We start from the raw sequence: 72,089 nt of genomic DNA, 5'->3' as shown, positions 1-72,089 counted from the left end.
AACGAAAAGGGAGAATAAAGAATGAAATAAATGGATAGAGAAACTTCTACCCGATTCTAACAAGAAACTGAGAAGTGGTCTTAATTGGGTCAGGTTGGGTTATGACCTGCTACTGAATAAATATTTGACCCAACTCATATTTACCCGAGCATTTTCAACGAAATGGTCATAACTGTACTGCTGTTTTGACTTACACAATCCTGGCCCTCTCTACCCATTGACGCCCTTACTCTTTTTCCCCTTTTTTTTTTTTGACACCCTTACTCATGATCCACAAGTAGGAAATGATACCTCAATAGTGTCATGAATTCATTGAAACCCAGAATAAGCAAGGCGAGAATTGCCCATGGAGGTGGTAGCCAATTATTATTTCTCTTGCTGGCCTCCTGAAAGTTTTTTTAAGAAAATAATCAGAAGCTAAGCACAAAGGGGTCCGTCAATATTACAATCCTGAAGAGAAAACTTTATCTTGATTAAAGTATCAAATAGAGACGCCACAACACATGCTAAGAAAAACTGCTATGTTAACATACAATTGACAGGCTCAGAGAACCGTTGGAATCAAATTAAAAGACAACAGTATAATGTGAGTTGAAGCTGGAACTTTTCTTAAGCTAGTGATTACACCTTTAAATTGTTTGGTGCAAATGTACTGAAAAGTGTTGTCAAATGCGAAAAACATAAAAAAGAACGAAGGTTTGTTGGGACTTCAAATGAAAAAAAGAATGAAGGTTTGTTGGGACTTCAAATGAAAGAGCAATTAATGTGTGCGCTTTAGTTAAAAGGTGCTAATTCTTTGGTACACGAATATCAAATCTCTGATGTTTAATGTACAAAATTGCATTAAATTTATTCCTAATCCCATTCTTTAGTATGTTCCCCTTTCCCAGACATCCCCATAAACCTTCTAGTTATTTGGAGTTTTAAATCTTCCATACTGACAAACAAATCAAGTATACAAGGAGTGAAGTTCTAAAAATCACAGAGATGTCTGCAATATGTAGGATAACGTGCCTGAGCAGCAATGGCTTGTGTAACAATATATTCAGTCTCAGTGTTAAATTGCTTCCACAACGATTTGCATTGGATTGGTGTGATCAAAGTTTTTGATGCAGAAACCTGCACAATAAAAAGTTAAACCATAAGATAATATATGACAGGTCCAACATGGAAGAGAAAAAGATTACTCAATAACAGTGTAATTTCAAGAGATGAACATCTGCATGCATCTTTCTGATCTTCCAGGTCTAATTACCAAAATGTGAAAGGTGAATAAATGCAAATGTTAGACCAAGCGGCAAGGTTAGCATAGAAGGGCATATATAGTACTGCACTGATAAAAATTGATAATTTAGTTGATGGTTCAAAGAAAATATTCATATTGTAACCTTTTTCTTTGACCATTCTTCTCTTCTTGTAAATAACTTCTAAGAAACCATATTATCGACTAAGCAAGTTACCTCATTCCAAGTGCTAGAGGCCAGAGGATCAAGCGACTCGGTGCCTTTTTTGGTTGAAGCACCTCCATCCCCAAGAGCAACAGTCAGCATATTATCTATGCTATCACGTTCATCTTCCAAACGAATTGCAGCCATAACTGACAGGAGCTTCAAAGACTGAGGAGAGCATTAAAAAAAAAACAGACACTTATGTGATATTCAAACCTTAAACAACACCCGAGAAAAAGAAAGATTAATTCAGTCATACAGCTGATCTGGCAGTTTTGGTAATAGCTCGAATATTTTCCTTTCCGGTCCAAATTCGTGGCATTGAATCAGAATCATAGCTAAATAACATTGTAAACCTGCCATGATTTTTATGTCAGTAGCATATATTTTATATCGAAAATATTCCATGTCAGAACTCCAGAACAAGATGACCAAATATCAGTACCTGTCCTTCATATGAATCAAAACACTTCCAGCTTCTTCCTTTGCCTTTGCTTCAACTACTCCACGTGCATAATCCTTCAATCTCAAGACCATACTATCCTTTGTTTGTTCATCCATTTCAAAACCAGAAAGTGCAGCCGAAAAACCAGTGAGTGCTGTGTCAGTCTCACGCTGAAGCAGTTTTCTCATTGCTGGCCACGTATCATCACAAGCTCCATCTAAAAGACCCTCAACAGGTCCAGCTAATGCATCATGTAGTTTTGTCTGGACAAAAAATCTCATTCAGTGTCAGCATAACTATATCTAAAGATACAGTCAATCTCAAAACGATACCTGTTATTTGTTAACATCTAAGATCAAGTTGTAACAAAGAAATATATATTGATATCAGGAATGTTCTCCGAGCCATTCAGCTCTCAGATGGCAATGTATCATCACATTGAAATTTTTTTCCCGGCAAATGCCAAATTACTTGGATCTCAAAATCCCAGTAACAAAAATTAGCGAACGATCCAACCGAGTTTTAGTAAATGTTAATACGTACTACAAGGGCTAATATACAGTTATTGAACTTCATACCTCATAGAGAGTATTAACTTCAGCCAGCTTGGCAGTACGAGCTTCAGCGATATGAGCATCTATATCACGCTTGAGCTTATCCCTAACTCTGGACGAGTCCCATTTTGCTTGGTCAATAACAGCATCTGCGAAATAATGTATAAGTATACCAATTTCAAAAAGCAATGTGTGGGACTAAGCTCAACATAATACACTAAGCAAATATATCAGTCACCAATGTTTGTCTTAGTTCACTCTGATAACTACAAGCTCAGCAAGGTGTTAAGAAAAAAAAAATGAGCACTTCGCTAAAGCGTGGTCAGTACTGACAGATAATATGATCTTGTCTGTTGAACAGAATAAATAGAGTGGGGTTACAGCAATGGCAGGTTATTCCTGTACCTGCACATTCTTCATCAAACTGGGACATAAAAGACCCACTGCACTCACGAGCGGCCATTGCGAACCCTATACCTCCCTTTAGTTCCTTATCAAATGCTTCTTTGAATCTTTCTAAAGTATCAGATCGTATGCGTCCCAGCATAGATTGGTAGGCTGGTTGCACAAGCTACAACAGAGAAAAAGGATGAATCACGAGGTTGGTTAAAGAAAATATCTCTTCTTGGTTAAAGAAAATGGCCATCTCAAAAGGGGCATGAGCCACGATGTATGCAGCGATACCGTGCGATACCGTGCATCAAGTTGCATATTACAGCAATTATCACCATAGTTTCATGGAAATCTTTATTGTATAGGTATAATAACGATTAGTTGATACATCATTATAAGGAACAAACTCCAGTTAGCTATATACAACCACCACCACTACACAACTTAGACACCTCAAACCTAACAAACGTGAACGTAGAAAGCGCACACACTGTCAAAGTCTGTCATCAAGAATTTTCTTCTTTTAGTCTCTAGCAAATTTAGTACATTAACAAGCAAAAGCATGCTTTCCATTTCAAGCATTCGTATCCACACACAGCGACATTTGAATGTAGAAATGATAGAAAATTATTAGGAATGCAGATGAAACTCATGGAAGAGTTTTTGAACTTTTATGTGAAGTTTTCTCTATCAAACTAACTTATACAAGTCAAAATGATCATCTTAAACGTGCCTAGTCAAGCACCATCATAAAAACTGAAATGGTGGGAGTATAAACTTTTCTAATGGGGAGGGAAAAAGCAATGACATCAGCAGTCCACAGAGTAACTGCTATATTGGCACTGAACTAGAAAGGAATCCACCAAGTTTTGTTGGTCAAATCATCAAAACTAGAAAGGTGAGTTCAGTATTTATATATTAGTACAGTGAAACAGGTTTAGGGGAGAGCATTGTCTAGCGCACTACCTGAAGCAATTTCTCTTCCAACTGCTTTCTCTTTGTAGATCTCACTCCTTCGTCAAAGAATGTAGCCTCTGCATCATATCTAAAAAGAAACAAAATCTTATACTCTGGTACATATGTGCTTATTATTTTCAATATGGATACAAGTTCGTAACATGTATATCAAGGAAGAAGAGCATAGAATTATGCATATACGAGACGTGATTCTGCAGAATTCCAGAATGATGCACAGGCCCAGCTTTGCATATAGCTTTAACTGTATTGTTCTTGATCCAACTAATGAAGAAATGAGAGATAGAGAAATTTGTATGGCTGAATCTGTTCCATCCCAAATGTAGATAGTGGATACGTTGTTTACTGAATTATAAATGGAATGGCCTAAAAAGCGTGCCAAAGTTAACCAATACAATTTACATCCACATGTTTCTTTAGTTTCAGAATTATTCTTATAAACTGTACAATTAATTGTGATAACAATTGGCATTTTACATTTGAACAAAGATTTATAGATAATTTGGGATTAATAAATTAAGGAAACTCCCTTAAGGGAAGATAACAAGTCAACCTGGGCTCTCTTTTCTTTTTTATCTTTTTTTGGGGGAGAACGAGATTGGGCTGGAGAAGGTTGGAGCACTAGGGGAAAGATGGAGAAATAAAGACATCAGAAAGGAAATATTATGGGAGTAGAGTACTATAGGGGTGTAAAAAGAATATGATGAGCTTTAACAACAGTTTTCAAAAGCATAAAAAATGAAAATACGACCAGAAGGATCCTGGAGAAGCGAGAAATGGAGCAAACACAAAGTGTGCATTGTGGAAAGAGAATACAAAAATGTAATCTTATTCCACTTCAAGCATAATCGAAGACTAACATGAAGAATAGTTGGTTGGAGAAGATGAAAAGAAAAGAAGAGAGAAGAAACACTGAAATGCATTCGTCGATCTTCTGAAGAGACATAGAAAACGTTGGTTGGATTGCAGCAATGCAGAAGAAATTCCCAACTTAGCCCCTATCTTTTGTAAGATTGGTTGGGTTTTCTTTTTCTCCTTAGCCCGAAGTATTTACTTATAAAACTTGTCATCTCTCTGCCTGGGAGCACTCACCTTACTTACCTAGCTCGCTTAACGTCACCTCACCTTGCTCTTCTTTAAGCAACAGAGTGCTCACTTTCTAGAACACTACTTTCAAAATTTTATTGATGAGATTATTGGGAATTAGTAAAGGAGGACTGTATGACACGCTTCACATAATTTACTCCTTTAACTAGCAGGGACGAGGGAGCAGTATGAATTTTGATGTCCAACTTAGCATAAGGTAGAGTTCATAATGAAGTTTTTAGACAAATTTTAGTAGAAAAACTAAGAAACACTCAAGGAGAGGATAAACTCAAAGAAAAAAGCCCTGGTTGTTGTTTGGTAGCCAACTCGGAGAACCTTATACTCATCCAAATATTGAGTTGTAATGAGGGGTTTGTGGATGCAATTACTATCCAGTATACTTGTTTAGTATATATAATTAATGACAGGACACAGTCGAGCATTTTTGTAGCTGAATATTATGAATTCACATATTCCCTTAAAAAACTACACTACATATATCCAATTACACCTATTACAACCATCAAACTAGGATTTGTTCTATTTTCCTTAAGAAAAGGAGTAGTAAGAGCAAATGGTGCATGCAGGAATGGAGGGGGTAGTATCACCAAGTTGTCATCATTATTCTAGGAAGGAGAAAGGAAAATGGAGGTTAGAGGAGGAGAAAGTTTTCCACCGCCAAGGGAAAAGATAGAGGCTAGAAGGGCGGAAAAAAGAGAGAAAGAGAAACAGCTCCTCTACTTATATCCTAGAGGTAAAATCATCAGTTCTATGGGCTAATACGGAGGGATCTTAATGCATCCAACCACCTATGGATTAATTCGTCCAATAAAGTCAAATGATTAATCCGCTTAAAGAGGACATCCAGACAAGAAAATACATTAACTGAAGACGGGTTACTCTCATCCAGTTTCATATTACATCGCTAATGGCACCTTAATACTTATTACTCCAGCACAATCCACCAAAAGCTATTCCTCCTACTTGAATCTGGTTGTAAAAGACGACCATTCACAGCTGCTATTTTTCCTACCTTATTCTAACACCCAAAATGAGTAGCTCCCCTACTACCTCAACGAGAGGCCTAGTCCACCATCAATCTAAAAAACTAACCAACTCCATCAGCCTTTCCTTCTTAAAACCCCAATACAAAGCTAATCATCAAACTGATACAAATAGGTAATAGGAAGACACGACAAAATTCCAAGCACTCCTGCCGAAATAGTAGATTTAAATAAACAGTTATAGAAGCCAATACTTGTGAGTCTTTCCTTTGTCCTCAACTCTCTTTCACATTACAATTTCCTTCATACGTTTTTAAAAGTATTACCAGGTGTGGATCCAGGCCCCTTTACAGTGAACTGTACCAGGCAAACCCAAAAGCTAAGACAAACTATCAATAACACAATACCATAGCCTTAGTAATAGTGCGGTATCAAACACAATTTTGTGGTCCCCTCTTACTGCAAGAGTGCTCAAGTGCATCCTTCTGGAGGGAAGAAAAGAGAACATTAAGAAATATCACTATATAGATATACTTCCCTCAGACATAAAAATACCCCTTCCAAACGTCACTTGGTATCTGAAACGTAACCCAGCTACTTTCGTGTGTATGAGAAAGAAGGAAAAAGGAAAGATATACGCATAGAGCTATAAAGCACACGTTATGAGATAGTGTTCTTACTCCGTTAAACAAGTGTTCAAAATTAAGCTAAGCTTCTTCCCAAAGCCCCCCACAGGATGAGATTGCACGGCCTCTTTCAATTGACACCACTCCTATAACAAAAGATTAATTATTACATGTAAATACCAATGTTCAAATTGGTTGATGGAAAAGAACATATGTAATTCACCAAATATTTAAAACAATTCAAATACCTCATTTGCAATGAAAGATTCATATTTTTCATGGGCAATTTCCTCACAGCGTACTGTAGCTACCATAACCTGTATTTAGTTTAAATCAAGCACATCAACAAGGATATGGATGATCAACTGAATTTTCAATTGAGCAAATTCAAGGTACATAACCTTATGGGCAGGGAGGTCAAGGTCCCTATTCTCCTTTATAACCTCCCACATATGCTGCGCACTAAATGAAAAGCCTGAAGCAGGAACAACTCCACGTCTATCTCCAGCAAGACCTCCAGGTGCAATAGAATGAAAGAATCGCTGTCTTAGACTAGCCACCTTTACAAGGATAAACATAATCTAGTAACCCAAAGCTCAAACAAAAGAATCAGTTATCTAAGTACGTTGAAAAACACTATACGCCCAAGCAAACAGATTTAAAATTATAAAGAGAGGGGGGCGCGGGGGGGGGGGGGGGGGGGGGGGTCGAGAAGAAGACCAAACTAAAGGGAGATAAATCGATCAACTAATTTCCAGTAATTGATTTGTGTCTACCTGCTCTTTAAATTGCTCTTCCTTCTCTTCATAACTAGAAAGAGCAACAACCTCGACCTGGACATATCAATCAATTTCAGTACATGCATATGCATAACAGAAAATCATGCAACAAGAAATTTATGAGAGATCTTAAATTAAGAGACTCACATTAAAAAATTCACTTAAAGGTGTTTCTTCATGAGCTTGCGGCTTTGGGACGGAATCCCATATCTTCATCAAATAGAAGCGAATAAAAATCAACAATTGAGTCTACAATAATATGTATACTATGAAAATCAGGGATATGATACCTTCTGAATATCTTCCCTTAAAACAGGCTCCAAGTTTTCAAGCGGAGTCTACAAATACATTGGGAAATCAACCAGTTATATAATCTTTTCAACAATCATCAGATACAATCAATGTCGGAATATCTTCAAAACCGTATGTGAGAAGAAGGAACCTACCCTTGTTTTATCGCGTATAACAAACAGCATTGTCGTTTTACGAGGACTAAATAACCGCATCATAACCTGGTAAAATTAATCAGTAAAACAGTGATTCAAATATTCAGACAAGGTAACATCTTGTATTATACCTGAAAAACAGTCTTCAAAAGAGGCTTATTTGCAGCTTGCTCACGACCAATATCATGACACCACCTGAATTTCAAACTTTTTAAACAACTTGCCCATTTGTTTTTCTTTTTCAGGTTTTAATTTATCTAGTGCATGTAAGTCACACACTAAAAGAAAACTTACATATTGATTAGCACTATATCAGAAACAGCAAGTGCAAATAGTGCACTTTGCTTCTCAAATGTCGTGTCATCCTATAAAAAACATAAAATCTGAGTGAGGTAGGCAGCACTTGATGAGCATTAATAGTGGGAAACTCGGTGGCTACAAATCAATCGTAAAATTTGACAATTGCCAAAATAATATAGCTAATAGTGGATCCATTATCCATAGACAGATTCTATGCATAAGTAAATCATCATTGAGATAGTCATTTCAACGAACCTCTCCACGTTCTCTCCCATCGGTGCCCTCCAAATCCATAACAAGGGTGCACGGCTCAATCCCAACACACCGAGCCATCCAGATACCTTTTGTGGTTTGTGACCTGAAAAGAATATCAATAATGCTTGGTTTTATAGGATACAGAGAATGACTGTGATAAGCTAAACGACTAACCCATACCTTCCTTTATAAGCATCCATCTCTCTAAAGTTAGTACTGAATAGATGATTTAACAGTGTACTTTTCCCTGGAATAATCTCATTTGAAGTTAGGAAGGGGGGTAATAATGGAGTCATTTAAGCATAAGGACAGACAGACCACCAAGACAAATTTACATTAGTTGATTACAAATTGATAATGGATGTAGAAAGAATTAATACCGCTACTTTGTGGGCCCATAATGGATACTACCGCATATGAAAGACCACATTCTGCCAGTTTAACTTCCTTTATGAAATTTTCAACTCCAGCAACATTGAAGACCCCATCCCCATCAATGAGATGGGTGGAACAACATACATCTTTTTTATCTGAAAGCATATGTTATAAAGTAAGCAAGAACCCGACTTTTAAAAGAAGCCTTAGATTGAACCAGCATCCTTTGTTTGTAAACAAATAAAACCCACAATGTATCATAATTCTATATAGTAAGATAGAAAAGAGATCACATTTCATCCAAAAGCTGAAGGCCACAGAGTCAAGCTTCTTAAGTAAGAAGGTACATCTATCCATAAATAGGAGAAAAGATCATGCTATTCTACATTAGTTCAAATATTATAAACTAAAACATGTACATGTGCACTAATTATTAAAAACTAATCCTTTTGGTATCAAAGTTATTAAAAGTCCTTGCATAACAACATTGTACTATGATTTTTAGTGCATAACAATTCTTAAATGATCATCCCTAAGTAATTAGTTCGTGAACTAAACCACCCTCAAAGCATATGGTGGGCCTCTTCCCAGGCTAGCATAAAATAACAAAACGAAAAACAAGTCCAAGAAACAACAACAACAACAAACCTAGTGTAATTCCACAAGTGGGATCTGGAGAGGGTAGAATATACGCAGACCTTACTTTGTTAACAAGTCCAAGATTAAACACTAATTAATTTATCTTCAGTGTTCAAATGTTCCCAAGTGAAAACATGCCAAGATGCAATTCATTTACATTAATTAAATCATCAAACTAGGTCCCTCCAGGGACATGCCATAGAACAAATCATCAAATTGAACGTATTTCAAAGTTAGTTACATTTTGCCACAAGAACATCGATAATTGAAGGAAACCCACTAAGTCTGACAAACGATCAAGAATTCAAGATCAAATTGACATAAATCAATTATGCAAAAATACCAAGCAAGAAATAAAAATTTAATCTTTACAGACAGAGCACATTTTCAGGGGGAAAATACTAATAATAACGCAAGAGGAATTAAACAAAATGCAAAAAATATAATGATAACTAGCATCGGATTATATATCATGACAAATTCGAATTAATGGCATCCAAAGTAAAAACAGATCATTAAAATGGAAATTGTGAATATTGGAAGAATTAAACAAAATGGAAATGAAAAGCAGATCATCAAAAAAAAAATGTTGAGGACATACCCATGTGTGAAAACTCAAAGCTTGATCAATGCCTGTAGATTGGAAATTTATTTACAATTATATGATCTATGGGTGTAAGGACAACAAAAAATTTAACCCATATTGAATTGGTTTAACTTTTGAAAAACACAATATCCGTGTAACGATCCTTTTGGTTTCAGAAAAATAGTAGCGCTTTTTCTATGGAACTTTTGAACAGGTCCTGCATGGATACAACGTCGTCTTATGGAAATATATATATATTTCCCTTTTCTATCGGACGTGACATGTGACATGTGACACTGACACCCCATATGCTTCAAAATTAGTTAATCGAATGTACTTCGGGTACGGAGATTTTTTGTGCCGATTTCTGTTAATAAAGTAAAATTGGAGAAGGAAAATGATTTTGAGCCGTCATAAATTACTCCCTCGGTCGCAATTTGTGTGCGATATAGTTTGACTGGATACGGAATTCAAGAAATAAAGGAAGAATTTTGAATCATGTAGTCCAAAATAAGTCAAAGCTATTTGTGTGGTTATAGATCATCTCGTTAAGCGTAAAAAATAAAATTTAAAATTAAATAGTTGTCAAATAAAAAAATGTATTATTATTTTTGGGACAGACTAAAAAGAAAAATGTATTACATAAATTGAGATGGAGGGAGCATTACAATATGTAATTAATTAGCACTAAGCTTGGATTGTCTGAATATGATATTAGTGTAACGTATCATTTGAAGATTTGTCATTCGCTTTGTCGGTCTTCCTCTCGTTACTATTATATATTTCACCCTTCCTCGGTGTGTGTGCATTATTCGGATTAAATCGAAAAATCAAATCGAGCCAAGTCAAATTTTAATTTGGGTTTTATTTTTATTTTTGTTTTGGATAAAGAAATTTAAAAAATTGGTTTTTTGGTTTGGTTTCGGATTTAGAACATAAAAACCGAAAAATCGAAAAAACCAAATTATTACTTTAGGGAGTTTGAATTTGAGTGTTTTACCACTTTCAAGCTTTCTTACTTAGTGGCCTATTTGTATTAGAGTATAAAATGACTCGTTCCAACTTTTAGGTTATGAACATGTATTTATATACTATTAAATATTGTGTTTTTAAAGTTTTATCCGTGACTTATCTATCTATCTATCTATCTATCTATATCTATTCTATATTATTATAAAAGAATGAATATAAATGTTGGTTGACCAAAATATCCTTCAAATATTGAACGACTTTTATATCCTTTTAAGTTGAAATTTTCTCTAAAACATAATTTCATATTGGATAAAATTGTAACATTAATTTTTTTCCTACAATCTAGGACTTCGAATTCAACTGAAAAATAAAAATCCTAAAACCAACGTGCTTCCAATTTCCTTTTTTCCCTTCTAAATTTGAGTTAGTAGGAGACAAGGATTCCTACTTAGTCATTATCACATAACCATTGTTAACCAAAAAACATATTTCTTTGAATTTTAAGAATTACCAAGTTCAAGCAAAATAAGACTTTAAAAAAAAAATCCCTAGTTATATTAATTACTGACGTGCTTTTTGTTTTCTGTTTCCTGTTAATATTTAACATGACTTGTTTTGTTTCGATAAAACCTTAAATATAAGGGTTGAGATCAAGACAACATAGGAATGCAACTACTTCTAATTTAATTTCTTAATTGGCAGTATTGTTCATTTATTAATATTACTTTTTCATTCTAATCTTCTTATTGGGTATGGTGATCTCATAATATCTTTAGCTTACACCAAATAAATTGAATGATATAGAAATGTAATATTGGAGAGCAAAATTTTACAACACACTGTTCTAAGAGATCGAAGACGAATAATAATGTTGAACGATAAAAATATCCGTAAAATACTAATCGATTTAAGTACCCTTTTAGTCTAATTCTATTATATTTTTATTGGCTATTTTGGTAAAACAAAGTTTTCACGGGTAAAACAGAGTTTGAAACAAAAATTGCTTCTCAATTTCAATCCTAATTTTATTAATTGAAGACTCTTAAGCGTGCAATATTTGAATTCCAACATAGACCGTACGTTAATAGGGTTTAGGTGTTTGTTTACCTTTTACCTCTTATGTTTCATATTAAAAATAAAAAGTGTCATTAAACTAAAGTATTTATTTTAAGACAATGAGTAAAACAAATATAACAATGTTTGAATAAAATTCTTAATCTTTAAAATTTTATCCGATAGGTAGGACTTTGAATTTCTAATCAACTATTAACAACATATTACTAATTAAGCTACATAATATATTGGGATGGGTGGGGTTACTTATGGGCTGGGTCTAATATCTATGTGGACCAATCAATCAGTACAATCTATTTAATTAAAATCATAGATATGATTTTTTATAATCCTATTAAAAGGAGGGACATTTTAAACCGTAAAGTCAATTGGGTGCAAAATAGGTGGAAGGAGGGACAATTTTAACCTGAAAACTAACGTTAAGTGCAATAGGGGTCCAATAGGGGGAGGAGAGCAAATTTAAACCATTTTCAATACGTTAGGGACATTTTTACCATTTCCATTTCACGTTTAAAAGCATTGCGCGTTCGTAAAAACAACGTGTGAAATGTTGATGGATTTTTTATATACGACTTGAAGAATTATATAAGTTTTGTAAGAAAATTATTCTGTATTGGATAAAATTGATATAATTATTTTTTTAGAATATATATAAGTTGAAAATTTATTAATCTAAAATACGCATTTCATAATATTTGACTCAAGATATATTCGTGCAAAGCACGAACATAGATGTTAGTATTAAAAAAATGTGTTTAAGAGATTTGACTTGATTCCTTCTCATTGATGTCTATAATATTTGTTCTTTTTCACCATTCAAATATAACTATCCGATTTTGTTAACTATCTTATATGAAGCAACCGAATAATTATCAAACCGGAAAAATCGAACCGAAAAGAGAAAAATTGAACCCAACCAAACTTATTTTGGTTCGAATTGGATTGCTTCTTAGAAATTGAATACCGAAATCGAATAATGTAAAACCTAATGCATACCCCTATTCTAGTATGTAAGTCTGCACGTTTCGAAATTGAATGAATAAATAATTTTATTATTGTATTTTAACTTAAATATTAATTTTTTTTTAATCATTCAAGCATACTGTCTCGACACACATCCCACAATAACATAATGATATTTTCGTAGCTTTAAGTCAAAAGAGTTATTTTAAAATTTAGGAATCAATATTGGAAATGACTTGAGATTTAACTATCTAACCCTGGTATTCCCACAATTCTTTTTAACACATTTCATTAACTTTGAACAAGAAAAAAGTTTAATTAACGATAATATAAAGGAACAAAGGTAGATAATGAGATTAACATCTTGTTTGAATGGTTGTTGTATATTATTTCATAGCATATCGGATTGTATCTTACCGTATTATTTTCACTTTTGATACAATATTTGGATAGATCATGTAGTTTTCATATTACATAATGTCACACATCAACAATTTGAAGAATTAATTTATAATACTATAAAGATAAGTAAGTATCAGGATAGAGTTATTATAAAAAAGAATAATGTAAAAGATAAAATAGGATTATCTAAAGTTAAATTACCTAAATACCCTTTTTAAATTACCCTAACTTGAAAGTTAAATTACATAAATACCTTTTTTAAAAACCTAATTATCCTATTTATTTTTTCCCAAAATATCCAACCAAACCTTTAAAAAAAGATTCTCGAATCCCCAAGCCTACGCTTCCGAAGAGTCACAACCACTCACAAAGCGCGTTAACGCCATACCATTGATTCCCCTAATCTATATTTATTAGAATGTTTATTGCACCTTTTCTTTATCAGGTTTCCTCATTTTTGCATCAACCGATACCTCCAACACTCGGGCCTCATTTGTTTCCATTAAGATTAAGATGTCTGAATCTGAATACACATTTGAAAATTAAGATGTGCATTAAGATCTAAATGGCTGGATCTGAATGCACATCTGAAATTTAAGATGTGGTCTCTAGAGCTGGACACTGAATGATTAAGTCTGTTTGTTTTTAATATCTAAATGTGCATGTGAAATTACACTATATCAATAAAATATTATAAAAATCTCATTTCAGTAAAATAAATTTATACTTTTGAAGTGCAAATCAAAAAAAGTTACAATTGGTGCTCAGCAACTAACCAACTTGTTCCAACTTCTTTCTGCACTAGAATATAAGTTGCACACAACACCAAAAACACAAGAAGTGCCATGACCTTAGTTCAGTCGTATGTTTCTTAATTTCAAAATTTAATATATGAATAACATCATAGAGGCAAGGTCCACCCACAAAAGATTTGCTAGGATGAGAAAGCTATTCCAGTCCATTATTACTCAACACATTAACAATATACTGAACACAACATCAAGCGAGCGTCCAAACTGTTTTTTAATGAACACTTTATCATTCTTCATAGATATGATAGCCCCAAACCCATAAATTTCTATCACGGTACTATTCTCAACACAACCTTAAACCCAAAAAATAAAGTTTCCTATTACTTTGAGCAAAAAGTTTAATCTTTTTTCATAAATGGGGCAACAAAAAATTCAGCAGGCAATGCATCCAAAAATATTGTGAATATAAAAAATACTTATAAAGATTATGAAAACTTACCAGTTTAAGAGGGCAAAAAATGGTATTTTGGTTGAGAAGAGTAAGGCAGAGGCGCGAAATTTTTTGGCTGATAAGAGAGACAGAGGCGTGAAATTATTTAATGAGTCTGAATGGAATAAGACTCTCTTATGGATCTGATTTATTCAGACCTATTCAGATCCATTAAGAAGTTTTATAAGGAAACAAAACAAATGCACTTAATAGGCTGAATATGAATAATTAGAATTCAGACCTTAAAAATAATTGCACTTAATGGGCTGAATCTGAATGATTAAGATTCAGACCTCCATTAAGTGCAAACAAATGAGGCCTAAGTATATTTCAATCGAAAATCGCTCTAACTTATTAGTATTTCAAGCGACTCTTCATTTGTTTCAATCTTAATTATATTGATTTGTAACCTTGCCAAACATGAAAACCTTATGTTTTGGATTCTCATTTTATTAGTACTTCTTTTCTTCCAATTAGTCAATTAAAACAGAGAAGTTCAACTTATTTCATTTCTGCAAAGTATAAGAAAATCTGTTATCATGTTTTTACTGTAGAATAATTTATGATTGTTGGAGACTGGACTCCAATTAAGACAATTCTTTATGAAGTTTAATGCAGGAAGAGGTTTGGACAAGCAGAAGAGCATGGATGGGAAGGAGAATACGGGAATGGTTCAAATAAGGCTGTTCTCTCTAATCATTTGGTATGATTATTTTGCGATATGGATATTTTAATTGACTTATCCTGATGTGTGTTTGCTACAACTGAACGAAAAAGAATATTACATAATTAGAATTCGATGAAGCAGACACATGTAAAATGTTGACGGAGAGACACTTAACTCCCACGTATGAGGTAGTAGTAAATCCCATTGCGGCCGGTTTATCTTTTGCTTCATTAGTGTTTCTATTCCCTCTTGATAATTCTTGATGTCCTCAAGCGTGAGATTTTTTTATTACTTATGGTTCTTGATAATCATGTTAGAGATCGTTTGTCTTTTCTATTTTATTTTGTTAGTATAATAACATGTTTTCACCCTTACCCTGCTTCTACTTATTCTATTACTGTAGGATAGAATTTTTCTAGGATAGTAATTAGATTTTTCTGTACAGTAATTTGTTGTTAACTTTTAACTTGCATATTATACTACTGGTGTTAAAGAAAAAAACATTGAAGCAGTTTTTGACAAGTTGGATGAAAGCATGAAATTGTATTATTTACTTTAAGCTTGTGAATACATATATAATAAATTAGTTATTCAACAAAGTCGATTGTAAGTCCAAAAGAAGAATGCTTTCTATACGATCGATCATTGACGGAAATTATAATTATTTAGTCGAAGATCTGTTTAATATTTTTTTTTTTTTTTTAAAAACCAACATTAAATCAAATAAACCTAAAGCCTAACAGATTTACGCCAAGAGCTGCCACTGTTTTATGGCTGATATACTCATCTGTTAGGCCTTCTTCCGTAAATGTAGTATATTTCAGTTTTGTATTTTGCCTCATGTTCTACAATGCTGGCCTATGCTTTTAGTTTCTTTTCAAAATTTCACCCGTATTTTCTTTTGTCCTTGAAATCCGCGGTTGGATTTTCTGTGAGTTTTTCTGCCTTTTTCTTTGTTAATTACTCTATTTTGATTGCTAATGTGGCTCAGTATATAAATTTTGATATAAATGAGCAAATTCATGGATTATTAAATAATGGGTTTGATACTATGCATAGGATTAATGTAGATGGCTGGAAAGTTATCCCTTTTAATCAATGGCGGATTTAGGATTTTTACTCAGGGGTTCAGAAAAAAACAACAAAAGCTAAATATAAAAACTAATGTTGTTCCTGGGAATCCAACATAGGATGCTAGACCTTTTGCATTTTATTCAGGTATTCAAAAGTTAATATATATATATATATATATATATATATATATATATACACATAATCACAGAAAATCTACCCTATATATACTGTAATTTTTTGCCGAAAGTGTTCGGGTGAACACTCTCCCCACTCTCTAAATCCGCCCCTGCTTTTAATGAGTTATTCTGGTTATTTAGGTTCCTGATGATGAGAATCACAAATCTAAGGATGGTCTTTGAAGGTTCATTTTGGTGGTCGTGTGAAGTACCAAAATGGTGGTACAAGCAGAGAGATTGGTCCTGATAATGTTTATAACTTTGTTAGAGTTATTAAGAGTTTGGGTAATTCAATTATTGAGTTAAATATGACATAGACATTTTCGGTGATGTGGAGGGTACAAATATTTGGTTAGGATGCATTTTTTATCAAGTACATCGAATATTGTGATTGTTTTTGGATATTCAGGCGCAACCCAGTTTTGTGGAAATGTATTCTCTGACCACTTTGTTTCATTGATTTTCTCTTTCATTCTGTTGTGTTACTCAATGTTATTTCTTCGATTTCTATGGATTTCAAATCAAAATAAATCTTATGGAATTGACTTATGTTTTATCTTCTTCCGGTTTTGTTGGTAGTATGATGGAATTATTTTGAACTTTGTTCATTTATATTTTAGTTTATGTGCCTTTAATATTTTTAAACATGAGTCCAGTTGACCTATGCCAAGCAAATTTCAGCAATATAGTCCTATTTTACCTTTTTTTGTATGTAAAACAATATTTTTATTTGACAATAGTTTTTTTTCTGAAACATTTTAAGTATTAAAATTATAATACATTTTTATGTAGTTTTTAAGTATGTAAGTTTTAGAGTGCCAACTTTTTTTTTTTTTTTTTTTTTATAAAAGAAAAGCTTACATGTGTAAGTTCAATAGTAACTTCAACTGTCCTTCTCTTTCTTTTCTTCTACATGACATTTGACTATTTCTTCTTAGCTATCTTTCCAATGTATTTCAGGATTGGTACGGTGAAAAAAATTACAAAACAACTTACGAAGTATCCAAAAACAATGTAGTAAAATCTTCCGGAACATCCCTAGATGGACATATATTTCGATGAAATTATGATGTTGACATATGACTTACAATTCTTTATTATCTGTCTCATGCTCTTGCAGACAAGATCTTATATATATCGAGAAACATTAAATCAAACATATACTAACCAACGGTCCTGGGAATCGTCATTTTACTGCATACATTTAGTTGGTGGCATTCATGAAGTTCATTATTAACAGAGAGGGATGAAGCAACAATAAATTAGACTCTATTATTTTGATAAATGAACCAATTCTTTCTACACTTTCCTCTTTATTTAAGTTCTATATAAATTGGCTTCCACATCTTATAATTTTTTTTTAATCAAGTTGCCTTTATCTAAGTTCCATTTAGTTAAATAAGGAGAGCAAGAAGCGCCCCTTGTAGTGATAGTGACAATGCAAAGAAAGCACCATAGTTATCCGAGATGATATCAAGCTCTAGGATCTTATTAGAAAATAAGAACAGAATAATTTTGAATAATACATGGGAAGAAACAAGAAATACACGTGCAACGCACGTGCAGAAGAACTAGTTGAATAATAAGCAACGATAAAATAAGAAGAAGAAAAATAACATTTGAACACACTAAATTAGTTGTTACATAAAATAAAACTTGTCATCGTTACTAACAATACCATATACAGTAAATTTTAAATAGCATCTAAGATAGATATCGCATTAAAGTAATACTCCTTCTGTCTCAATTTTTGTGATACACTCTACTTTTTAGCATTAACTGAAAACTTCATTTTTACTCTTAATTAAATGATTTATCAAACAAAAAATCATAAACTTTGTGTTTAATTAAATTATATCACATAAATTGGCTGGAGGGAATAATATTAAACAATTAGAGTAACAGGTAACAACTCTCCAAACAAGCTTGTAAAGAGGTGCAGTACTTAATGAAAAACGGTGAACCTTGGATTATGCATAAAACTTTCTCCTAATTGCACTCTTCTGTGTGCAGGGAAAAAAGAAGCATGGAGTTTCACATGGATCCACAAAAATCATGCATTTTCATCTCATTCTTGTTCCTCATCTCGTCTACGCATTCATTCTATCTTCCTGGTGTTGCTCCTCGTGATTTTCAAACTGTATAAATCCTTCTTCTATCTCCACCCTTTATTTGCACCTGATTTGATCATTTGTGTTTTTCTCTTTATTTGATATTTATACCAAAACGAATGCTATTAGGATCAGCTAGTAGTACCTATAATCATTTCTTGAATAATTCAGGCATTTTTTCATTTTTTGGGTGTCCATTAATTTCTATCCGTGATCATTCCTTAGAATAATTGAGAAAATTATCAGTTTTGGGTGTACATTAATTTCTACATATAATCATTACATTAGGAGAGGTAGGCCGAAGAAGTACTAGCGAGAGGTGATTAGATAGGACATAGCGCATATTCAACTTACAGAGGACATGATCTTAGATAGGAAGGTATGGAGATCGTGAAATAGGTAGACAGCTAGTAGGTAGGTGAGTGTTGTTTTGCTTTTCTGTGGGATAGGCTTGGTGGTAGGGTGGAGCACCGCATCTGGCGTATCTATTTCTCTTTCTATACCAATAGTATTAACATTATTCTCACAGTTTATTGTTCTTCGATTTATGTTACCACCTGTTATCGCATTTTTTGCTGTTGTTATTGTTTCCTGTTTTGTATGATATGTACTGTTTTCCTTATTAGTTGACATGTCCTCTTCATTTCCGTATTTTCTTTTCAAATACTTTGAAATGCTTTTCTTGAGCCGAGTGGTTTGTTGGAAACAGTCTCTCTACTTCCACGATGTAGGGTAAGGTCTGCGTACACCCTACCCTCCCTAGACTCCCCAATGGGATTACACTGGGCATGTTGTTCGTAATCATTACATTTTTCAGTATTGGGTGTCCAGTAATTTCTATCCGTAAACATTTCTCAAATAATTGAGGCATTGTTCAGTTTTGGGTGTCCAGTATTTTTCTACCCATAATCATTTTCTTAAATAATCGAGAAATTTTTCAGTTTTGGTGTCCATTAATTTCTACCCATAATCATTTCTTTAATAATTTGGACATTTTTCAAATTTGGGAGTCTATCAATTTCAAAGGTTTATACATTTTTGTGTTCTTGTGAATCATACTAGTTTGAATCTATTGATTAAGCAAAAATGTTTGGCTTGTAAAGTGGATGTGATAGTAGTGAATGAATTCATCTGGAGGTTCATTTGATAATTTATATCCCTGTTGATAGACTAATCCCTGGAAAATAAGTCACATTTGATTAATTTTGCTGAAGTTGAGCTCAAGTTCCTCTGGATAGGCATCTCCACTGCCTTATATGATGTCACCACGACTCTTTGTTACAACGAAGGCAGTTCCAGTATTTAGAGGCTATGGATTGCACCTGCTACATATAAAATTGTATTTTAAAATTTTCTTTAAGTTTTTTATTACCTGTATATAGACCAAGTTTGAGACAGTGAATGCATGTGTATCTATTTCCTATATGCTGATTTCCTCTGCCTTTTTATTTTGCGTTGGTCTGCTTGGATGAATGCCTTTGGCAGAATACATTTAACTCATAGCAAATGTGCAATAAGATTTTTTTTTTTTTTTTTAAACAGTGACTAATTCAGTGTGAACTCAACAGAAACATGTTGTATATTATGAGCCCTTCTTGGCGTTTCTTCTTATTAAATCTGCTCGTCTTGAAGTGATTATATGTTTATCTATTGGTTTATGTCTTGAAAATCCTATGCAAGAAATATTGGGCATTGCACTGATTTGATTGTCTCAGTTTCATCTGTTTGTTAACATGTTGTACTAGTTGCTGGAGTTGAAACATCCGAAAGAAGATCACTCGAAAGATACTATTTTCACTTTATTTGAGAGTTGCAATATGTATAATTATCTAACAAGGCTGTTCTTATATATGTCTTTGCAGGGTGATTCCCTCAATATCAAAGTAAACAAGCTGTCATCTACAAAGACACAACTACCATATGACTATTATTACTTGAAGTATTGCAAACCTACTGAAATTTTGAATAGTGCGGAGAATTTGGGGGAGGTACTTCGAGGGGACCGAATAGAGAATTCAGTTTATAATGTAAGGATATGCTTTTTACATCTAGTTTGAAAATGGCACTAAAAATGTTTGTTCATGTACTTAGTTACTTACCAGTAAACAAGCTGGGTTGTTTATAACTTGTGAATTATTCACAGTTCCAAATGAGACAAGAACAGCCATGCCAAGTGGTTTGTCGACAAAAACTTGATGCTGAATCTGCAAAGAACTTCAAGGAAAAGATTGATGATGAGTACAGAGTCAATATGTAAGATCAATTTAGTTTTTTTTTTTTTTCCCAGTTCAGTCCCGCCATGCATTATATTTTTGCTCATGTTTTTGCGCTGCCTCCAAAATTAAACTTTGATTATTCAAAATAATTATGCAGGATTCTAGATAACCTTCCTGTTGCTGTTCTTAGACAAAGGCGAGATGGAAGTCAGTCAACTACTTATGAGCATGGTTTCCGTGTTGGGTTCAAGGGAAATTATGCTGGGGTTAGTGCAACCACTGAATTACTATAGAATATAATCCTTGCTAAGTAATCTGACCCTTGATTCTTCTTCCAGAGTAAAGAGGGAAAGTATTTTATCAACAACCACTTAAGCTTTCGAGTCATGTACCACAAGGATCCTGAAACCGATACAGCTCGTATTGTTGGGTTTGAAGTCACTCCAAATAGGTTTAGATGCAAACCTCTTCCTTGCTGTCTGTATTCAAATTGATTATTCCTGTTCTTCTCTCACTTGATTTTTCTTGACAGCATTAATCATGAGTACAAGGAGTGGAATGACAAGAACCCTCAAGTGACGACCTGCAACCAGAATACAAAAAATTTAATTCTAGGTGGTGTTATACCCCAAGAAGTAGATACAGATAAGGAAGTTGTATTTACCTATGATGTTTCCTTCAAGGTATTCTTCTTATTGAACCGTTATCTGTCCTACATCAAGCACGAAACAATTATTTAATATCTGTTTTCTGCAGGAGAGTGATATAAGGTGGGCTTCTCGTTGGGATACATACCTTCTCATGAATGATGATCAGATCCACTGGTTTTCCATCATAAACTCCCTTATGATTGTCCTCTTCCTTTCTGGTATGGTTGCAATGATCATGATGAGAACTTTGTACAGAGATATTGCTAACTATAATCAACTGGAAACACAAGATGAAGCTCAGGAAGAAACAGGATGGAAACTTGTTCACGGAGATGTTTTCCGCCCTCCTATTAAGTGTGGATTATTGTGTGTTTATGTTGGGACAGGTGTCCAGATATTTGCGATGACACTAGTGACAATGATCTTTGCTGTGCTGGGTTTCTTATCACCTTCTAACCGTGGTGGACTTATGACTGCCATGGTTCTGCTCTGGGTCTTCATGGGCTTGTTTGCCGGCTATTCTTCTGCACGTCTTTACAGAACACTTAGGGGAACGGAGTGGAAGAGGATTACTTTGAGAACGGCTTTTATGTTCCCCGGTATACTTTTTGCTGTCTTCTTTGTGCTGAACGCTCTTATCTGGGGAGAGAAATCTTCCGGAGCTGTGCCTTTTGGAACTATGTTTGCTCTTGTGTGCTTATGGTTTGGAATCTCAGTACCTTTAGTGTTTGTTGGCGCCTACATCGGCAATAAAAAAGTGGTCATTGAAGAGCCAGTTAAGACAAACAAAATACCTAGACAAATACCGGAGCAGCCATGGTACATGAAACCGGCCTTTTCAATTCTTATCGGTGGCATTCTTCCGTTTGGGGCTGTTTTCATTGAGTTGTTCTTCATTTTGACTTCCATATGGCTGAACCAGTTCTACTACATCTTCGGCTTCCTTTTTATAGTTTTTCTGATCTTGATAATCACGTGTGCGGAGATAACAATGGTTCTCTGCTACTTCCAGTTGTGCAGTGAAGATTATTATTGGTGGTGGAGAGCTTATCTGACTGCTGGATCCTCGGCTTTGTACTTCTTTCTCTACTCTGTTTTCTATTTCTTCAGCAAGTTGGAAATTACGAAGCTGGTTTCAGGCATCTTGTATTTCGGTTACATGTTGATTGCATCGTATGCATTCTTTGTGTTAACGGGAACAATTGGTTTCTACGCTTGCTTCTGGTTTGTCCGGAAAATCTACTCCTCTGTGAAGATTGACTGATCAAGAGATAGCTCATAAGTTATTACGAGTGTAGTGACAAAAGGTCATGTTGATTGTTTTGTATGCCTTCTTGGTGTTAACAGGAACAATCGGCTCCTCTACTTGCTTCTGCTTTGTCGGAAAATATACTTGTTGGTGAAGATTGACTGACTATAGTATGTACTGGTATAGTGAAAGTGGTCTTACTTCTGATGATTTTGATATGTAGAAAGAAAGTTGCAAAGTTTTTTTCTTTTTTGTTGCTTCATAGGACAAAGGCTGAAATTTCCAGCCTGCCAACGACCATTTTGTTTCCGTTTTTAATTTATTTTGCTGGTTACATTGTTGAAACATTACTTGTACCTTTTAGCAATACATCTGATGGAATGTTACCAGATATTTTGTGTACTGCAAGCTTGGAACACAGGGCTATGATTGAGCATAGTTTAAACAATCTTGCTTAGGGATCTCTTTATGTATGAAAGCATCCAATATGGTGGGATATAAAACTTTAACAAAATACCTAGGATCTATGTGCTTGCAAGCCAAACAAGTTCAGGTTTCTTATACTTTGAGCTCCAACAAAATTCAAGTAATCCAGCAGCAGTTTCAGTTTGCTATGAACCCATATGTTTGGAATATTCATTGTTTTTTCCTAATAAAAATTCTCCTAAAAGCGATAAAGTGTCATATTTATATTTAAAGTCGAAATGTAAATACATGAAGGGGGACATGAAACCTTATCTTGAGAATGAGCATACCAACTCGGATGAGTTATAATTATGCCAAAATGAGTTCTCAGTCTTGATGGAATCAGAGAAAGAGATACTAAGTGAACTTTTAAATACAAATACAGAATTTGGGTCGAAGTTACTGATTTATGTCGAACCCGTAGACAGGCTTGTAGCTCCATCCCTGGTGTAATGTCCTGATTTGGAATTTGAAGTCCATTCATCCTGCACCCCTACTGTTTGTTATTTTCACTTGGCACTTTGTACGAAAAAAGACCCGGTAGTTCCATTAACTCCGCAAGCTTGTTTAGTGCAGTATGGCTACACAGCGGGGGGCGGATCTACGTGTAAGTGAGGGTGTTCACCCGAACACCCTCTGCAAAAAATTACAATGTATATATAGGATAAATTTTCTGTATTTATGTGCATATATTAACTTTTGAACACCCTTGGCAAAAAATTACAGTGTATGTTTAGCTTCTTTTTTTTTTTCCGAACACCCTGAATGAAAATCCTGGATCCGCCACTGTACACAGCTCACTCTTCTTCTTCTTTTCATTAGGAGAAAAAGTCATGAATAAGGTGAAAAAAGAAGCAAGAAGGAAGACATTAGTAAGATTTATACCCTGCATTACCTATGTGTAAAGTGAAGCTTTAGACCCTTTTCTTTTCTATTTTCACCCTAAGAGAATCATAGTAGCTTCCACTTATCTCATGTGAAACACATTTAAGGTGCACTTTCGGCACATGATTAAGGCAGTATTTCATATTAGTATGTCTACTTGCGAAGCTGTCAAGAAGCAACACTTTCAACAGACAACACATGCAGAGGAACAAGAGTGAGAAAACATAATTGAAAGAGCTTGATGGTATTGCAACATCATAAAAGCAATGAATTATTGCTTTCTTACATACATGATACATTGTACAATGTTGAACTCCATGAAAGCAAAATGCTTTCCAAGTCTCTAGCACAAACAAAATTTGCACATTTTCTTGATTTCTCATCAAGAATCGTCCCGATGTGCACTTGGACGAAACCTCAAACGCTTGTTTTACAGTAACTAAAATGTACACAATCTTTCACCAATCATCTTCGCAATCAAGTGAACTTTGATCAAAGAGGTGTGTTGCTTAACTGTACAACTTCACCCCCAAGCAAAGCCAAAAAATGGTGGTGCCGATTTATGCATGGATGTCTAGTGGCTTGTTTGAAAAATATGTTTAAAGGAGTGGTTAAATATTTCTATCACGCGGTGTTTAAGAAAACTCACTGAAACCACTTGTATCCTCGGGATCATCAACTACAAATGGCTTCCACTGAGAGTTTCTTCAGAACATTCCGACACGGATCACCTCCAAAATTCTCTGGAGTCACCTGTACTGAGCAAGACTCTTTCCCAACACAATTCTGCAAATATAAGAATAGCCAATTAAAGATGCAAGTAGTTCAGATAGTTCAGACCCTTCAGACATAGCTGCTTAAATAAATCAGAAGAAACAGGTGAATATAAACAGAAGATAGGAGCTCGTTAGGAAAAAAGCGGATATGGACCAATCAGTCTCTCATATTTACCCAGTAATAAACTTAAATTTTTTAGGGATAATTACATTTTTGGACCGCTCAAAATAAAAATAGCCAGCAAATGTAGGTTTTGTATATTAAGTATAATATACATATGCAAAATATACATAATCAATGTATAGGTTTTTGTATATTTTGGCTAGTGCCCGTAATTAATTTCGACCAACGGGGCCAAAAATGGAAAAAAAATCCCTTTTTTATAGCTAAACTCAATTATGAATGTCAACTCATCAAAATATGATTCATAAATACCTTTTCAAAAGCGTCATATGATCGTCGCGCATGGCAGCTCCCCTGCTGAAAGCTTCCACAAACTCCCTCAGGTGTTCCAAAACTTGCAAATTTGATTGAAGAAATCTTCTGACCAGGTGCACACCGAAGATGGGCTTTAGGTCTGAGAGGTCTGTCGAATTTACCAGATACTAGCCTTTGCCAATTCAACAACTGTGGTTGCCACTCATATATATCAGCACAAACACTTGCTATTTCTCTTTTGACTAAAGTGATCCCGTAAGGATCTCCACCCCATTCCTCGAATACAACTAACAAATTTCCAGTAGGATACAGCCAAGACCTGGGTACATGGTACCTGAATTTATGATTCTTAGTTAAGTTGAGAGCTTCTCGTTACAGCGGAGGAAAATCCACTAAGGTTCGTCATTACTTACCATCTTTGTGAGCCCTCTCCACAGTTAGTTAGACACTTTTTCTCATCAAACCAGCCAGTATAGTTACAGACACTACAACTACCAGATGATTTATATGCAGGCCAGTGGCGTCCGAGGTTCTGACCGTTTATCCATACTTGACCTTTGCCCATGGTATTCATATCTAACGCCAAAGGCTCATTTCCGTCTGGAGCATTGAATGTAGTCTGCAAATAAAGCAAAGGGATTTAGTGGGCTTTTACTCGGGCCTTTTTTTTTTTTTTTTGAAAAGAAATTTGAATTCTTGATATGAGCCGTGTTACAGTAAAGAGGAATTTTCATAAATACCACTATTTATACCACTAATAACAAATTATGGTGACATTATTGAGTTTTCAAAACATACCAACAGTTTCTTTTCAAAACATATCATAAATACACACATACACTTGCAGCCATACAGTCATACATGCATGCATACATACACACACTGGCTGCCATACATACATACATTAAAAATCTACTATAAAATGAAAATCTAGCTATTTTTTGGTAATAATTAGTGGGCTTAAGTCGTTATATCACGTAAGCTTCCCTACAGTTAAATGTTAGCACTGCCCCATAAAGACTTACTCCTTTCAGTAATGCCCATGACCTATGCTTATATACCGAGCTTTAGAAGAACCTAATTTTCCTGTCTTATTGAAGGATAACTTTTACTCTAATAACTAAAATGATAGAGAAGATATGAGTTATGCACCTTATACCAACTGAGTGGCTGTTTCTGAGCCACTAAAGAGCCCTCAACCCACTCAACAGATGGGCTACCACTGAGCGAATGAAGACTCAGGGATTCTCCTTTTAGACCAACCTGGTAAAAGAAATGAACAGTCAGGTATACAGACAGGCATCTAAGCTAACAATTTTTTTTGAACATCTAAAAAGACAAACCTTGTAGAACCATTTCTGCCATGTTAAATCTCTTGTCCCTTCGTTAAGACCATTAAGTGAAACTGGTCCAAGAACACCAGCATTCCATGTCTCAAAATGAGGGCCAACATTCTACATTCAAGTATAAGCAAAAGCAAGACATGATGAGCAAATTTTGGAAACACTGAAGTATAACTCTGAAAATCAGTTTCATTTTAGTGCAGCTCATAGAACCAAGCAATAATAAGCACGTGCAATAGCGAAAGAGGGGGTGGAGGGAGAGGGACAAACCGGAAGACCAACAGCAATGCTTAGCAGAGAAATCTTGTTGACACCAGCTCTCAGATTTATACCACTGCTGAAAGTTAGTTTTGGGTTTTCTAAACTTCCATAAACAGTTCCTGCAAGAAGTTTGGATGAACGGAAATGTTAAATAACAAAGTGCCACTTGTCTAGGACATCATTTTTTTTTTTCTTACACCAAATTGTTTCCTCACTTGGGTCGTAAATTGCATGCAATGGAAAGCCTCAAACCTCCAATAAAAATAAATAAAAAAAGAGACACAAGCAACAATTGTATGCAACAAAAGACAGCAGACCTGCTAATTGACCATTCAAGAATACATGCAATGCATGGCCAGCAGAGAAGACCGTAAGCCATGGCCAATTTCCACTATTCAAAAATCCTTCTGTTGGATCAATCTCGACGCTGCGGGTAAACATTATTAATCATAAACATGTGAGCAATCTGAAGTAGTTCGAATGTAACTAACTTCCTTATTTTGTTTGTGAAGCACTTACACAGTCATGTACCACAAATAATCCGATACATCTCTTGTGATATTTATCTGCTCCAATAACCCAACAACTGTGAAGGTATCGTCTTCATGCGATGCTGCCTCTTCATTATATGACTCCCAAGAGAATCCTCTACTGACTGGAGTCATCTTCATCTGAGAAATTTGAGCACCAACCTTCACATTGAATTAACAGTGTGCTGTCAGACTTCTGGCTGTGCAGTTAGGTACAAGGCAACTTCTCTCAAGAAAGTAAAGATTATTAAAAATTGTGAGACATTTTCATCGTTATGCACTAAGGGGTCCTTTGGTTGCTGCTTTGAGTGATGTAGGTATTAGTAATGCAGGGATTAGGTATGCGTTTAGTTATGCAGGCATTACTAATTCATGTATTAGTTATTCTATCTTCTACCTTGCCTAAAATAAACATAAATTGACTCGTAACTTACACATGTTTTAGTTATGCGGGACTGTAAACTGGTAACCAAACACCGCACTTGGTGTGCTGAATTTTATACATAGAAACTAAAATGTTACCAAACATGGTACTAGTTATGCTGGTTTTAATACAGAATATTTCACTTCCTAACCAGCAACCAAATGACCCCTAATAGCATAAGTACTTGAGGAGAACAGTCTTTTTCTCACCCTTGCAGTATTATATACAGTGTTCTTGCAGTCAGGAAGAATGCTGATAGACCAGGGTGGCAAGTTATAATGCCGGTTCCCAAATGCCACTTTAGCAAAAGAGTGCTGGTTGTAATTTGCTAGGAAGGCAGCGCAGGCCCCAGACTCCGACTTAAAAACACGGGCCTGTAAGAGAAAATGTAAGTTTCATTTCACTTCAAATCTGGTAATGCTGACTGGTTTAAGAAGAAACCAAATAAATGTCACCTCTTGATAGTTTCCTAAGGATGTCACAGTTGGATCCGCAGATACTAAAGCTGGCTCACAAAGCTTTATTGCTCTATGCAGATCTTTCAGATGACCCCATTTAGGCTCCCGTAATAACCCTGAAGATCAAAGGGAACAAAAGTTCACTTTGGCAAAACTATTATTTCCACTTCAGTCGCTCTTCTTTTCTATCATTTATATCTTGTTTCTAGTTCTAATCATGGACTTGATAGTAAACAAAACTCATAAGTTTTTCCCAATGGTTATAGAACAAAACCAGACGCAGAATTTTGGTCCTTAACCTTCTCATACATTAAGATGTTCAATCCAAACATATACTTTACCAAAAAACATACCAAATTCATCAAGAGGTGCATCATAGTCATAACTAGTAGCAATAAATGGGCCACCGGAAGTCCTTGCAAAGTTTGTTCCTCCATGATACTGGCCAAGAAGAAGAAAAAAAAGAATCATAGAACAATGTCTAATCTTTGGATTCAGAAGAAATATACTTCTAAAATTCAAAGTCCAATGAATTACCATATAGTAATTGACGAAGGAGCCTCCCGTTTGTATAAATCTTGCGACAGCAAATGCCATATCCTCTGCAGGACGGTAAGGAACTGGCCCTCCAAATTCAGTAAACCTGCCACATTATTGGAACGGAAAGTTATCCCGCCATGAACTCTAACAAAGATGTAAAATAAGATATTATTCACTTATTTCTTATGAGAGATGTATATGCAATTACCAGGCTGTCCAGGCTTCAGTCCACATCTTGGGTTTACTAGCCTTATTTGGTTTGAAGTAGTCACAGTAGAAACCATTGCAAGTATTAATCTGACCAGGGGAAAGGGATACATTAAGGTAAAATACCAGAGAAATTTCATTTTAAAACAGAAAAAAGAACAGAAAGCCAATACAAGTTATTTTCCAGGATGTTTTATAGAATTAGTAAGAGATAATTACAGTCCAATGCCTTTCAGTGATCTAATATACAAAATAGCCAGCAATTGTACAAGTTATATATATATATATATATATATATATGTATGTATATATATATATATATGTATGTATATATATATATATATAATATACATAATACACAAATAATATACATAAACAGTGTGTATGTTTCGTATATTTTGGTTAGCACCCATAATTAATTTCGGCCGACAGGCCAAAAATGAAAAACTATCAGAAACAGGCCAAGTACAGTATCTCTTTGATTGTAAGTCTGATTCAGACAGGTAAAGAATGTTCTTTAGCAAAACACTGAGAAACAAGCATAATCACAAGTCGGTGGATTACAAGAGTCAAAGGCCTCCAAATATTTTTTGAAGAGACAAGAAAACAGATAGGAGTGGGAACAAAAGCCACCCCATGTGCAGGGGCAAAAAGTATTCTATTTAATTCATCAACATCTAGATTGGCAACTGACAATAATTTTTGCATAAGAATATAAAATCAATGAAATTATATAGAATCAACTTACAATAGGATCAGGGACATCATCTTGCTTGCACATGATCCATGGGACACCAGTTTCAAGATCCACAGCCATTTTAGCTGCCCACTCTGAGTAGACTTTACCAGGTTCACCTAGTTCCCACTCCATAGGTCCATATTCATTTTCGATCTGTCAAAATATTTGGCCGGTCATTCAAAAATAATTACATTCGCTAGCCAAATATAAAAGAAGTATACATTATTTTGCATAAAAAATGTATATTTTTATGTATATTATACATTAATATACAAAAAATATATATTTGTTGACTATTATTTCGATTGGCGGCTATTTATGTCAATTTCTCAATTTTCAAAGACAGATATTTTTACCCAATTTACACCTTAGTTTTAGCTACAAGAAGAACCTTATCAGACAAATTTGCAAGATTTACTGGAAAGAAAGATAACAGAAGAAACTGAAATTTTTTTAACAACCTGAGATAGAATAATTGGACCACCCTGAGATTCATAGAGCTTTTCTGATTTCATCATATCAACAATCTTGGTAGTGAACTTTTGCATTGCAGCCTATATTTAGAGAAAAAATATAACACCCAAATTAGAAACAAGTCACATCAAAGCAAGACAATTATAGAAAACTGTTGCAATGAAGAAATGTTTCATATGATATCTTGATCTAACCTTGAAAGGCTCATTGTCTGTTCTGAAACTGATACCTGGAACATATTTCAACCAAACTGGAAACCCCCTGAAATTAAAACAAGTAATATGAGCAAGAACTTAACTTTATGCCTATACATGTGTATCAAAAAAAATTTAATCAATACCCAAAATTCCATTCAGCACATGCATAAGGTCCAATCCTGAGATGAACATAAAGTCCTGCTTCTTGGACCACTTTAATAAATTTCACTAAATCATATCTCCCTTCAAAATAATACTGGAAAAGGAAAAAAAAAAAGTTAAATAACAGCACATAATGAAACCAGTAATAATTGAAGAAAAATAGTCTACTTTAATTTACTCACTTTCCCTTCTTCAGGCTCATGCCCATTCCAAAAAACATAAGTCTGTATTACATCTACTCCTCCTTCTTTTGCCTTCTGAATAAGATCTGGCCACATCTATGTAACCCCAAAACAAGAAAAAAAGATAACAACTAAGATAAACAAACAAAAAAAAATCAAACACTATAAAAAAAAAAAAAATAGGAATTAGCGACGGACAAAATCTGTAGCTAAACAGCAAAATCCGTTGCTAATTCTATCTAGCAAAAAAATCTGTTAGCTACGAGCAACTTAGCGACGAGATTTGTAGCTAAAGCCAATTTTTTTTTATATTTTTTTTTTGTAGTGAAAATTCAGTGGGAGAGGGAGAGAGCAACTAATTAAGACACCCATTTCCCAAAAATACAGTCTTGAATAAAACATGGAACATAAAATCAACATGTGAAGTAAATTTTCATACCTCAGGGGTGCTTCTTGGATAATGAATTGATCCAGAAATGAGGATTTTTCTTTGGCCATTTACAATAATAGCTTTATGGTCATAGGAAACAGAAGCAATTCCACAAGAAATCCATGAAAACAATAATAACATTAGTAACACATTCCACATTGCAAACCAAGAAGCCATGTTGGTCAGCATTGAGAATTGCATGAATATCTCAAGCTTGTGCTTGTGCCTTTACAAGCCACTGAACTTATTCCTTCTTTATGTAGTTGCACTTTATTCCATTCTTGAAATAATATAGGGGTAGAAAAACTACTATTCCTACGTAGATATTAGGAGAGTGGTGAAGGAAACAGCTGTTTTTGTTGTGTGAAGAATTTTTTTTTTCTTTTTCTTTTTATGTTTATATAGTAAGTCCGCTGTCTCAATTTATTTGACAGTTTTCGCTTTTTGGGAGACAAACTTTTTAATTTTGTTGAACATAAAAGTTGTAAATATTTTAAAATAAAATATATTTATTAGAAAACTACATAAAAAGTATTATAAGTTAATATAATTAATAATTTAAATTTACAAGGCATATAAAAAAATTATAATTAAAGAACAACTCTTTTAATTCTCGAAAAATGAAAAGTATTAAATTGAAACGGGAGTACTAATATACTTTCCCTTGTAGTACTGAGCAAGAGAACAAAGAAGAAAGAGAAATTTGTGTCTAAAATAGTGCTACCACTAGTATAACTGTTACTACTGACAGGGTGAATGTGTGATAATTGAGGACTTTTGTCCATTATTGTTAAATAAGTTTTCAGAATAATGATTTTGTTTTTATGGTTATATATGCATTGGATCCGGAGTTATTAAGTAGAAAAAAAAAAAAACTTTGTGGGATGGTTCGGAAGAGAAAATGTTCTTCTTACTAATTGAATATAAGAAAATTAAGATTTTTGTAAAAAATTTACAAAGAAATACAAAGCTCCAATTGACCCGATTAAAAAGGTAAGGGATAACAATATTGTAATAAAATGTGAGATCATCTTATTTCCCGTTTGATTGAATTTTTAATTTTGATGTAATTAATATTGGATAATCTGTACAATAATTATGATATTCGGATTACTTTTACAGCATGCTCAGTGGAATAACCTTTTTGGGATTGTTACTTTCGTGATGAAGTCCCGCTTTCAAATATCTTCTCCCAAAGTCCTTTAGAAAAGTCAAGGTTAAAACTAAAAATAAAAATTTATACAAATGTATCTAGTCTAGTGTAAAACCAAGTAGTGTTTTGCGGTACTTCCTCCGAATAAAAAAGAGTGTCAACTTACCTATTTTTATATTTTTTAAGAAAATATTAATTTCTAGATAAAAATAAATAATTTGATTAAACTGTCCCACTTAAATACGTATTAAGATTTGATCACATAACACTTAATAGGGGCAAATTTGGAAAGATAAAGTTAATTATTTCTTGAATTGATAATTGAACAATCTTTTGATTCAAAAAAAAAGATTAAGTGAACATTCTTTTTTATCCGGATAGAGTACTATATTATATTATATGTATATCCTAGTTTTGATCTACTGAGTCAAATATCAATCAATAAAATTATTCATTCACACCATGATTTTAGTATAGCTTCTCACAAACCAAACGATCCCATAGTTTCATAGTATGAGATAAACTCCATCCAGTCAAAACTTTTTAAGAGTTTTACACATTTTTAAGATGATGTCTAATGAGTAATGAGCATAACCATAAGCATATTTGCCTAAAGGGAAAAGGGTCAAAAATACCCCTCTACTTTGAGAAAAGGCTAAAAATATTCTCTGTTATAAATTTAGGTCAAAAATATTTCTTCCGTCATTAAATTTTTAAAATATGCCCCTATCTTAAAGAAATCCCTAACATAACCCGATTTCATTTTTAAACCCGCTCCATTTAAATCTGACTCAACTAAATGAAAAATCCATATGTGACCAACTTGTTCCCGAGTCCTACATCTGGAGTCACTAGGCACACGAGCGGGTAACCCATATGGGTTTTTTATTTAGTTGGGTCGGGTTCAAATGAAGCGGGTTTAAAAAATAAAATCGGGTTATGTTGGGAATTTCGGTTAAGATATGGGTATATTTGAAAACTTTAATGATGAAAAAGATATTTTTGACCCTAACTTGTAATGAAGGATATTTTAGCTCTTTTTCCATAATAGAGAAGCATTTTTTTTGCCCTTTTCCCTTACCTAAATTACTATGATTTCTCCATAATCACGTCACTTAATCAATACTACTGTGTTAATTGAAACAATAAAGAAGCTAATTCGGTTCACTGAAACGATTAATATTTGAAACCTGATACATCGTACTTCCTCGATTTCAATTTATGTGATACACTTTTCTTTTTAGTTTGTCCCCAAAAGAATATCATCTTTTTATATTTAAAAATAAATTAACATTATATACTAATTTACAATCATATAAATATTTAAGAATAATTTTAAATCACAAATTTTAAAAATCATCATTTTCTTATAAATTGAGACAGAGGAATACTAAAATTGAATAATTACTTGGTGGAATAATTAAGTGAGAACTTTTGGTACTTTGTTAAAATTGGTGCTTTGCACCTGCTTTAAGCACCCAAAACATGGATGGTGTATTGGTGTGGAAGTGAAGGCGGGCCCTTTCTGCATTTTATGAGTACAGGGACCCACTCTTCCATAGTTCCATTCATTGTATACTACTTTCCGCTGTCTTTTTAAAGCATCTATTGTTTTTTATTAAATCGGTGCAGAGAGCTTAACACTACTGAGGACTGTTTGGCTTTTAATTAAAAAGGTGAATTTTAATGCGGGCCTTTTAAGCTACTATAAAGTACTCCCTCCGTTCATTTTTACTCATCATACTAAAAATAGATGTCCGTTTTTACATATCCAATTTAGAAATTAAGAGATAATTTATCATTCCATGCTTATTTTTATTTACCCCTCAAAAGGTACAGTTAAATTTATTAGTGGTTTAAAGAATACATGAGTTAATTTGTTGTAAGCAAGAAGATAAATAATAATAATATTGCAATGAAATAAGGTAAATATAAGATAAGGAAAATGATAAATAAGATAAGTAAGCCTAGGCCAAATGAGTCTCGGAGGATTCTCTTAATAAGGATGACTCTGGTAGAGCACTTAGCCTTTAAGAACACTTCGAATCTGGAACAAAAGAATATAGATGGAACAGTTTTGCTTTGGAATAGAGACTGAATTGTATAAACGAGTATAAGTAATTGTATTTCGATTATCTTAAATTGAGCTTTTAGGTTCCTTTTATAGTTGTAAAGCGTCAGCCTTAAGCTACAAATCTATCCTAATAATAAGCAATAATAATCAGTAAATGTTATTGTTAATGCATAAATGTAACGTCAGCTTCGAAATCAGACCAGTTATATAACATTAATTCTTCTTAAATGGCCCATACCAACTGCTTCGAGTTCTCACGGGGTCGTTTTTCCCAGTCAAACCAACTGTCACTGCATTGCTTGATTTCATCTGTCACGTGTTCCTCTTTCTTCCATGCCATGTGTCAAGCTAAATTTTTCCATTTGTACAGATAGTCCTCCCACTTCCAGGTGAAAAAAGTGATACCGGGAAAACGAATCGTTCAGACGGTTCATTCAAAGAGGCAACCGTCAAACCAGAATTTAATGCACCCACTGCAAAACGCCGACGACCTTTTAGTCATGACAACTGACAAAAAATAGTCGTTCATAAAAAAGAGTGCCCATCAGAATTCTAATCGATTCATCTTCCATTATTTGTGTAAAAATAAGGAAAGTGGCCAAATCCAAATTCAATCAAATTTTTTCTTTTCTTATATGTAAAATTGCTTAAAAAAAACCCTTCTTGCTTTCATCTCTTCCTTCATTGTTTTTCTCTGGAAAAAACTCTAACATGTCTGCCTCATCATCTTACCCTTCTCCCAATCGTAACTCTCATAATGATACTTTATCTCCTGAACGTCGTTCTGGGAAAGCTCCAATCTCTCCCACAAGTCAGGAGATTGATCTTAAGGCCCCGTTTGGACATGGTTTGAAACTTCAAATCATGGTTTCAAACCATGTTTGGACATGCAATTTGGATATTTTAAGTTGTATTTTCTCTTATAGACATAAAAACCCCACAAATTGTGAAAATTATCAAAACATTCTCAATTCTTATACAAGCTTACCAAATGAGCAAGTCATAGTTCATAACAAAAGTAGTATACTATAGAAGGTCTTTCTAAAAAACACAACATCAATTAATCAGTTTTTAGTTCAATAAAAACGAAAATTTAACATGAATAGTAATGTAACTACTCTTTCATATAATCCTCTCACATAAATTAAAGGTTGGTAGCCATAAATAAAGGTTGGTGGAAGTTAATGAGATTGGTAAATGATTGATGGGGGTAATTATTAAAAATATCTACCAACTTATGGGTCTTATTTTACAAAATATAAACTTATGGGTTAAATTTTATATTTAAAAAAGTGAAAACCATGGTTTCAAACCCCAAATCATGCCTTTTTGGATGATTAGGGGTTTGAAACCATGAGTGAAAACGCATGTCCAAACGCTGGTTTGGGGTCATGATTTGAAAACGCATGGCCAAACGCCTTGTTACACCTCATAGTTTCGTCCGTTGAAATTCGTTAGGTGTTAGTTGTCCTAATCGTGGAAACTGGAGTTACCTTCTAAGATATATGAGATTATATGTTCCCATATTATAGTTATGGGGCTTTAAGCCCATGAAATAAGCTATGGAAGGATTTGAGAACAAGCAAATTAAGGAATGGAGTTTGTCGGAACTTTGGGAAAATTTGGCAAAATTTTTTGACAGGATTTTGGTCCAACTAGGGAGAGGTATATCTCCTAGAATATGAGGAGTTTTGGTGTGTTTCTTTTATCCAAATTGAAGTTCATCTAGTCTAGTTTCCAACGCAACAAACCGTTCGTCAATGTGACATCGGAGTAAAAGTTGTGGGTGTTTTAAAACAGACTGTCCGAGCATAACTTTTTGACGGACCAGTTTGACGGCCGCAGAACATTTTGACGGACCGCAGAAATTTCTGCGGCCCATCAAATTGCACCTTCCCAGCTTAAAATAGTCATAGTGAGCCATGTTTGACTGGGCAGTTCTACGGAGCATTTTGACGGTCCGCAGGAATTTTTGATGGCCCATCAAAGTGGGTGCAGGATTGCCCGACGGGATTTTAAGTTATGCTTTATATATTTCATTCCACTTCATTTGAACATTTTATTTTCCCAAATCATATCCAAGAGCTCTCCAAAAACCCTCTCTTCAACTCCATAAACTAACCCAAGCCAAAATCCAAGAGAGATTAAAGATCAAGAGGCAAGAATCAAGATATTCATGTGTTAGAAGTCTTGCTAGGGTTAGTAGACTTCAAGAATTCTTTGGGTATTGAAGTTAGGGTTTTCATATAAGTTGATAGCTTGCTCCAAAGCTCATTCTTATGATATAAAAGGTTAGTTTTATTACATGTTATCAAGAATGTTTAGTTGTTGAACAACTTGGGTAGAAGGATAAAGTAGAAGATAGTTCTAAATGTAGTTTTTATGATGTTTTTGAGTAGTAAGCTAACTTGAGTTATGATTCTTAGTATGATATGGATATAATTTTGTTATAGAAGGTAATAATGATGATGAGAAAGTGTTCTATGAAAAATGTGCGAAGGGTTGGTGTGAAGTTGTTAGTGTAAGTTGAATGTAAGAATGAATATGGAAGACTTAATAGAATGTGACTACGTTATTATGATATTGTAGATGTTATTATGGTTATTTGGGAGTTGTTTTGTAATATGGTGGGAGTCAATGAAATAGGGGAAATGTTGCCCAATTTTCGTTAATTCATGAATTGTTCTAGTTTGTATTTAAGAGTATCTTTAAGGCTTAACCAAGGTATGAATCCTTTTAAATGTAGATTTTCCAAGCTTCGACAGTGAACGTTAAGTAGTTAAGAAGACAACAAGGTATGTAAGACTAACCCTTCTTTCGTTAAGGCATGGTCCCATTACTAAATACCTTCATATGAGTTCTATAACGTCTTCCAAATGACTTCATTTCTAAAATCGCTAAGGCTCATGATACCATTGGTCCTATCCTATGATAGTTGATTCTCTAAGGAAGGATATAATGAAAATGATGATGACGATGATAATGTTGAGAATGTGTATGTGCTCCTATGTATATATATATATATATATATATATATATATATATATATATATATATATATATATATATATATATATATATATTAAAGTATGACTACTAACAACACCGAGCTTATTTGGCCGGGTATGATATCTATCGCGCGCACACCACTGCAGTTGGGTACGGATAACACTGAGCCTTGGTAGGGCTAGGTACGTATAACACCGAACCTTATCATGGACAGGTATGTAAGACATCAAACCTCTATGGTCGGGTATACTACAAGTATAAATGTATGAAATGGAAGATTCCCATTAGAAAGGGGGTAAGTAAATATGATGAACAACGCTAAAGGTATAAATGTCTTCATTATCTCATGACCTCTCTATCTTATGTTATTTCTTACGTTTCTATTATGATGATTGATCATGCTTTACATACTCATTACATTATTCGTACTGACATCCTTTTGTTTGTGGACGCTGTGTCATGCCCGCAAGTGGACAAGGAGATAGACTTGACCCATAGACTGTTTGTTCAGAGACTGCATAGAGGAGCTCCATTTGATTCGGAGCTGTAGCTTTTGGGTATTATTCTTTTGTGAATATATGGGCATGGTGGGGTCCTGTCCCGTCCTTATGATAAAGTTTCATATTCTTCTTAGAGGCTCGTAGACAGTCATGTATAGTAGATGTCTTTTGCCTTGTCGGCTGATGTTTTGGTATATTATTTTGTTAGCCTCGTCGGGTCGTGTATATGTGTATGGGCATAGTTGTTGACGTTGATATATAAAAGTGTTTTAGCCGTTGGAAATGGTACTATTGAGGCATAGAATTGTTAATAGGCCATGTGGCTCACCTAGATATGAATGTGAATGTACGATGAAAGGTGCCCGGTGGGTTAGCTCCGGGTGCCCGTTATAGCTCTCCGATTGGGTCGTGACACGCCTACTAACTCCCACACCTCCAATGTTCTCCCCTCTGGATTCAAATATCATGTAGACTTCAGCGCCGTCGATCACCATCGTCAATCAGTTGAAGAAATTGACTTTTTTATAACTGCTGACATTATTCCCAAAGTTCGTGAGGATTGCAACTTCGCCCAGAAGTTGACATTGCCGCCATTAATTATGAAACTAGGATGAACCACCATATCGAGGGTTTTTCTATGGTTTACACCTACCCTTTTTTGATAGGTTTTAAACTTCCAATTACCGAGATCATTGAACACTTCTGCTGCCGATACCGTGTTTGCATCGGTCAAGTCGCTCCCTAGGTTTGGCGCCTAATCTACTGTATTCAGCTTTTGATTGACGAAGTCAGTATTGCATTTTCACTCGACCATCTGATGCACCTATATTCTCCTTGGGTCTTCCGAGGAGGATTAGTGCACCTATTTCCTCGTGGAAGACGCAGCCTAATCAACCCGGAGGATGATTTTGATGGGTGATGGCTTCACATATTTGTGATGATTTGAACCAGCCTACTACATCGTTCCGCTCCCGAACCGTTTTCGGAAGCTTGGAATAATACGCGTAAGTACTTCACAGAGATTTTTTTTTATACTATAATCGCACTCCTCATTTTATTCAAAACCTTTTTCACATTCCCACTCTTTTTCAGTTGTTCTTGTCGAGCCGGAGCTTTTAGTAAAAAAAATTGAGTGGGTAGTCACTCTGCTTCGTGCCTCTCCTAATGTGACCCGATCTTGGAGAAGTATAACCTCCGATTGGTGGAGCAGAAAGAGTCATGGTGAGCGAAGCTATATTTTATTAACTACGCACAACTTCACGCCCTTTCTCTTCTTTTCACTCATTTTTTTCTTACAGGCTTCCCTATGAGAAAATCTACTACCCGGAGAGTCCCTATTCGAACAGTAGCTTTGTTTAATATTGTTAACGCCGCTTCCTCCAGCCGGAAACGCACGCAAAAGGAGGCGTCCACTTCTCCGTTAATAGAAATTGGTTTCGAAGTGCGGACCCGTCGTAGGCTTATTGAAGCATGGAGTAAAGCTTAGCATGATGCTCAGCACATGGTGGTCTATATCGAGGATGACGATGAGCAACCACAGGCCGCTGATCCCAGGGGTCTATTTCTTGATGGCTCTAGGAAAGCCTCCGGGGAGCCTAAGGTTCATCCCACCGGAATTTGCTTGAAAAACCCTACTATCCCCACTTGTGAACCAACATAATTAAGCGTTGTTCCACGGGTTGAGGCTGCAATTCGGGATCATCCCTACGTCCCAAATCTCTAGTTGTCAGATTGGAATATTCACTTTCTCATCTAGCCAATTTGTTCCTCTAAGTATTGATTCTTCCTCCCTTACAGATTTCTTCACAAGTCTAATGTGTCTCTAGTTCATCTTTTGATTAACCCTTTTTTCTTCAGCGTCATGTGGCTACTACTTCCACTGCGGACCTTGCACGGACCATTGCTCCTTCCCGTGATGAAATGAAACTTCAAGAAGACAGACTGGCTAAGTGTTGAAGGCGAGAGGCTCCAAGTTGAAGTTCAAGATTCTGATTCTTTCCAGGCCTCTGTGCGAATGCGCTTAGAAGATGTAACTAACTCTTTAAGAGACCGAGAGAACTCTCTTTAAATCCTGACTTCATCCTACATCGGTCTCCTAAAAAAAGCAGCTGGGTTATAGAATGATTTGAACAACGTTGAAGACCAACTCGCCAGTGTTGAAGTTTCTAAGGATTGCCTCCGAGCCCGGTGCCAAAAATTACGATTCCGTCGGGACTTGGCCATCTTAGAAACTCAGAGGATACGCTCGAAAAGACTAGTGCTAATGATTTTGACCTTCCTACATCGATGCTTGAGGCGGAAATTGAATTGGAAGCTACCGAACTGGCTCTTGAAGATATCCAAGCCAGGGGGAATGATCCAGGAGTGAGGATTCTGACCCTTCACCTGCTGCAGGAGCCGCTCCAAACACTTAGCCCTCGTATTTACTTTTAGCTTTTTAAGTTTCCCACCTTTTTATTTGGACAAAAGTTTATTTTTGTGAAATCTTTTGAATTTAAACTTGGGCAGAACATGGGTCCGGGCATGCCGGTCCCTTTCGCGGGTTTGTAATATGATGGGATCGATTTTTCGATGTTTGGATGTATCCTCAGTCTTTAAATAAATGACGTAATTTTATATCTTGTAACAAAGACATAAATTTTGAAATTCCTTTACTTTCGGGCTTTCATAATCACTCTTCCTTTTTTTCTTATTTCAGCTGCATTCAATCCTACTGGAACTTCTACCGAAATCTCGTACCAACCATAATGGTAATTGAAGGTGATGTTGCCGGACAACAGCCAAAGAAAAGAACGTTTAAATGATTCAGTTATAGAGAATTAGATCTTGATGCTCTTCTTGATATGTCTACTGATGAACTTGTTAAGCTCTTCTCCGCTCGTCCTCGCAAAAAGCTTAAGAGGGATTTGAAGAAAAATCCCATAGCTTAGAGGGCTTCTATTTTAATACCATCGAAGTCATCCAAAAAGAGTTTTATCTTCCAGCTACTGCAATTTTGATGAGAACAGTGGATGCTCTAAATGGTGATTAGTTTGAGACTAATAATTTGCTGCAATGTTTCTATTGTTGATCTTATCTAAGGCTTTTGTCATACCTTTGATCCTTAAAAAGTGTATTCTCAACTTCCAGTCATTTATCAATTATGACTTTTCTGAAACACTATGTTTCTTTATTGTAAAAATATAATGTTTGACTGAGCAAGTATCCATTAATATTTGCTTCTCTGGTAGCTACTTTCCACCTTAATGTAACAACAAAACAAGTTGTAGTAAAAAGGTTTGACATATAAGACTTACCTAGTTGCATTGTTTATGAAGACAAATAAGAACTTCCGACTTTTCTTTGACATTGAGAACGACTTTCAATCTTCATTTATTCTAATTCGGAGGAACCTTAATTCCAGTCTTTAAAACACACACGTGTTTCCCTTCTTTTTATTTAGGTGAATAGCTTTTGTATGCTTATTTTGAATAATTTAATCCGGGTCATATTCTCCCAAACTCTTAAGTATTGCCATTCGGAGTAAACACTTCCGAATGGATAACAAATTTATTCAGGTTTAAGCACCTCTGAATTTATACATTTGCTATATTGGTCGGGAATTATCCTTTCGACTATTTTTTTTTTTATGAATAAAGTCGTATAATTATGCAAATGAATTAGACGTCTCCAATTCATTTGGGCATTCTTACTTGAGTATAAGCTTCTAATTTGTGTTTCATTCGAATATATATACAACTCCTTATTATAACATATTCGAAGAGAAAGAGTCTATCTGACTGATAAATTTCTCTTTTGGTTATACATTGAACTACCAGGAGTAAGTAAACCAAACTACCCGAATTTTTGGACTAGCCGGCTCGGAGTGTGACAGCCCGTATTTTAGAACTAAGGTTAGACTCGTATCGTTAGATTTTTAGCGAAAATTTGAAGGTTCGAATGTTTTGCGAAAGTGGCTGAGGGGCCTAATTTAGGCAACTGTAACCTCTTAATTACTTGGGAATTTGGAAAAGGTCTCATAAGGAAAGTTGTAGTATGTGGAAATACCTTTCCATCCATATAAAGATCAGGCCAAACGGAGACCGGAGTAAGAAGCTATGAGCGTCACAAAATCACTCAGAGCAGTAGGCGATGCGCATTGGCCACGCGTCAATGTAACACTCCGTAAATTCAGAATAAGTATGGATATGTCAGATAAGTATTAATGTGACATTTTAGACATGTGAATTACTATCGGGATTAGTTTGGGTGGAAATTATTGTTTCGAAATCAAGACGAATAGTGAGGTGCTTAAGATTTGATAAAATCGGCTAAGTTTATGGCAGGTGTGCCTTCCATCCAGATTTTGTGAAAATATGTTGAGAATTTGAGAAAAAATTAAACATGAAAGTTGTATCCCTTTTAAATATCTTTCCAACGATATATTGTGAAGCCTGAATAGAGCTATGTGTCAGGAGTTATTCCCATTTTACTAAACTCTGTCGACGAGCAAAAAAAACGTGAAATTTTGACTAAGTGTAAAATGGCCAGGGGAGCTCGCCCCAAAGCGAGGCAAGGGCTCGCCTTAGGCAGCGCTCAGCGAGGTAGGGGTCCAAAAAATGAAAAAATGAAAAAAATCGTCTAAGTCTAAAATGCCAAGGGAGCTCGCTGAGCTCGCCCCAAACCGAGGCAAGGGCTCGCCTTAGACCGTGCTAGGCGAGCCTGGGGGTCCAAAATGCTCATGCTATAAATTCAACACTTAACTCGAAATTTCATTTAGTAGACATTTCAACTTCGTTTTAAAGCCCTAAGCAGCCGTTTTCCTCTTCTCTTCATCCTTCCACGTCAAGTAAGATTGCTCTAATGATTCCTACGTAATTCTAACATTAATTCATGATTAGTAACATGGTTCTTCACCCAAAACATAGGATTTCCAAGGCAAATCCTTCTCAAGTGATTCAAAGCTAGGGTTTTGGTGTTTTTCGTCACAGAAGCAGTTTAGTTCGTTGGATTGGAGTTATTACAGGTATGTGAGGCTAACTCTCTATGTTTGGGAATGTTAATGATTCTCCCTACGCTATGTTTCTTTTACAATGTTACATTGCAGAAATTCTATTCCCTAGGTTCATAGTTTGTTCATGACTTTGATTTCGAATGTTGTGAACCCAGAACGTAATCTAGTTAGACTCATGTTTCATACCCATGAGTCTCAGTCTAGAAACTCAGCATGTTTATAAACTAGTCAAAGTTTTAGTTCTCATAATCAGTTCATAAATTCATGTCTCAGCTAGTATAGTAATAGTCAATATAGTATATCAGCATCTCGGTAGGCTTTCATGTCTCAGTTGAATTCATGTTCAGTATCTCACATCAGTATTTCAGTATGACTCTCAAAGCCATGTTAGTATGATTTCATGTCTCAGGATAGTAATGCTCAGATTGCTTACGAACAGTTAATGCTTTAAACTCCATAATCAGTTCATGAGTACATGTCTCAGTCTAGTTCTATTTAGTCCAGCATGATTCAGTATTTCAGTATTATGCATTATAGTATGACTTTCAGCTCCTTGATATTCCATGAGTCTCAGCCATGAAAACTCAGTATGTTTACACTCTATAATCAGTTTAGAAATACATGTCTCAGTTCAGTTTTGACCAGTATTCCAGTGTTATGCATTACAGTATGATTTTCAGTTCCTATATATATATATATATATTGTTGAATGTTGAACACCTACATCTTTGCCCAAGGGCACAGTCTTATGTATACATATACGTGGCCAAGGCCATCGACTGACGCACTTACTTAGCCAAGGCCAATAATTTGTGCATTTATATTGGGCCAAGGCCCCGGAGTGTTAGCACTTACTTAGCCTAAGCCATGGTTTTGTGCATCCATATTAGGCCAAGGCCCCAGATTATTAACTCCGTAAAACCGGTGATTCATATTCAGGACAGAGAGTACCTATTACTTTACTTCTTTTATTCAGTTCAGTTATCAGTTTCAATTTCTTATTATATACATGTTTATTGATTTGGACTGCCCTTTCCCGAGCACCCCGCTTACAGTTCTTTCTTTCAGTTGCTTTTGATGTGCCGTGAATTTCGGCACATTTTATGCCTTTGTAACTAGAAGTGTTGCTTGTTTTTAAGTGTTTTTACATTGTTTCTTATGTTATTTTTGTGTTTTATAGGGTTGGTTAACTAAGAATCGGAAATGAGATGAAATGCTGAAAAATGGACAAATTGGAGCTAAATGACGGTCCGTAACTCATGTTACAAACCGTAACTGGATCCGTAACTCATGTTACGGTCCGTAACATTGAACCGTAACAGGAGCCAAATTTCCAGAAAGTTTTATGGAAACATCAGTGTTACGATGTCGTGTTACGGTCCGTAACATCTCACCGTAACATCAGCCAAAATTCCAGAGAGTTGTCAAGTAAATGTCACAAGTTACGCTTCAGAAGGACGGACCGTAACCTGAGTTACGGTCCGTAACTATGCCGCGTAAGGGCACTTTTGTCCAGAAACTTGGCGCGATTTTTAGCTCTATAAATACTTAATGTAGGGTTTTAATTCAGCATCCAGATTCATTTTTGAGAGCATAAACTCTAGGTTTTTCATATTAGAAGTTTTTGGAGCATTTAAGGTAACTACTTCACTTCCATTCCACCTTGTAATCGCATTGTAAGTACATTATGTCAACTTTTAAGCTTTCTTTGTTAGTCAAGATTATGAGTAGCGAATTTTAAAGCTAAGGTTGTGAGTCCCATGATGGATATTATGTGAATGGTTTTCTATTATTGATATATGCATAATGGTTGTTGGTATTCATTCAGTTTTTGTGATTTAGCGTTGGGTGATAATTGCAAGCATTATCCTAAGCCATTATATTAACTTTTCTTGGGAAATAAAGTTAGTATTGGTAAGATTGAATGACAATGACTCGAGGCGTTAACCCTTGTTTAATAGACTAACTTAGGGATGAGAACAAGTCTAAATTGGCATTTTTGGTCATTCTTCGATTGCAACTCTTTTACATTCGAAAGAATCATAAAGAGGAAATATGACTTAACTGTTGGAAAACATTAAGAAGTTCTTAAGAGACCAAGTGCATATTCATAGAATAACCATTAGGAGTATATCACATTGAAATCTAAAGCATAATATCTAATCAAATTGGGGAACTCAACCTTAGTCTCTATTTCGCATTAAATACAATTTCAGTCAAAATACTTAATTACATTATTCAACAACTATTTCAAACTATCAGGAATAGGATTAAAGCCTTTAAAGACTAGTATCGCATACGATTAGTACTCTTTTCTCTCCATATTCCCGGTGGAATTCAACCCCAACCTTGTTGGGTTACTATATTTGACAACGTCCGCTTTACATCATTAATAGGTGTAATTTGAGCGTATCAACTTTACATACCAGTGCAATTTAAATGTGCCGACGTCCCTTTTTGCTCGGGGTATGCATCTCACGATGTAGGAAATGATTTACATGACAACGCATCTGCTCGCTAGGATCTCCAATATCAGTTGATTGGTGAGCCCCAGATCTTTCGGGGCCTTATCATTTATTTACAGTCTTCATAGTATTTTTAGTTAGTAAGATATGCCGGGGGGCCTTGTCCCGGTAAACAGTTAGCATTTTAGTATTCTTTAGAGTCTTCGTAGACTATAGTCCTGTCAATCAGATTTTAGCAGGATTTTATGCGTTAGCCTTGTCGGCTACTCGTTTATACTTGTAGACTTTTCAGTACTGGCCAAACCCATCGATAGACACTTATGGTCATCCACTTCTTTCACTTGAGCACCTAAAGTGACCCTTGTTCCATTTAAACACTTCAGATGGGTCATTTCTATTCCACTTAGACACTTTTTGCACCGTTATCGGAGCAAAACTAACACCAAAGGGGGCGCCACCTCATTGCACATCCAACCAGCCCAGAAGCCCCAATTTTTAATGGTCAAAACTCCACGAATTTACAAATTAGTGAATTTACAATTAAAATGAGTTGGCACAATTTAATTGAGTTGGCACAATTTAAATGAGCTGACACAATTTAATTGGCCACTTAATCCACGAAGGAGACGAGTGGTGTTGGTTTTGCTCCGATAACGGTGCAAAAAGTGTTTAAGTGGAATAGGAATTGCCCACCTGAAGTGTCTAAATGGAACAAGGGCCACTTTAGGTGCTCAAGTGAAAGAAGTGGACGACCACAAGTGTTTGTCGATGGGTTTGGCCTTCCTCATTTATGATATTTCAGTCAGACTCTTTAGTAGATCAGCATGTCGTGTGATTATATTCAGCTTTCAGTTATACCACATATTGATCCAGCCAGCCAGTTGGTTCGCTCGGTCACATGCAGTCAGGCACCGAGTGTCCTGTTACGCCCAAGCCATGGTTCGGGGCATGACACGGAGCCTGGACAACAGTCCCAGTACTACAATATTAAGCTTAAGATATATGGTCCAACTCTCTAACTTGAATGCTTTGGCTCCGTTCGACCCTTTCTTCATCAGTCCCTCAGTTTCTTGTCGGGGTTCATCTTCTCGATTCAATAACGCTTGAACAATCTTTGATGCTTTGCTACCCTTGGCAATCAACTGCTCCAATTACTTATTCAAAGTAACATGTTTTATGTTGCTGCCTCATTAAAAATCTTGTCGGAAAAAACTTTTTTTTCTTTTTTTTTTAGGATAAAAGTTGAAGGGAAAAAGAGTGCAACACGTGTTTTCAGAATTCATAGGGTAACCTCCGCGTGCTTTTTCCTACTTCATTTTCCTCATCGGAAACCATTTTTCACCTGCATCAAATGTTGGTATTAAAAATAATAACTTACTTGAAATAAAAACATACCTTGAACAACTTTGCTTTTCACCACATGATGCAAACTTCCTTTTTAGCAGAACTTTCATAAGATTTTTCAGGAGCCTATTACCACATTTTGATTTGGGGTTATTTCTAATTTTTCTTTTGGATTTAACATACTTGCATTACCTGGTCAAGTAATTCTTGATCCCTTTTTTTGTTCTTTTTTACTTTATTAACTACTTTAACATCAGACCTTCCATTCACTATAAACAGTCCCTGGGATGCACTCAACTTCATCCAGTGTTAGAAACTCTACTTGCTTGCGTAATTTTGAAAGTACCGCCTTCGTATCTTGAATCCACGGCTTGCCCAAAGTAAATTTACACTCCATGTCGTCATTCACAACATAAAACAACGTATTCTGCTCCCCACTTCGTGTTACAACCGACAACTCTATCAATCCTTTCACTGTTCCATTTGTTCCAACCAACCCATTGGATATTTTTATGGGTGGCTCTAGCCCACCCATCATTGCAAGTTGTTTGATGACCCCCCACTAAATGACGTTGGCCGAACTACTTGAATCAACCAAAACATCTACAATCCTACAATGATTAATCATAGCATAAATGACCATATCATTGGAACTAGGTGAGGTCCCACTTGCTTTCTTATCAACAACCGGCAACACACAATTCCGCTCAAGTCTCTGGGCTCTTTGGTTGTACGCCCCTGACAACTCGTCCCTTTTGAGTGTTCATAGGTTAGTCAGTTATCATGTTATTCATATGACGTGGCTCAACCTGAACCTCTTGCTTAATTGGATCTCTATTCCTTACATAGTTATCCTTGGCCCTATTACTCAAGAATTCCCTTAAATGACCATCTTTCAGCAGTCGTGAAACCTTGTCTTTGAGGTGTCGAAAATCAGCGGTCCGATGCCCATGAGTTCCATGATAATCGCAAAATAAGCTCAGATCCCTCTGACTGGGATCAGATCGCATCGGTCTGGGCCATTTCGTCTCTTCAATTTTACTTATAGCCGGCAACAACCCAACTAAGTCAATGTTGAAATTATATTCTAACAACCTCGGACTTTCAATATTGCTTGTAACTGAATCTATTGTCATGGATTTGGATTGCAATCCTCGTCTACTTCGGACCAGATCACCGTTTTTGTCAAGAGTTGGTCTTTCAAATTGATTGTTATGGCTCTGTTTTGTCTTGTAACGGAACTTCTCCTGTTGTCCATACGACTGATACCTCTCTTTTCAGAACCTAGACTCAGAATCAGCATTTCTCCTCGGTCTATCTTGATTCCTATTCCGACCACTTGACCCAACCAGTAACCGAACTGATCATCTTCGACTCAAATCTTTAATTCGTACCTATTGTGAATATCCGCCCAAGTTTTCATTCAACTTTAATGAGACACTTGGACTTTTACGGTTCAACCCCTTGCTGAACGCCTCTGCTGCCTATTCATCCAGAACAGTTGGTAACAACATTCGTTCTTTTTGAAATCTTATGACAAATTCCTGAAGCAATTCTGCATTGTCTTGGGCTATCTTAAAGGTATCCGTTGTTCTTGCGGACACTTTCTTTGCCCTAACGTGCACCTTGATGAAGGCATCTGCAAGCATTTCGAAGGAATGAATAGAATGTTCAAAAAGTAGTAAATACCTTGTCATCGCCCCTTGGATAATGTTCCACCGAATTTCTTAAGTAAAACAGACTCAATCTCGTCCGGTTGCATATCATTTCCTTTAACAGCACATGTGTATGAAGTCACGTGCTCTTGAGGATCCGTGGTCCCATCATACTTTGGAAAATTTGGCATTTTGAACCTCTATGGGATCAATTTAGACGCTGCACTTGGTGGAAATGGTAACTGAACATATCTCTTTGAATCTGGTCCCTTTAGTACCAATAGTGCCCTTGGAATTTGGTTTATTCGGGAATTGAACACCTTAAACTCTTTTTTGTTTCGGTCCAGTCGGCTATTCAATTCTTTCTCATTTTTTTCTAGCCAACTAGAAAGGGCCTCCAGATATTGCATAACACTAGGTGTTGTATTGCCACCTCGATCGATGTTGTTGCCTTCTCCGTGATTCGCAGTCGTATTCATCAAATTTGCTTCGCATTACTCCTACCCGCTTACAAATCAGCAATAGCCTTTTGCTGCTTTTCCAGCAAGTCAAGAATATTTGTCAATCTCGGATCAACAATCTCACTTCTTCTTCCACGTCTTCTTCGTCATTGGGAGTCAAATCATTTCGTGTGTTTAGATCCATGAGGGGAAGTCAAGAACTGATCATTCCTCATCTTGACCTCTCTTGTTGCTGGATCTATCTCTTGTACTTTGATTTGATGTTGTTCAACACACCATCAGCTTGGTTTCCAGTGTTTGCCACAACCTAGATTACCTGATTCCACATAATTGAAAGTGATTAGTAAGGCAGTTTAGAGCAACAAAACAATATCACAATTATCCTTAGCCCCACTGTGTGCGCCAAACTGTTTACCCCTTAAAAGGTACAGTTAAATTTATTAGTGATTTAAAGGATACGTGAGTTGATTTGTTATAAGCAAGAAGAAAATAATAATAATAATAATAATAATAATAATAATAATAATAATAATAATAATAATAATAATAATAATAATAATAATATTGCAATGAAATCAGGTAAATATAAGATAAGGAAAATGATAAATAAGATAAGTAAGCCTGGGCCAAATGAGTCTCGGAGGAATCTCTTAATGAGGATGACTTAAGCACTCAGCCTTTAAGAACACTTCGAATCCAGAACAAAAGAATATAGATGGAACAGTTTTGCTTTGGAATAGAGACTGAATTGGATAAACGAGTGTAAGTAATTGTATTTCGATGATCTTACATTGAGCTTTTAGGCTCCTTTTATAGTTGTAAAGCGTCAGCCTTAAGCTACAAATCTATCATAATAATGAGCAATAATAATCAGTAAATGCTATTGTTAATGCAAAAATGTAACATCAGCTTCGAAACCGGACTAGTTATATACCGTTAATTCTTCTTAAATGGCCCGTACCAACTGTTCTGAGTTCTCACGGGGTCGCTTTTCCCAGTCCAACCAACCGTCACTACATTGCTTGATTTCATTTGCCACGTGTTCCTTTTTCTCCATGCCACGTGTTAAGCTAAATTTTTCCTTGTATACAATTTTATCCTTACTATTAATTATTGAGTTGAAAACTTCAATTAATTATTTGTGGCTGCACAACTTTTAAAATATATTTGATTAATTTTAATAAAAAATGACTTGATAATAATTAGAAATGATATACCAAATTTTTTTATTTCACTTGTGTCTCATGTGTGCCAAGTCAATACATAGATAAGTAAGAATGGATGGAGAGAGTATAAACACAGATTCCTTGTTCTTTGTCATAAAACAAACCTTGTTACAAATATTCTCTACGATCACAACAGGGTCGGTTCCGGATTTATGGGTCGGATCATAGTGTTTGCTTTTTTAATTCTCAAACGACAAAATGAGTGTGGCGATGTCTTTGCAATCATTGGTGCACATAATTGGTCCGTGACTTCACTCACCCAAGCGGAGCTTATATGGTACTCCCTCGGGATCAAAAATAGTATCAATTTAGCCTCTCTTTTTTTTTGAGTAAAAAAATGTATTCATTTATTAGATCAAGAAAAAATTAACATTATTTTTTTAAACTTGTCTTTATTAAGTGCTATGAGATCAAATCCTAATATTTATTTAACTAGGGGCGATTTATTCAAATTACTTATTTTTCTAGAAGTTAATATTTATTAAGAAATGTGCAAATGACTAAGTGTACACTCTTTTTTATCAGGAGAGAGTACTCATCTTTTTATTCAATTATTATGGTAGTAATGAATAAGTATTACTATAATAATTTAAGTATTTATTGTTTAAAGTTGAGAAAGAGTTTAATTTTTAAAATAAAGTTGAAAGGCGTAAATAATTTTCACCCAACATAATACTCATAAGGTATATTTCTCTTATTTAATCATACAACAACAAGAACAACCATAACAACGTGAAATCCCACAAAGTGGGGATTTCTCTCATTTAATCAGAATGATTAAATATTTTCATCTTAATTCATTTAATCGTGTGATTTATTATAAACATCAAATCTAATAAATCTTTTTCTCTTGCTAAAAAGATTTTGTATTATGCAGTGAGAATGGCTCACCTCAACTCCTATAAGTAGGTTTATAGGAACAAATTGGCTTCGAGCTTCACAGATTTTAAATGTCAAGTGATTAACATAACATATTTTGAATTACACAATTTTCTATGTTTGAACTTAACATTCTTGTGACGGCTCTTTGACTAGTCATTTGTATTTACTTTTATGTGCCGCTCTGTAATTATATTTTGTGTAAAATAGTTAAAATTGCCACTTTTTATACGAAATAAAATATAATGAAAATTATCCTTAGCTAAAACATAAAAGAGAAAAAACTCAAGGACAGTGTCTTGGAGTTTAAAACTCCAACACAATCTCTTGCAGTTCAAAACTCCTACATGTGTAACTCTAATACAATATGTTGAAGCTCGAAACACTATGTATATGTACCCCAAAATAGTGTATTGGAGTTTTAAAGCCGAAGAAAATCTAAAAAAGGTAATGTCCTCAAGTTTAGTTCGTGTAACTCAATACTTTAGGACAATGTCTTTGAGTTTGAAAATTCTACAGGTGAAATTTCAGAAAGAATTCATGGAGTTTGAACTGATAAGGTTCAAACTCCATTAATTTTTTTTTATTTTTTTTTTGGAGTTTGAGTAAATTATGCAACATTTACCATCTTTAATTATTCTGAAGTTTCACTTTTATAATTTCGAATACCAGGACAATATATTTGAATTTTATTTTTATAAGGTCAAAGTTTGTGGCAGATCTTGCAATTCAAATTTATACAAGTTAAACTTAAATACATTATCCTGGAGCTTGCTTTTATAACTCTGAACTCCAAAATATTGAGCTTGAGTTTTAAAATTCAACTCCGTATAGCTTGATAATTGACTGAATTGTATGCAATGCGACATAACTAAGGAGATTTGTGAGGGAGGGGAATAAAAAAGAAAATATATTCGGTTAATCGTTTGACTGTTTGAGAACATGCAAATGAAATGTTTTAAAAAGAAAACTATGATTGTCTCCTACTTTCTATCACTCACTACTCACAAGTAAATAATTTGATACTTATATCACCTCTTATTTAAAGAATTTAAATACAAATCTGCACTGACATCAACTTATTAAACTTTAGTAAACAATCTAAAAACTCCATCACATAAGCAAAGAAGTAACTTATTAAACTTAATCAAAAACTTCATTATGTACTGTAAAAGTTCGAATGTCAATTTCAAATGTTGGAGTTCGAGCTTCAAGAACTCTCCTGGAGTTTTAAGTTACAAACTTGAACTGTCCGGGAGTCCAAAAAAAGTAAAAAAGACGAAGAAACGAATCTCAATCTCTTTTTGAAATTGAAGGTACTTTTGTTCAAACATTATTTTCGCATGAAAAAGTAGCTAAATTTCAATTAGTGTTATAAATATTATTATAATATTGTGATGTCTATCTTTAGGAGGGATCTTAGGGTTTGTGACTTTGCACCAAGTCAATTCTCTCCTATAAATAGAGATGTTCTCTTCATTGTATTTGATCCCTCATAAGAGAAATAAAGATATCTCCTCTCTTCTCCCGTTCTCTACAAATATTCTTGTTTTTGTTTTATTATTTTATAACACGTTATCAGCATGAGTCTTTAATATTTTGTTAAAGTTTGGTCCACATAAATATTATCATCTTTGAGAGCTTTATGACACCACCCGTACCTTATTAGAAATCAAGAGGAAAAGTAAGTGATTCGTATGTATTCAATTCTTCATGAGATCTGTAACTCTAGTATGCTATATTACATGGAAAAGGTAAGGTGGCCAATACAGGTAAGTAATTGGGGCTTTCTGCTTCCTTTTGATTTAATATTTTTTTTTATTATTCGGTTGGTTACGGGATATATGTATGACTTAGTATACAACAGTTGTTTTGGTACTCATTAACCATAAAATAATCATCTTAATGAAAGGATTATAAATTGGACAACAATCTTAGGTTTGTTCCAACTTCAGTAGAGTTTGCCATAAATTATGCGGTCACCCGTAATATTTTCGAAGTCTTGTTATGGTTAGATTTATTTATGCATAATCATCAGAAGTGGTAATATTTTCATAGATTTGCTGTGATTACAAATGAAGATATGTTAGAGAAAAATACTCTAATACTTTGATTTGCTCCTGAAGTAGCAACATCTTAAAAGAGGTATTAAGCTATCATAAATTGATATGCTCAGAACACGTAGAGATGATTCTGTTCCATTCCTGAAGAATGAGAACTTTTGATAAATGTTACAAATACAAATCCATTCCTTGAAGTGAATGTGATAGTCTGTAATAAAACTTATAAACGTGTTTTTGATTGTGAAGATATCACGATTCACCTCCAAAAGAGGTAGAATAATTGAGAAAAATTATTCTACATATTCTATGATTTACTCCTGAATTAGTAAACTTTAATTTTTCTCCTGAAGTAGTAAATCTGAAATTTGCTCCTGAAACGTTAAATCGAAATTTACTCCCGAAGTAGTAAGACTCAGAAAATAAAGCGGATAAATATTATCCTATTTTTGTACCTGTTTTTACTTTGGAAACGAATTGTCAAGTAATAATCTTGGTTGAATTTAGACGTACCGGACCTAATATCAAACTATGGAAGTCGTAGGGCAAAGTACATGCCGTTGAAATATATCATGGTTGAAAGTGTCCAAACGTTTCAAGGGAAAGGAATCTGATTTGGAACTTGCTAAGGGTTTTATGTGTAATTTTTGAAATTGATGTAATATCTATATTTGTTAAAAGGGAAAGGAATCTGATTAGCCTTATTTTTATTTGCAGTGGAACTCATAAATTGCCTTCTTTCACTATATTAAGCAGGAATATATTTTTGTCCCTTCCCTTTGCTAGTTTGGTCATATTATGAGAACTTATTCCCGTTGATCATTAATTTGGTATTATATGCATGTTTAGGAAAGTAAGTTGTTAGCAATTTGTGGCGGATATAATTAGTTAACTAGAGATTTTAAAGTTGTCGGCATTCGGAAATTACTAACATGTCTTGGTATTACATAACTTACTACTAAGGAATTGTTCTATATGTATTTTGGTGGTCTAGAAGTATTGGTATAACTTTTGACAAGTAGAAAAAGTTTGGGAAATATATTAAAGTGGTGTTTTCTTGTGACGCAGAGAAATAATGAGCTATTGAAAATTATGTATAAAGCTCATCTAAATGACCAAGTTTCATTCCCTGAAGTGAATAAAGAAATACCACAACACACCTCCTGAAGAGATAAAATAACAAAGGATATAAATGTTACTTTTTGGTATAAAGGTCATTGCTGCACGTACCTGTCATACGTCTAATCATATTGGATGTTTTTATTATGTATCACTAGGAAAAAGGATGTACATTTTGTAGAATACTTTCTACTATAACCACATTAATATATTATGTTTACTTGCTGATTTTCTAGAAGGAAATAATAATTCATACAAAAACTTTCCTGAAGAAAGAAACAATTATGTGTTGTCGCTTTGATATAAAATATTCGGATGTTAGTGGGTATTCTCCCTGAAGGAGATATTTACCATAGAAGTTGATGATAGAAGTACCAAAGACTGTATAACTTAATGTTTACGTTTGTCATGTATAAATTTAAGAATGTCATTATAATATTCATTTGGTTACAACGTTTTTCTTTCATGGCACCAACAGTGTATAACAAAATCAATTAAGGGCTCCAGAAGAGCCTAATTGTTTGTATACAAGAATTATGGCACCAGTAGTGTCCAAACAATATCTGATATGGGGAAAAAATTAAAAGCTCCTGAAAAGCCGATATATTATTATGCCATTCGTTCGTGATTGTAATAGACGAAGTTGTTATGATTGAAACACAAGCTGTAGTAAACCCGAAGTTTACTAAAGTAAATGGCTATCATAGTGAAGCTATAAATATTGGAGGATTAATTATCTTCAAAATCATAGTGGGTAAGAAGTATATATGTGAATGGTTACCCTCTTTATTCTCCAAATTATGCTACACAAATATAAGCATGATGAAATCACATGTCACGATAAACTAGAAGTTTATTGGCAAACAAAAAAAAATCATGTCATAGTAAACCAGAAGTTTACTAAAACAAATAGCACATGGCATGGTAAACTTGAAGTTTACTAGTATAAATAATTTATTATTTGGCATGAGCAATATGGCTATCCCGATTCAAATATGATGTGCAAATTGAATATTTGACGTATGTTGAAGAACTAGAAGATTCTTGAAATTATTTTTGTTGCTTGTTCTCATGATAAGTGGATTATACTGGCTAATGTTGGGATTGAATTTCCTAACTCTGAAAAAAAATATAAAAGGTGAATATGGGCTCGTTCACCTATTATGTGATGTCTCAAATAGATGCATCGATAAGACAGTCACATGTGTGTTTATTGTCAACCTGCATATTGACATATGCAAAATTACTTGCTCAAAATAATTGAGTTGAGAGCACAATTTTCAGAGTATGTAATCAAGATAATTCATCTTGTTAATGCTGGTTTATATTCAAGCTGGTTGGGCGTTGAATGCCTCCGATAAATAGCTAAACCATTGTTTATGAGAACAAAGCTTTATATGCTGGTCTGAGATATGATATATGGTATACAACACTACTTGTATGCTTCAGACCAATAAATTATATTAAATTCTCCCCTCACAATTGAGTCAAGATTAGGAACCAGCTATTACCATCTAACAGTTTTTATGTATGGTATATGATTAATTAATCTACCATGATGTGCGAAGATGGATTCCCTCAAAGAATATGGGATATATGTTAGTTTTTCTAACATAAGGGGGGAGAGAATAAGCAACTGAGGAATATGTTATGAATTATTATTAGAGTGATCCTCATTAAAAGGATAATTCAACTCAAATGCTAAAAGCATTTGCTGACCCAAAATTAATTTCTAATTTCAGCTGCAAAATGCTCCTATTAAATTCATGTCCCTGAAGGACATAGTTTACAGCATGCATGAAGCGTGGTAGACTAATCGGTTCCAAACGCAATAATCATTGAAAAGAAAGAGGAGCAAATGGTCAATGATCATTATAAAGAGGCAATGTGCTCTTGAAGAGCCTACGACATAATACTTCATGAAACCTCATGAGAGGTTTAGGTACCTAAAAATAATGGAAGTGATGAGATCTTAATAAGTTATGTCACATTGCAAACCAATACAAATGATATATCGTCGACGATATCTTTGGTACAATATAGCGCAATATTGTAAAAGATTGTGAGGATCTAAGTTCTATGTCTATTAAAGCATGCTAACGTAGAAATTACTATCAAGTGAAGCGTAAAGTTTATTAGACCTGCTGTCCGGACACCAGAAGATGTCACATATTTAAATACAAATAGATGTTGTTTTCCTAGATGAATTACTTGACAAAATTATACGAAAATTCCTAAAGAATTTTGAATGCTTGAAGCATATACAAGTTCTAGAAGTTTTGTTCGTTATTATGAATTAAATCAAGCAAGGTGAATGTGATTTAATCACCTTAATGAATGTTTAATGATTAAGGGTTTACTTATCGCTAAGTTTTTGTGGAAATCAAAATCTGTCATATTGTTAGTGCAAGTTGATGACTTGAGAATTATTGAAACTCTTGAAGAGTTTTGAAAAGAAATAGATTATCTGCTGAAAGAAATTGAAATGAGAAACTTGCAAAAAATTTTGGTCCAGAAGTGCCATATCTTTGTGCAATTGATGCATTTATATATTTTGCTATGACTATGAGGGATTATGGTCATGCGATGTTGTTTTACATGACAGTCAAATCATATAAAGATAATATCTGCTTATAAAGCAAGTTAGGAATGCACTTGGAGTGATTTCAACAATATTATATGCTGGTGCAACTCTATCCGAAGACTGAAGATGCAGCAACATACATAGTCCAACTAAAGAGTGGATTCTTAAAAGGATAAAAGCTTATTTCACAAAAGCTGTTCTTCACACACAAGCTCCAGAAGAATGGTGATATCAACGTGCAAAAGATGTGTTCGAGCAATAATATGGCTGATTTATTCACCAAGTCTCTACAAACTACAACTTTCAAGAAGATGGTGCACAAGATTGGAATGCGAAAATTCAAGTTTTGGAGTGATGTACCCATCAGGGGGTGTTAATATGTGTTGTACTTTTTTTCCCTTAGCCAAGGTTTTGTCCCAATTGGGTTTTCCTTGCAAGGTTTTTAATGAGGCAACCAAATGGTGTATTATTAGAAATATGTACTCTTTTTCCTTCACTAGAATTTTTCCCACTGAGTTTTTTCTAGTAAGGTTTTAACGAGGCATATTCTCTATCGAAATAGACATCAAGGGGAGTGTTATAAATATTATTATAATATTGTGATGTCTATCTTTAGGAGGGATTTTAGGGTTTGTGACTTTGACACTAAGTCAATTCTCTCTTATAAATAGAGATGTTCTCTTCATTGTATTTGATCCCTCATAAGAGAAATAAAGATATCTCCCCTCTTCTCCCTTTCTCTACAAATATTCTTATTCTTGTTTTATTATTTTATAACAATTAGTTTTTTAACCGATCTATTTTCAAATAACAATGGTTAGAATGCCTATTTCTGAAGTTTACCCCAAAAACCCACCATTTAATAGATGTCCAAATAAATCCACTCAAATATGAGCTAGTCAGGCGGATTATATTATCATGGATTAAATTTGATGCCTGTACTCACTACTAAGCTCCCATTTTTTATCAAAAATATTTTAAAAAATATTGTTTGATGAAAAAGTGATAAGCTTTGGGCAGTTATTGAAGATGAATTTTCAAGTTTGAAAAAAGTGATTTAGACTAGTTTTTCAAGTTTTTAAAGTTTTCTACTCACAAAACCTCAACTTCTTTTCAAGTAAAATGCATATCCGAACACAATTTCGACTTCCAAAAACTACTTTCATCTCATCTTCAAAGACGCTCATTTTTTTCAAGTTTCAACTAAATCTTTGTCCAAATGTTAGCTAAATTGGTCAACCGACCTTGTAGGTTCAATTTGAAACATTAAGGTGAAAATCTCGATAAATGAAAAATTGTAAGGGACCAGATTGAATGTAGGTCAATCAATAAGGATCAAAATAAAACCAACAAAAATGGAAGCAACAACGCCGGTGAAAACCACATTAATATCCAGCATTATTACTGCTTGTTCTTCTTTAGCAGAGAAAAAGAAAACCACCATTTTTCTTCTAGAAGCTTCCCTTTTGATGATAAATATAATAAAATATATAGCTAAATGTCATAGTTGTTTCTTTGAAAAAAATAAGGATGATTCATGACTTTTTATTTATTTATAAAATTTAATATAATGAGTATATATCATTATAAAATTTGTGAAAAAAATTATCGGTTTTGGTTCATAACCAAATAAAAAATTATAGGTTTTTTAAAATTTAAAACCAAACCGAACAAACATCGATTTATTTAATTGGTTTGGTTCGATTTTCAGTTTGAATCGATTTTTAACCAAATAGTGAACACCTTCATGAATTAAATTTGATGCCCATACTCACTACTAAGTTGGTTAAACGACCTTCTTAGGTTTAATTTAAAACCTCAAGGTCGAAATCAAGATAAATGAAAACAAGGGAAGTCAATCAATAAGGATTAAAATAAAACCAACAAAAAGAGAAGTAACAACGGCAGTGAAAACTGAAAACCACATTCATGTCTTTACTGCTTCTTCTTCTTTAGACTAGACCGCTTATGCAGCACGGGCCCAACACTTTAGATTATAGTACATCTATGTATATGTGGTTGTCTTTGAATAGTGATTATATATTATATTAGTGTTTGCTATGAATACAAAATTTGCACTTTTTTTTTTGACATTGTTTGTTTTTTTTTAATATGAGATTCGCTTTTTTTTATATTGCTTGATTTTGTTTCACTTTTTTTTATATTGCTTAATTTTATCAATATGGGATACTATGTTAAAAATACGTTTAATATAACATTATAGTTTGTGCTCCGTATTTAAAACTTTATTATATTAGTGTTTATTACGAATACAAAGTTTGCACTTTTTTTATATATTGTTTGTTTTTTTTAATATGCGATTCGTTTTTTTTTTATATTGCTTGATTTTGTTAACATGGGTTCACTTTTTTTTTCCCTGAGTTTGGAGATGGTGGGTTTCACTTTTTGTACTTTTTTTTTTTAATATTGGTTGGTGTTTAATATGGTGCCATGAAGAACTTCTATTTTTTAATTTTAGTAAATATTTTTGTTTAACTCATTTTACCTATCATGTTATTCTTTATACGATTTTTTAAGGAAACGTCAATTAGAATTATAATTTCACTAATTTACCTTATTAATTATTTGATCTCCATTTAATATTATTTTTTCTTTTATGACATTAATCTCTTTTCATATTTATTAGAGTAAGGAAAAAATAAAAAAGTAATTAAATTCTATCTTATTTTAATATATAAGTATCTTAAGTATGTTGTTGTACAATAATTTCATTTGCTCTCACTAATGGGTTGATACGTATGTGGCAATGAGTCCATCATTATTGATTTAATTGTTTGATTTTCTAAGTTTTTTTTTTTAACATTGTTTGTTTTTTAATACGAAAAAGGGCCAAAATTACCCCTGAACTTTGGGAAATAGTTCATCTATACCATTTGTTATACTTTAGGGTCAATTATACCCTTACCGTTATACTATGGGGTCAATTATACCCTTATGTCTAACAGCTGCCACGTGGCATCATCCCAGCCCTTCAAAATTATTTTCCCCTCAAATAATTTTTTACTCACTAAAATAACCCAACCCGACCCGATTTTTTTTTCCAGCCCAGGGGTAATGGCTTGGTCCGTATCACTTTGGCTGGAAAAAAAATGGGGTCGAATTGGGTTATTTTAGTGGGTAATAAATTATTTGAGGGGAAAATAATTTTGAAGCGCTGGGATGATGCCACGTGGCAGCTGTTAGACATAAGGGTATAATTGACCCATAGTATAACGGTAAGGGTATAATTGGCCCTAAAGTCTAACGAAGGGTATGGATGAACTATTTCCCAAAGTTTAGGGGTAATTTTGGGCCTTTTCCGTATTTAATATGGGATTCACTTTTTTTTTAATATTGCTTGATTTTGTTAATATGGGGTCCACTTTTTTTTTCCCGTGAGTTTGGATGTGGTGGATTCCACTAATATGGGACCCATAATTTTTTTTAACATTGTTTATTTTTTTAATATGGGATTCACTTTATTTTTTTAATATTGTTTGATTTTATTAATATGGGGTTCACTTTTTTTTTCCCGTGAGTTTGGATGTGGTGGGTTCCACTTTTTTTTATTTTTTAATACTGGTTGGTGTTTAATATGGGGCCCATAATTTTTTTTTGTAATATTAGTTGTTGTTTAATATATATGGGGCCAATAATTTTTTATTTTAGTTGTTGTTTAATATATATGGGGCCCACATTTTTTTTGTTGTTATTTAATATATATGGGCCCCACAAATTTTTTTATGGGGCCCACAATGGACGACGAAAAAGGAGCCCAACCGGCTCTTCTATATAGTTAGTAATATGGGATGCACTTTTTTTTTCCGTGAGTTTGGACGTGGTGGGTTTCACTTTTTTTTTTTTTTTTTTTTTTTTTATTACTGGTTGGTCTTTAATATGGGGTACGCATGTGGCAATGAATCCATCAGGCTATATGAGCCCACAATTCTTTTTTTCAAAAATTGGAAAACGAATTTAATATATAAGTATTTTAAGTATGTTGCTGTACAATAATTTGTCGCTTGCATTATTTCATTGCAATATCGTTTTAAATCTTTTAACCTTATTTGACCCCCTTTTTATGCTTCTATTGAGCCGAGGGTCTCTCGGAAACAGCCATCCTACCTTGGTAGGAGTAAGGTCTGCGTACATTATACCCTCCCCAGACCCCAAGATGTGGGATTTCACTGGGCTGTTGTTGTTGTTGTTGTTGTTGTTGCTGTACAATAATTTCATTTGCTCCCACTAATGGGTTGATACGCATGTGGCAATAAATCCATCATTATTGATTTAATTGTTTCATTTTCTAAGCACTTTTTTTAACATTATTTGTTTTTTTAATATGGGATTCACTTTTTTTTTTAATATTGCTTGATTTTGTTAATATGGGATTCACTTTTTTTTTCCCGTGAGTTTAGATGTGGTGGGTTCCACTTTTTTTTTTAGTTACTGGTTGGTGTTTAATATGGGGTCCACAATTTTTTTTTTTAAAAATTAGTAGTTGTTTAAAATATGTGGGCCCACAATATTTTTTTGGGCCCACAAACGGACGACGAAAAAGTGCCCCAAACCCACCTTTCTATATAGTAGTAATAATATGGGATGCACTTTTTTTTTTCCGTGAGTTTGGACGTGGTGGGTTTCACTTTTTTTTTTTATTACTGGTCGGTGTTTAATATGGGGGTACGCATGTGACAATAAATCCATCAGGCTATACGGGCTCACAATTTTTTTTTCAAAAATTGGAAAACGGATTTAATATATAAGTATTTTAAGTATGTTGCTGTATAATAATTTCATTTGCTCCCACTAATGGGTTGATACGCATGTGGCAATAAATCCATCATTATTGATTTGATTGTTTGATTTTCTAAGCACTTTTATATTTTAAGTATGTTGCTGTACAATAATTTCATTTGCTCCGTCAAATGGGTTGTGCCCCAAACCCACCTTTCTATATAGTAGTCAAAAATTGGAAAACGGATTTAATATATAAGAATTTTAAGTATGTTGCTGTACAATAATTTCATTTGCTCCCACTAATGGGTTGATACGCATGTGGCAATAAATTTATCATTATTGATTTAATTGTTTGATTTTCTAAGCACTTTTGTATTTTAAATATATTGTTGTACAATAATTTCATTTGTTACGTCTAATGGGTTGATACGCATGTGTCAATGAACCCATCATTATTGATTTAATTGTTTGATTTTCTAAGCACTTTTTTTTTAATATTGCTTGATTTTGTTAATATGAGATTCATTTTTTTTTTCCGGTGAGTTTGGATGTGGTGGGTTCCATTTTTTTTATTATTATTAATTGGTGTTTAATATGGGATCCACAATTTTTTTTTAAAATATTAGTAGTTGTTTAAAATATGTGGGCCCACAATTTTTTTTTGGGCTCACTAACAGACGACGAAAAAGTGTGGTGACTGACGACAAACTCTATAGAAACATGTAGTAAAGAGAAAAGAAAACCACAAATTTTCTTCTAGAAGCTTCGCTTTCAATATACACACACTAGCCTAATAACTTAAGTACTTAGAAACTATATGAAAAGTATTATAATTTAATAATTAATAATTTAAAATATTTAAAGGATATATGAATAAATTGTGGTCAAAGATTTTCGAAATTTGATTATTGAAATTCGAATTGTATCACATAAATTGGAATAGAAGGAGTATCATGTGCTAAATTTGATGCCCGTACTCAGTTCTAAGTTGGTCAAAGTGACCTTTTAGGTTCAATTTGAAACATTAAGGTGGAAATCAACATAAATGAAAAACTGAAAGGGACCAAATTGAACGTAGGTCAATCAATAAGAATCAAAATAGAACCAACAAAAACAGAAGCAACAGCGGTGGTGAAAGAAAGCATGTTCATATCCAGCATTATTACTGCTTGTTCTTCTTTAGCAAAGAAACGAAAATCACTATTTTCTTCTAGAAGCTTCCCTTTTGATATTGAAATTGAGATATTTTTGTTCAACATTATTTTCGCATAAAAAGATAGCTAAATTTTTAATTAAATTTAAAATCGTGATTTTTCGAATAAAAATAGCTAATATGACTATTTTAGTGAAAATAACTTTTTAGTGTTTTTCAAATATCGAATTTTTTTGAAATTCAACTTCTAGTTGAATTTTGGGATTTTTCAAAATTTTATAGCCAAAAAGTAATTGCCGAAATTCAACTTTGGAAAAAAGTAAAAATATTCATGGCCAAACAGCCACTAAATGGGTCAAGCGGCCTTCTAGTTTCAATTTATAACATTAAGGTTGAAATTGAGATAAATGAAAAACGTAGGATTTAGTAGCTCAGTTGGTTGACTATCTGAACTTTCACTTGGTGAGAATTCGAACCCCACGTTGTAATCCCCTTCTCCATTTCCCCTTGAGTCCGGAACCTAAATGACCCAATAAAAGACCCATTGAACCAAAATACCGCCAGAAAAAAATGTGATACCAAAGTACCTTTAATGCACTTTTTTTATGCATTATATAAAAATGAGTTAACGTCCCTCATTAACATCCGTTATCCGAGCATTTTAAAAAATTAAAAAAATTGCATAGCGCAGCAAAATAGTGTGCTATGCTGAGCACTCAAATTTTTCTAACCTTAAACAATGGTTAGGTTGAGCTTGTGTTGCCTTTTTGTTGTCAAAATATTCTTGTGTTATGATAATAATAATTAGGCAAACTTGTGTATTCCTATTCAAACTATTCCGTATCAATTTTTTAGTTGACTTTATATCTTATAGAATTTTAGTGAACTTTAATATTTTGAATATTAGTTAAAGTTTTAATTATTATAGTTTTATCCAACATTGAAATACTTTTTCAAATAAATTTTTGGTTTTCAAAGGGCATAAAAGTCGATCAACATTTTGAGGATATTTTTGCCGTTCAACCTTTAGCGTTTCAATATTCATGTTAGTTAGTTTCAGAAATTCACTCAAATTGATACGGAGAGGATATTATTTTTATTAGGCATAAGCTAAATCTCGTATTTTAATTGTCTTAAAAATAATTAGAATTATTTTCTATGAAGGAAAGTAAGACACTTAAATTGATACGGAAGGAACATTGTCTTTCCTAAGCATAAGCTAAGTGTTATATTTTTTGTTGTCATAGAAAATGATTATAATTATTTTCTAATCTTATGTCTTCGGTTGTTTTAAAAAATGATTAATTATATAAATTAAAGAAAAGCGATACACTTGATATGAAAGGAATATTATTTTTTCTAAACATAAGCTAAGAATTATATTTTTGTTGACTTAGAAAATGATTATAATTATTTTCTAATATATTTTTGGATGCCTTAAAAAATAATTAATCATTTTCTATAGACGAAAGCAAGACAGTTAAATTGATACAAATGAAATATTATTTTTCGTAAGCATAAGCTAAGTCTCAAAAATAATTATAATCATTTTCTATGCCAACAAAACATTATAACACTTAGCTTATGCTTAGAAAAAACAATATCCCCTTCGTATCAATTTAAGTGTCTTACATTTTTATAAAAAAATAACATAGTTATAATTTATTTTTAAGATAACCAAACATATAAGTTTTAGCTTATGCTTAAGAAAAGAATATCATCTCCGTATCAATTTAAGTGTTTTACATTTCTTCTTAGAAAATAATTATAATCATTTTCTAAGACAACAAAAGATATAAGACTAGCCTATGCTTATGAAAAATAATATCCCCTTTGTATCAATTTAAGTGTTTTACTTTTCTTTTAAGGAACATAATTTAATCATTTTTTACGGCAACCGAACATATAAGATTTCGAAAATTATAATCATTTTCTATGACAACAAAAAAATATAACACTTAGTTTATGCTTACGAAAAACAATGTTCCTTCCGTATCAATTTAAGGTCTTTCTTTCTTTTATAGAAAATAATTCTTATTATTTTTTAAGACAATTAAAATATAAGATTTAGCTTATCCTTAATAAAATTAATATCCCCTTCGTATCAATTAAGTGTCTTACTTTTTTTTTATAAAATAATTATAAAAATTTCTGAAACTAATTTACATGAATATTGAAACGCTAAATGTTGAACGACAAAAATATCCTCAAAATGTTGATCGACTTTTATGCCCTTTGAAAACCAAAAATTTCTTTGAAAAAGTATTTCAATGTAGGATAAACTATAATAATTAAAACTTTAACTAGTATTCAAAATATTAAAGTTAACTAAAATTCTATAGGATATTAAAAGTCAATTAAAAAAGTGATATGAAGTAATTTGAATAGGAATACACAAGTTTGCCTAGTTGTTATTATCACAAAACGCGAACATTTTGACAAAAAGGCAACACAAGCTGACCTAACCATTGTTTAAGGTCAGCAAGATTCAAGAGGTCAGCATAGCGCATTATTTTGCTGCATTATGCAAGTTTTTTTTTTTTAATTTTTAAAATGCTTGGATAACGGATGTTAATGAGGGACGTTAACTCAGTTTTATATAACGCATAAAAAAAGTGCGTTAAAGGTATTTCACATTTTTTTCTTGGGGTATTTTGGTTCAATGGGTCATTTATTGGGTCATTTAGTAGGTGTTTGGACATGCGATTTCATCTCATGAGATGAAATTATGAGATGAAATCCCAAATCATCCAAAAAGATATGATTTGGGATTTGAAATCATGATTTCAAAAAATATAAATGTAAAATTTGACCCATACGTTCATATTTTGTAAAAAAAAAAAATCCATAAGTTGGTATATATATTTATCAATCATGTTTACCAACCATTTGTATTAAATATTAATCCGTAAGTTGGTAAAATATATTTACCAATCATATTTACCATGTGGGAGAATTATATTAAAGAGTAGTTACATTACTATTCATGTTAAATTTTTCTTTTTATTAAATTAAAGTTTGATCAATTGATGTTATATTTTTTAGAAAGACCTTCTAGTAGTGTATTAATTTTATTATAAACTATGATTTACTCATTTGGTAAGATTATATAAGAATTGGGAAAATTTTGATGATTTTCACAACTTGTGAGATTTTTATGTTTATAAAAAAAACTGCAACTTAAGAAATTCAAATTATATATCTAAACATAATTTCATCTCATGAGATGAAATCATGTCCAAACGGCTCCTTAGGTTTTAGACTCTCTTTCCCCTTCCCTGCGCTTATGTAATAAACAATTTAGAAAAAAAAGAAGAGATAAATGAAACACCAGAAGGTACCAAATTGAATGTTAGGTAAATCAATAAGGGTCGTTTGGTAGATAGTTGAAATTATCCTGAAATTATAATCTCGAAACTAATTTATCCCATCTATTGGGATTATTTTATACCATAAAAATAGTATAAAATAATCTCAATATAAATGGGATAAGAAGGTATAAGCTGGATATCCCAACACTAATTTTTTTTATCATATTTGATAGAAAATATATACTAAACATGATATAAAAATTAGTGCTGGATATCCAGCTTATACCTTCTGCGAAACGACCCTGAGGATAAAAAAATAAAAGCAACAAAACCAGAAACAACAACGGCGGTGAAAGAAAACACATTCATATGCAGCATTATTACTGCTTCTTCTCATTTTGAACAGAGAAAATAAAACCCACCATTTTTCTTCTAGAAGCTTCCCTCTATCGTTAAACCCTAATTAAGGCGACGTCGTTGCCGGAAAATGAGTCGCTACGATAGCCGTCCGGCCGATCCTGGCTCTTACCGTGACCGTCGCAGGTAAAAAAAACCCCTAATTTTACTGTATTCATATACGCAATTTTATATGGCGATAGTTGTTATTTACTGTAACTGTGGTTAATATTTAGGTTCTTTGGATAATTACTATAACAAACATCTTAAAGTCGCTTTTTCATATGATATATGATAGTTCCTATTGATTGTAATTGTGATTAGGAATTAATTTGCTCTGAATAAAATGTATTTAGCTTTAGATTACCTTCAGCTATACGTATAAACATACTCTTATTGGCTTATTTACTGTAACTGTGTTAATGTTACAGTAAAAACCCTAACATATTCATATACGCATTTCATATGAGTTAGGTATTATTTCCTGTAATTGTGATTAAAGCTTAGGTGATTTGTGGATTATCTCTTTCTGTACGTGCAAACATCAGTCGCTTTATACGATAGTTCCTATTGGCAGTAATTATGATTAGGAATTTAACTGCTCCGAATAAACTGTATTTAGCTTTAGATTATTACCAGCTATAGGCATAAACATACTCTTATAGGCTATTCATATGCGATAGTTCTTATTTCCTGTAACTGTGGTAACGGCTTAACTGCTTTGGATAAAGTGCATATTTAGTTGTCGATTATCTCTGTCTATACGTACAAACATCTTATAGTCGCTTTTTCACACTCCCTCCGTCCAATTTATGTGATACTTTTCCCTTTTCGAGAGTTAATTTAACTAAACTTTGAAGCTAAATTGGATTAGATTAACTTAATATTTTTAAGATTAAAATTTATATACTGTATTTGAAACCGACATGAAAAGTACTATAAGTTGCAGCTTTTCTCATATCAATTTGGTGAAAAAATACATCTTAAAATGTTGGTCAAATTCATGCAGTTTGAATCTCGGGAAGCAAAAAGTATCACATAAATTGGGACAGAGGGAGTATAATATACAATAGTTCTTATTGACAGTTATCTGCTTTTGAATAAACTGTATTTAGCTTTAGATTATCTCCAGCTATACGTATAAATACTCTTATAGGCTTATTTACTGTAACTGTGGTTAATGTTACAGTAAACCCTAATTATTCAATCTCTGGCTATATGTAACATATTCATATACACATTTTATATGCGATAGTTCTTACTTCCTGTAATAGTGGTTAACGTTTAGCTGATTTGTGGGTTATCTCTTTCTATACATACAACCAACTTCTAGTCTCTTTTTCATGTTGTATATGGCGGTTCTTATTGACAGTTGTTGTAATTAGGCGTTTAATTGCTCTGAGTAAACTGTAGTTAGATTTAGATTATCTCCAGCTACACATATAAACATACTCTTATAGGCTTTTCATATACGATATTCTTAGTGAGCGTTTGGACATAAGAATTGTGAAATTTGGAAAAAGTATATTTGTTTTCAAGTTGAAAATAGAATGTAGAAATTGGAGTTGTGTTTAGACATGAATACAAATTGGAGTTGTTTTTAAATTTTTGTGAGTGATTTGGAGTGAAAATTGTGAGAATAACTTTTTGGAGTTTTCTGAATTGTGAAGTTGAATTCCGGAAAATTGTAACAATTCTATGTTCTATGAGCCGAGGGTCTCCTGGAAACAGCCTCTCTGCCTTCCCAAGGTAGAGGTAAGGTCTGCGTACACACTACCCTTCCCAGACCCCACTTGTGGGATTACAGGGGCTATGTTGTTGTTGTAACAATTCTATGTCCAAACAGTTTTCCGGGAAAAAGTGAAAACTATCCATGGCCAAACGCGCACTTAATGGACTGTAATTATGGTTAGGGTTTATGATTTCTGTAAACTTTAGCTAATTATAGATTAATCAAACACTATTTGAAAATAGCTCTTCTAGTATCATCCATAGGAAAAAAGATCCCTTGAGAGTTTGTTTTACCATTCTCAAAAAAGAAAAGAAAAAAGGATCTTTGAGTTGTGTGACTGTGTCCTTATTTCTGAATCCTTCCCCACCTAGCTACTCCAGGTTGGGGTAGGTTCTAGGGGAAATAGACATACTCATATACTTTTTTCTTATATGACATTTTTTAATGATTGTAATTATTGTTAGGGTTTTAGCTGCTTTGAATAAGCTGTTCAATTTTGGATTATTTTCAGTGATTCGGGCTTCGGTGGGGGCTCAAATTACAAGTCATCATCATCGAGCAGGAGAGATTATGAGGGTAAGGAGTCGCCACGGAAGGTTGATTTGGATGGATTGACTCCATTTGAGAAGAATTTCTATGTTGAATCACCGTCTATCGCTGCAATGACTGAAAGCGAGGTGGATGAGTATAGACTACGGCGGGAGATCACTGTTGAGGGTCGTGATGTGCCCAAGCCTATAAAGTCCTTTCATGATGTAGGATTTCCAGGTATATTAAAGCAAATGGCCTTTAAAGTACCACTATCCAGTCTCCAGCAAAAAAATTAAGTTTCATTCGTTGTATTTTTGACCGGAAAAGAAAAAGTACAATAATGGTGTGAAAAAAATTCAGTCCGATCAAGACTAACACAATTGGGAATAGACGGTTGTAGCTGGTCAAATTAGACTGATTGTGGTGCAAAAATATTAGTGTGAGTATACCGTACAGAAATTATCACCCACTTTTCCAAAATAGAAATTTTATTGTGAGTATACTCTAATTTGTTCCAAGAGCTCAATTGTGGTGCTACTTGGTACAATTTCCTACATATTGCAGTGTGGGATACTATTGGTATTATTTGGGGCTAATGAGGTACTTTGTCCAACGGTCTGTTTTGCTGAACGTCTGAAGTATTGTAGTAGTAACATAGTGGCAATCAGTTTCTCTTATTATTTGAGCAGTGCTTCAACTATAGATACTTAGATTTGCCCATGAATATGAACTAAATCAGCATCATAGGAGATGGAAGGATGGTCGTAATGAATAATGCAAGTCATGCATGTAAGTTTCAGCTTCAAAACGTGTGCAAAAATGCAAATATTTATCGAAATGACCATTGTGAATCATCAATGTGTCTAAAAGGGCAGGGCACGTTAGCAGGGTCTGGGGAAGGGACGCACCCCAAGGGGTGTGATGTAGACAACCTACCCCAATGCAAGCATCAGTGGCTGCTTTCATGGCTCGAACCTGTGACCTGTAGGTCACACGGAGACAACTTTACCGTTGCTCCATGGCCCTCCTTCCGAATCATCAATGTGTCTGATTTACTGAATTACTGAGCTGTGCAGATCTAGTGACTCAGCTTACCGAGGACATGACCTTAGATAGGAGGGTTTGGAGGACCCATATTAGGGTAGAAGGCTAGTAGATAGTCTCATTACCCTGCCTTATTAATAGTCGCATTATCGTAGTATAATTTCTTGTGCTCTAATTTATGCTATTATGCTATTATCTGTTATTTCCTGTGCTTTGATTATTCTATGTTATCTGTGTCGCTTGCGTTACTTCATTTCCATATCGCTTTGAATCTCTTAGCCGTATCTGACCTCTTTTTATGTTTTTATTGAGTCGAGGGTCTCTCGGAAACAGCCATCCTACCTTGGTAGGAGTAAGGTCTGCGTACACTCTACCCTCCCCAGACCCCACGTTGTGGGATTTCACTGGGTTGTTGTTGTTGTTGTTGCAGATCTAGTGACTGAGGGGTATTTTCCGACTTTTAACATAGAACTTGTCAATTCATACTTCTTTCTCCATTTGATTATTGCTTTCGTATTATCGTTTTCAATTTCTCAAATGCCTCCGGTTTTCTTTGGTGGGTTTTATATAAATCAATATTTTTGATTACGCGTGTCACAAGCTTTTGGTTGAATGACACTTCATTTTTGTTTTTGCTTTTTCCCCCCTTTCTATGTTTGCTTGGTGCCACTACTTCAGATTATGTCTTGCAAGAAATTGAAAAGGCTGGCTTCACTGAACCTACACCTATTCAAGCTCAAGGTTGGCCTATGGCCTTGAAGGGTCGTGATCTCATTGGTATAGCAGAAACAGGGTCTGGGAAGACAATTGCTTATCTATTGCCAGCAATTGTGCACGTTAATGCCCAGCCATTTTTAGGTATAAGTGCAGAGCAGCTCATTCACTCACGAGTACATGCACCTTCATATTTGTTGAGCAGTACTTCTTCTTGTTGCATAGTGTGATTTTTGATGCAATTCTTCTCTCTATTGCTTTTTTGTTCATATCTTATTTCAAGCGCCTGGAGATGGTCCAATTGTCTTAGTGTTAGCCCCAACTCGTGAACTTGCTGTTCAGATTCAACAAGAAGCTACGAAATTTGGTGCATCATCACGGATCAAGAATACCTGCATTTATGGTGGGGTTCCAAAGGGGCCCCAAGTTCGTGATCTTCAGAAAGGTAGGTGGCGATATGCTCAACGTGACTTTACTACTGTGTCGTGATGTTGATGGATCGGGTATATCCTAGAGCTTCTTCTCTCAGTTCTGTAGTATTATTTGCATGTCATAATAGAACTAATCAACATATTTTTACTTGATAGGTGTTGAAATTGTTATTGCCACACCTGGAAGGTTGATTGATATGTTAGAATCTAATAATACAAATCTGCGAAGGGTGACATATCTCGTGCTGGATGAGGCTGACCGCATGCTAGACATGGGTTTTGAACCTCAGATCCGCAAAATTATTGCTCAGGTTTGCTTCTGTAATTACCTGTTAGATCCAAAATTTAGTTTACCTTCTTTTCTTAGTACTCTGCATATGAAACCCCAGGTTTTCTTGCTTCTCTTACTGGATCAAATTCTCGTTCTCAGCACAAATTATAAGTTCTCTTTTAATTTATTTCTTAAGCCGGTTAAGCAACTGTATCCTCTATAAAGTTAGTGTCTGGTTTGTTAACCAAAAATATCGATTTGCGAACAAGTGATGACCTAGAAAGTTCTATAATTTTGCTGGGATCTTCTGCAGTTAAATTCATTATTCTGAAGATCAAGATCTTAGCATTACCAATTTTTTTAAGGAAAAGACAAATTAAGAGAGAAATCCTAAGAATCTTTTAAGTTCTACATTGGATCTCACCCGAATCGCCCTCTCTATCCTCCTGAGGAGGAGTTTGGTTTCAAACCCCGGTTCGAACAGGAGTATTACTATCATTTCTAATGTTTATTCTATCTTTCGTGTTCAAATCTGATGAAACAACTAGCTTTTTGTCAGAAAAAAGAAGGTATTTCTCTTAGAAGAGAGAACTTTGACTTTGAGATATTGTTTCTCCCTTGAACCTTTTAGTTTGGAGTTTAATTGACAATTTCTCTCATTCAGAAGGACTAAAACTGTACTAGAAGTCTGAAATAAATTTCTCGATATTTTTTCTATTTATTTGGACAATACAAAACATTCAGAGAAGAGAAATGTAATTCCTGCTTTGTCAAGTCAACAAGCGTACTGTTTACCCTCTTTCCTCCCACTTCGACATTCTTCATACTTAGGATGTTGGTTTTATGGTTCGATGGTTGTGCAGATACGCCCAGATCGTCAAACGCTGTATTGGAGTGCCACATGGCCCAAGGAAGTTGAGCAGCTTGCAAGGCAGTTCCTTTTCAACGCATACAAAGTGAGTTTTTTTTGAGGTTCTGATCCAGTTCCTCAGCCCATTCAGAGTGAGGATATTGATCATTATGTT

General features: G+C 34.2%; 4 protein-coding genes across 4 annotated transcripts in view; 2 read left to right on the top strand and 2 right to left on the bottom strand.

Moving 5' to 3' along the window:
• The window catches only part of LOC132602392 (protein ROOT HAIR DEFECTIVE 3-like), a 10,233-nt gene extending 1,382 nt beyond the window's left edge, over positions 1 to 8,851 (bottom strand). Inside the window, exons 1-20 of the mRNA XM_060315263.1 lie at positions 8,692 to 8,851; positions 8,492 to 8,558; positions 8,312 to 8,414; positions 8,051 to 8,121; positions 7,888 to 7,951; positions 7,757 to 7,822; positions 7,601 to 7,648; positions 7,458 to 7,520; positions 7,308 to 7,364; positions 6,933 to 7,091; positions 6,780 to 6,848; positions 6,586 to 6,677; positions 3,807 to 3,885; positions 2,853 to 3,018; positions 2,472 to 2,596; positions 1,894 to 2,156; positions 1,708 to 1,804; positions 1,461 to 1,616; positions 1,015 to 1,119; positions 292 to 386 (exon numbers count right to left, since the gene is read on the bottom strand). Coding sequence (XP_060171246.1) covers positions 292 to 386; positions 1,015 to 1,119; positions 1,461 to 1,616; positions 1,708 to 1,804; positions 1,894 to 2,156; positions 2,472 to 2,596; positions 2,853 to 3,018; positions 3,807 to 3,885; positions 6,586 to 6,677; positions 6,780 to 6,848; positions 6,933 to 7,091; positions 7,308 to 7,364; positions 7,458 to 7,520; positions 7,601 to 7,648; positions 7,757 to 7,822; positions 7,888 to 7,951; positions 8,051 to 8,121; positions 8,312 to 8,414; positions 8,492 to 8,558; positions 8,692 to 8,851 — 2,105 coding nt within the window. The remainder of the gene's footprint in view (positions 1 to 291; positions 387 to 1,014; positions 1,120 to 1,460; positions 1,617 to 1,707; positions 1,805 to 1,893; positions 2,157 to 2,471; positions 2,597 to 2,852; positions 3,019 to 3,806; positions 3,886 to 6,585; positions 6,678 to 6,779; positions 6,849 to 6,932; positions 7,092 to 7,307; positions 7,365 to 7,457; positions 7,521 to 7,600; positions 7,649 to 7,756; positions 7,823 to 7,887; positions 7,952 to 8,050; positions 8,122 to 8,311; positions 8,415 to 8,491; positions 8,559 to 8,691) is intronic.
• A 9,561-nt stretch (positions 8,852 to 18,412) lies between these two features.
• LOC132603716 (transmembrane 9 superfamily member 7-like) lies at positions 18,413 to 23,105 on the top strand. The gene is made up of 7 exons (XM_060316903.1): positions 18,413 to 18,621; positions 20,455 to 20,619; positions 20,736 to 20,845; positions 20,966 to 21,074; positions 21,147 to 21,259; positions 21,341 to 21,491; positions 21,565 to 23,105. Exons 1-7 carry the CDS (start codon positions 18,508 to 18,510, stop codon positions 22,720 to 22,722), a joined length of 1,920 nt encoding a protein of 639 aa, XP_060172886.1. The 5' UTR covers positions 18,413 to 18,507; the 3' UTR covers positions 22,723 to 23,105.
• A 1,177-nt stretch (positions 23,106 to 24,282) lies between these two features.
• On the bottom strand, positions 24,283 to 31,577 carry LOC132603715 (beta-galactosidase). Its single transcript, XM_060316902.1, has 19 exons — positions 31,229 to 31,577; positions 30,790 to 30,885; positions 30,589 to 30,701; positions 30,443 to 30,509; positions 30,236 to 30,328; positions 29,784 to 29,927; positions 29,037 to 29,125; positions 28,826 to 28,931; positions 28,642 to 28,729; positions 28,286 to 28,404; positions 28,040 to 28,204; positions 27,396 to 27,568; positions 27,194 to 27,303; positions 26,886 to 26,995; positions 26,616 to 26,726; positions 26,425 to 26,535; positions 25,686 to 25,891; positions 25,270 to 25,606; positions 24,283 to 24,843 (listed from the first exon to the last, which is right to left on the bottom strand). Exons 1-19 carry the CDS (start codon positions 31,418 to 31,420, stop codon positions 24,733 to 24,735), a joined length of 2,541 nt encoding a protein of 846 aa, XP_060172885.1. The 5' UTR covers positions 31,421 to 31,577; the 3' UTR covers positions 24,283 to 24,732.
• A 34,696-nt stretch (positions 31,578 to 66,273) lies between these two features.
• LOC132603714 (DEAD-box ATP-dependent RNA helicase 20) overlaps positions 66,274 to 72,089 on the top strand; it is an 8,698-nt gene continuing 2,882 nt past the window's right edge. Inside the window, exons 1-6 of the mRNA XM_060316901.1 lie at positions 66,274 to 66,488; positions 68,585 to 68,841; positions 70,327 to 70,506; positions 70,646 to 70,807; positions 70,950 to 71,104; positions 71,928 to 72,020. Of these exons, the coding sequence (XP_060172884.1) occupies positions 66,433 to 66,488; positions 68,585 to 68,841; positions 70,327 to 70,506; positions 70,646 to 70,807; positions 70,950 to 71,104; positions 71,928 to 72,020 (903 nt within the window). The 5' untranslated portion in view covers positions 66,274 to 66,432. The remainder of the gene's footprint in view (positions 66,489 to 68,584; positions 68,842 to 70,326; positions 70,507 to 70,645; positions 70,808 to 70,949; positions 71,105 to 71,927; positions 72,021 to 72,089) is intronic.

The sequence above is a fragment of the Lycium barbarum genome, chromosome 7 (assembly GCF_019175385.1).
Source record: "Lycium barbarum isolate Lr01 chromosome 7, ASM1917538v2, whole genome shotgun sequence".
Taxonomy (NCBI): domain Eukaryota; kingdom Viridiplantae; phylum Streptophyta; class Magnoliopsida; order Solanales; family Solanaceae; genus Lycium; species Lycium barbarum.
Note: the sequence above shows the minus strand (reverse complement) of the source record. Positions and strands in the feature narration are given on the sequence as shown.

What these genes read in the sequence shown, in the direction of transcription:
- LOC132603715 (XM_060316902.1), bottom strand. Translation starts at nt 31,420, where the DNA reads ATGCAATTCTCAATGCTGACCAACATGGCTTCTTGGTTTGCAATGTGG. An exon ending in CCTTAGGAAACTATCAAGAG is followed by an intron (nt 28,205 to 28,285) that starts GTGACATTTATT and finishes TTTCTCTTACAG; the next exon opens with GCCCGTGTTTTTAAGTCGGA. An exon ending in CTTGAATGGTCAATTAGCAG is followed by an intron (nt 26,996 to 27,193) that starts GTCTGCTGTCTT and finishes AACTTCTTGCAG; the next exon opens with GAACTGTTTATGGAAGTTTA.
- LOC132603716 (XM_060316903.1), top strand. Translation starts at nt 18,508, where the DNA reads ATGGAGTTTCACATGGATCCACAAAAATCATGCATTTTCATCTCATTC. An exon ending in CTCCTCGTGATTTTCAAACT is followed by an intron (nt 18,622 to 20,454) that starts GTATAAATCCTT and finishes ATGTCTTTGCAG; the next exon opens with GGTGATTCCCTCAATATCAA. An exon ending in CCTATGATGTTTCCTTCAAG is followed by an intron (nt 21,492 to 21,564) that starts GTATTCTTCTTA and finishes TGTTTTCTGCAG; the next exon opens with GAGAGTGATATAAGGTGGGC.